This window comes from Phialemonium atrogriseum (assembly GCF_030411735.1).
Source record: "Phialemonium atrogriseum strain 8032-3 unplaced genomic scaffold QBC33scaffold_9, whole genome shotgun sequence".
Classification (NCBI taxonomy): Eukaryota; Fungi; Ascomycota; class Sordariomycetes; order Cephalothecales; family Cephalothecaceae; genus Phialemonium; species Phialemonium atrogriseum.
The window spans coordinates 1-63,041 of record NW_026848146.1 but is presented as its reverse complement, the minus strand read 5'-3'; the positions used below and the strand labels follow the sequence as shown (position 1 = coordinate 63,041).

Sequence of the window (63,041 nt, the reverse complement as noted above, 5' to 3'; positions counted from 1 at the left end):
TATGATTTCGAAGCCCCCATTGATGCACCCCCTTTCCCCCCCAGATGGTTCCCCTGGCTAAGATAGATGACCGGCCTTGTGCGTAGGCTACGTCTCGCTCACCAACGCGAACTGGAACGGCACCGATGTCGTCCAGAGATCGGGAAATAACATCGTGATGGTCAATTTCAACTACCGCGTCGGCCTGTGGGGGTTCCTTGCTAGCGAGAGGCTCAGACAGGACGGTGACCTGAACATCGGCATGCTGGACCAGCGGCGACTCCTGCTGTGGGTCCAGGATCATATCACGAAGGTGTGTATCACATCCACTTCGATCGTCGGGCAGCGCCTCACAGGCTAACTCTGCCGCAGTTCGGAGGCGACCCGAGCCACGTCGTCATCCACGGAGCCTCGGCGGGCGCCGGGTCGGTGGCGCTGCACCTCACGGCCTACGGCGGGCGCGACGACGGCCTCTTCGTGGGCGGCGTGTGCGAGTCGCTCTTCTTCCCGGCCCAGCCGTACCTGTCGGAGCTGGAGTGGCAGTTCGACCGCGTCGTCCGGCAGGCCGGGTGCGGCGCCGCCGACCGCACCGCCCAGATGGCCTGCCTCCGCGGCAAGGACACGGCCGCCCTGCAGGCCGCCAACGTGGCCTCGGCGTTTCCCGGGAGGACGGCTCCGCCGACGCCGCTGTTCTACTGGACGCCGTGCGTCGATGGTGTCATGATCGAGGACTTGCCTTATCTGCTGTTCGAGGAGGGTAGGTTTATCAGGGTGCCTGTCCTGTTCGGAACCGACACTGACGGTAAGTCGTTCCTCTTCTCTCTCAACTGTTTTCCCGCACTTGAAGCATGAACCGAGGAACCTAACTCCCCAAAAAAGAGGGCTCCATATTCGCCATCGACGCCACAACACACGACGAGATCGGCACCTTCTTCCAGGACAACTTCCCCCGGCTAGCAGCCAACGACACAGCCATGATCCTCAACCGCTACGCCCTCCAACCAGCCCTGCCCAAGCACGGCCCCTGGTTCCCGACCGCCAGCCTTGCGTACGGCGAGGCGACCTTCATCTGCCCGACGATCAACGTGCTAGCCGCCCTCGCGGCCGGCGGCGGCGGCGGCGGCGTCGCGCCCCCGGCCCCCTCGTCGCTGTCGTCGTCGTCGTCGTCGTCGTCCTCGTCGCCGACCCACGTCATAGGCCCGGACATCTTCGCCTACCGGTACGACGTCCGCGACGCGGACAACGCGGCCGCGGGCCTGGGCGTCCCGCACATCTTCGAGGCGGCGGCCGTGTTCGGCCCCGGCCCGGGAGGCGTTGGCGCCGCGGGCCCGGCGGCGGCGGGGTATGGGACCTACAACGCGCCGATAGTGCCGGTTGTCATGGATTACTTCATCTCGTTTGTGAGGGCACTGGATCCGAATCCGTTCCGGGATGGGGGGGCGCCTAGGTGGGAGGGGTGGTGGAGCGGGTGCGGGGGCGGCTGGTTGGGTGATGGTGATGGCGGGTGGGCGGACGACGGGTTGTGGAGGAGGGGGCCGAGGAGGTCGTGGAGGAGGCTGGTGATCGACACGGGGAATACGAGGATGGAGGACGTGCCGGCGGAGCAGGTGGACCGGTGCGACTTTTGGGCGTCGTTGGCGAGCACCACGCGGCAGAAGGCGAGGAAGGGGTGAGGATGCAGTGCAGCTAGATCACTTTCCCGGCACGGCTTGTGCCTCTGGGGTTTGCATTTGGGCGATGGCATTTGGGCGATAATGGGATAGACACCTGAGTTGGCGACGGAGATTGCTGGGGGGGATGGGATTGCCAACCCAATATGTGACGGGATCATCACTCGAGTTCTTCATCATTAAAAGATCATTGAAATAGAGAGCATGTTATTCATCACTGCCACGCATCGGACGCGTGACCCCTTGTAAAACGCATCTCATGACGCCTTCTCGAAGTTGGTCTGATAGACAGCCACAGCCAGCAGTCTCTCCCCCTGACCGTCCCAGAGCGACGCACAGGGGACGACAGGACAACTACCCAAGTCGTCCGCGGACAGCGCGACGGCGCCGACATCCGTGTACAACAAAGTTGGGGCCGGGGGAGGAGACACACTAGCGTCTGCACCCGTCGGAGAGGCAGGCCAGCGAGGTAGCAGGCCGCCCAGCTCGCCCAGCAGCGCGGGCACGGTCGTCTTCTCTTCTGCCGGGACCGGCGGGTGTCTCAGGGCGATGACGCTATGTACGAAGAATTTAGCGCCGCCGCGGAGTTTTACCACGGCGTGCTGTGCTTGCAGCCTCGCGGGCGGGTCTGGACCGGAGGCGGAGGCGGACACCAGGTGCACGCTCTCGGCGGCCAGGCGGGCGAGGCCGAGGTGGGCGTGCCACTCCACCTCCGCCTGCCGGGGGAGCTCGTGGACCTCTGCGGCGAAGAAGAACGGCACCGGCCGCGCCTCCGGGTCCTCTGCCTCCAGGACGGACCAGTCCGGTAGCCTGTGCGGCTCCGGTTTCTCGGCCCCGGCGAAAGACATGTAGAGAGGGTTGTACTTCCTATCCCAAAGGTCGGGACCGCCCCATTCATCTTCGGCGTCGGCATCGGCGCCGGACCAGCGATGGGCCGCCGTCCAGGCCTGCGCGGCCAGCGCTGCCCGTTCCCTCGTCGATACGGCTCCTGGGGAGGCGGCAGCGCGGGGGAGGTATGCCACCGCACTGGCCCACCACTGCACGCCCATCTCGGCGCCGACCCGCCACAGATGCTGCAGGGACAGCGCGAGCTGCAGGTCCAGGGCCCCCCGCGGCAGGTCCATGGTCGCCGGGACGAGCGGGATCTGGCCGGCGACGTGCACCAGCCTGGGGGGCGGGGCGTCTGACTCCTCACCGCCGCGGTAGGCCGGCGTGAGCGGGGACACGATGGCCTGGCTGTACGGGCCGATGTTCGCGGGCGCCCAGTACGACCTCGACTGGACGTGGAGGCCCTGCCTGTCGCCGGGGGCGAGGTCGTGGTGGACTGACAGGTAGAGGGCGATGTTGCAGGTCGCGGGGAGGAGATCCCCGCTCGATATGGTCACCCTCGAAGGGGGGTTTGGCTCAAAGAATAGGGAGCCGTAGATCTTGTTGACTGTTGGGAAGTCGGACACGTGCCTCAGGATTATAACCGTGTTGATAATGGATGTGGGAGGGAGCGAGGACTTGCCCAGTTGTGTCCTGACAGCCTCGACTAAAGAGGAGGTTTCGGCTTCGATGGAGGACCGGCAATCCAAGTCCCCGACTACGCACCACTGCCGCATTTTCAACTGCGACGTGTGCTGAAGCAGCCCCAAGGGAAGATCATCTCCCCCCTGAACACCTGAGCCAGAGACGTCGTCACCGCCGCCGTAACCTCCCCCGGCGGTCAGCCCCTCCAGCAAAGCGACAAACCTCGCATCGAGCAACCCCGGTATCCTAACCCGACCACCGGCCGAGCCACTCCCCCCCGGCCCCCCAGGCACCTTCTCCTCGACCCGCGCCCCCCGTATGCTAAGCCAAGCACTCCCTCCCCCCTCCCTGACAACGCGCCTACCTGCCTCAGGAATAACAATCCTCCTCCTGAACAGGTCCCCCGGCCCATCCACAACGAGCGTCTCGAACTCGCCCCCCTCCCCCAGCACGGCCCCCTCGGACCCGAACCGCCTCATCGCCCGGCGCACGCGCGCTCTCCCCTCGGGCCCGGCCACGTCCTCCCACAGGAACGACTCGTCCAGCCCGCCGCTGGCGACCTTGACGACGCGGGCCTCCAGGCCCGCGCCTGCCATGTCGGCCAGGAGCTGGGAGCCGTCCTCTTCGTCTTCGGCTGCTCCGTCGTCGGAGGCGGAGGAAGGGGGCAGAGGCAGGGAGGGGTACTTCCACAGGTACGCGAGCGGAACCAGGCCTAGGCGGGAGGCGACGGACTCGACGCGCGTGCGCTGGTATGTGCTCAGGATTGCGCCGGCGGCGAGGGCGTTGGCTTCGGGGTGGGCGGCCATGACGGCGCGGAGGAGGGGGAGCATGGCCTCGGTCTCGTCTCCTGGGCGGTCTTCGTGTGAGGCGGCCTCCCAGCCGCCGCCTCTGGGGTTGGCAGACGGGTGCACACCGGCGTGCGAGTAGTCCTTCCCGCTCTGGGCTGCGGACCCCGTGATGGGGTGGCGGTACAGGGGGATGCTGGTGGCGTCGGCGTAGAGGGGTATGACCTGGTGCCCGACGGTCTGATACATGAAGCTGTTGAGGTCGGCCTCCTCCTCCTGCTGTTCCTCCTCCCATCCCTGCGACAGGGCATGCGGCGTGCTCGGCCCGGAGGGCTGGCTTCCCGGGAGCACGGCCGTGCTGAGGGCGTCCGGGGAGTTGCCGGATGGCGTTGTTTGCGGGTAGAGATTGGCCAGGGCCACGACGCGGTGGCCGTTGGCGCGGCAGTGCAGGAGCGAGAAGAAGCTGTCCTTGCCCCCCGAGACCAGCGCGATGACGTTCAGGCCCTTAGGCGGCGGCCCGCCCGGGGGCGGGTTGGGCGGCGCCATTCTCGGCCGGGGATCGGGAATTGGGGGTGCAGTGAAGATCTTGGCTAGAGTTCCGAACTTGGCCTGGCGTTTGAATATCGAGGTATCCCATATACTCTCGACTTGATGCTTTCATGTTCCCCAGATGTACCTTTCACAGCTGGGTAGGTACTCTCCGTGCTGCCGGTACGATTGGATTGACTCTGCCAAGTCTGAGGTTGTTAGTTTCCGGCCCGGTGCCGGCCCGACTGGCTTACTGCCAGGGTCCAGTCCGCTCTAGTGTGTCCACTGGCATGGGACGGTCTGCGCGCATCGATCCTCCGGGGCATCCATTCCTAACCACTCCCCAGTGGAGGCTACTCGTGCTAGTTACAATTGCAAATTGGTTTGACGTCCAATCTTGGTCGCAGATGCAGGTTGAGTCGAGTTGGGAATGGAGGCCGACAAAAACGATCGGCGCTTGATTAAGATCTACGAGGACCCGGGCCCCCGGAAGTTGGTCTAGGCCTCCAGACTTGAACCCCCAAAAGTCTGGGCACCCAGCGCCACGGCGGCTACACACCAAAACACCCAAGTTTTAACGACATGTCACTGATCGTCACAAGGGTTTCCGTCTTCGAGTCCTTCCAGGGTCCGCGAGTTTCTTCATTACACCTAGCGCAACCCAATAGTGTAGAAGACCCCAAGATCATCATCATCATCATCATCATCATCACCATCAGATTGCTAGCCCGCTAGCCTATCACCACACTTGACTCCCATCAGACTAGCTCGGCATTTGCTGCCCCATCGTCCATCTACCGGTGGCCCCGTGGCCCCGTGGCCTGGAGACCCCGATGAGGACCCTGATGGTCGGTCACTCTGGGGAGTCCCTGGACTGATGCTGGATCGATCCCTGGCAAAGAATCAAACATGGAGCTCCATGGCAGGATTTGCCACCAGTAGATCTTGGCAGCGGGAAGAGAAGGTGAGCCTATGATCGTGTCATGCCTATGCTAGCGTCACGGATAGACCATATGCAAATAATGTTTGGCAGCATCAGAAGTCTTTCTGTCAATTCGTGGTCAGGGGTTGCTGTGGGTCTAGTTGACATGTACATGATTCTCTGCGCCTCCAGAGCCCTTGGACCAACTGACTGGCTGTGACCCGCACACACACAAGTGTTGTTCTCCTCGTGAGCCAATATCTGAGAGAAAGACCGCGGAAGGGAAAAGCGGAACGAAAAGCGGAACGAAGCGCGAGGTGGAGAATGCAAATGAGAAGAGGACGATCAAGCTACCCCTCGGGGAGAGATTCCTAACCAAAAAAAAATCGCCAAAGCAATGACGGCGACCAGGTGCGCCTACTGCAGATTACAACGAGCGTAAAGAACTGGAAAGCTGCCAGGGAGTAAAAAAGTGAAAAGCGAAAAATGGATTGTGGGCTTGATGACTGCTCTCTTCCTGCCATGCGCCGCCTCCGAAACCTTTCTTTTTTTGGGTGCTCTCCGTGTTTCCTCGTGTTTATTTCGGCCCCTCTAACGTGGGGAGGAACCATTTCTTTCCTTCGTAATGCAATCCTTGATCGAGGTTCGGTGAACCCAAGTACTGCGCGAGGTGAAAAAAAGAAGCAGTGTTGGTACAAGGGCAAGATAAGATGTAAATGCTGCGCAAAAAAAAAAAAAAAACAGTTGCAACCTTGGGTATTCCGAGACCCCTCAGGGGAGGAGCCGGGACGCATCCTGGGCACTCCATTCGTAGCAACCTCGTGGAGTGACACCCTCTTTATTTTGACCCTTAACGACCAGTCCACGTAAAATGTCAGATGCTGAAAAAGTCGTCATCATGGTCATGCCGGGCATCCAATGTCGACGGGACGTTCCAATGCGAACCATCGGCATTGTTAATTGAAGTCTAGAAGAAGCAGAGATTTGGCTGGGGAGCCGTTCAGTCGGCTCGCTTCCGCTTCTTCTTGTCCTGGTCGCTGGAGCTCTCGTCCGAAGAGAGCTCACTCGCACTGCCCGGGAGCTCGGAAGCTACCTGGAAGAGAACCTTGCCCATGCTCTGGTAGTCCTCTCCACCGGGAACGCCTCCCATCATGGGATGGTTGTAGGGCGGCTGGTGGCCGCCGGAACCAGCCATGGAGTCGGGGTCATTGATCAGGTTCATGACGATGTGGCCAGCCCCGTGGGTCCGCGAGTGCTGGGCAAGGTTGTCCGAACGCGAGAATTTCTTGCCGCACTCGTGGCACTCGAACGGCTTCTCCTGGGTGTGGAGGGACCGGTAGTGGCGCTTAAGGTGCTCCTGGCGGCGGAAGCGGCGGTTGCAGAGTTCGCAGACGAAGGTCTTGGAGGGATCCTCGGTAAGAGATTGCTTGCGACCACGGCGGTTAGCCGGGGTGGGCATTTGGCTAGAACCGCCATTCTCATCAGAGCCATCCGAGCTCGAGTTGGAGTTGGCCTTTTGTTCCGAGGTGGTGTCGCCTTGGTTCGAAGTCTGCTGCTCCGTGTTGCCGGATGAGGACTCGGCGGCGGCGACGTTCATGGTGGGCTTATGATCGTCGTTGTTGCTGCAGGTCCTTACTCGCTTGTCCTTATGCTCGTCACTGTCCTGGCACGACTGGGGTGGGCTTGGGAGACCGTTGGTGTCAAAAGCGTCCGGGTCCTCAAAATCCTCAAGATCGTCGTCGCAGACGTAGCTCGATTGGCCGAGGGAAACGGCGTCGGAGCTTGCACGCGACCGGCTGGGCTCAACTTCAGGTTGGTCACTCAGGTTGACGAGCCCGTTGACAAAGTCGTCCTCAGATTCCAGGTCAGAAAAGTCGTCAAAGGATGGGAGGCCGTGATGCAATGCTGGGTTGAACTCAAATGACGAGCTTGGCGAAATGGCAGAGGTGGACGCATCGACAAATGTGTCACCCTTGAGCTCAAATTTGTGGTCCTCGTCGTCACTTGAGCACAGGGTGGGCAGGGCCGAGTACTCGGGGGCGAGGGTGGAATTGACACTTCCGACTGTGAGGTTCCGGGGATCGCAAAAGTCGATGTCTTCGGAGACGACAGATCGCGCATACGGCGAGGGCGAGGGAGAGAGAGACGGGCAGGAGACCGTAGAAAGGAGGTCGCTTGCAGTGTTATCGCAGTTAAGTGAGACAGTCTTGGCAGCCTGTAGCTGGGATTGGAGATAGACTGTAGGAGTAGGTAATTTGTGGTCAGCCTCTTAATTTTTTTTTTAGTTTGCGGCAGCGAAGAAAAAGGAAGGAACCTGGGCAGCCCCGCAGTGGCCACCCCAAAAGCGGTATCGAGCAACTTCACTTCAGCTCCCTTTTCTTGAAGCTTTTCTCACTCACTCACTCACTCACTCACTCCAGCCAAAGCCTCACCACCAGGACAAGTGGGCGGGGGTGAATTTTTGAGGAAATCCAATGCATATATGATGGAACTGGAGAGCGGCTAAGAGGCGCAAAGGGAAGGAGCGGGGGCGGGTTGGGGGGAGAAAAAACGACAAAACGAAAAGAAGCAAAAGGAAAAGCAAAAAAAGACTTGAGACTCACCAGGTGTCATTGGTGGTGATGCGCAGCTGGTCCAGTCCAAATTGGGGAAGCTCTCGAGCCCCTCAACAACACAAACCTCCTTGCCCTCAACGCCATCTAGGCCTGAGAACATGGGGTTCAGGGGCGTCTGCAGCACATCACAGCTGCCCGGGCTACTAATGACGCTGGACGACGACGACAGTGGCGGTGTCGATGGGTATCCCTCTGCATCGCTGATGTCTGTCTCCAGGATGATTGTCGGCTTCTGCGTGTGTGGCCTAGGAGACACCATGGGAGTCATGGTCGAAGGTAGGGCCGGGTTGAAAGCCTTGGAGAGCATAAGCGGCTGAGAAGACGGGCTCGGCCTAGAGTACATGGGCGTGGAGGCGAGCGTAGGAACAGCGGGATACATGTGCATGTCTTGCATACCCGGGTGGGAGGCAAAGTGCATGTGCTGGCGGTTTTCCGAGTTTGGATCAGAGTTGTAGAAGAAGGTGGCCGGAACCATGGCCTGGGGGGTCATCATGGTCTCCATGTCGAGGATTGCTGCATTTCAAGGTCAGTCACTCTGACCTCCCAACGCCAGTCGATTGCGGGCGTTACCAACCAGGGCCAGGAATGAAGTCTCTTGGTTAGTAAGGGTGCGATTCGGTCGTCCGTTTACAATTAAGTATATATATAAGTGGGTGGTTTGGTTTGGTAAGGTATGGTATGGTATGGTGTACAAAGTTCTTGCGAACGTCTGGGGTGGGCAGGCGGGCCTAATGATGGTGGGTTCGGTTCCGGTTGGAAGGAGTGGACGGTAGCCGAGATCGATAAGATCAGAGACTTTCCAGGTTGGTGAGGCTCTCGCGGAGTGCTAGTTGTACATGGACTCGTCCGGCGGGGGAATGTTGCGCTCTCTATCGCTCTTGCGCTGCGTTCGATGTTGAGAGGCGCAGTTTGGCCAGGACGGCGAGTATGTCGAAAGAAGGAAGGGAAGGAATGGAAGTTCCAAAAGACTCGAATTCCAAAAGAATACAAGAACCGATATGTAAAAGCAAGAACCAAATAATCACACGCCCAAGTCGACAAATCTGCCGATTGCGAGGTGGGAAGGAAATGAGCGTGAGGATGGGGACCCTTGGGGAATATGTAAGTCTCCCAGGACGACACACAAGGCCCAGCATGGTTGTCGAGGCTTTTGGACCGGCGATAGGCACAGGCTTGGATCGAGGGTGGGACCAACCCACCAACCCACCAACCCATCTTGCTCGGTCGAGCTGACAAGGGCCGGGCGGAGAACTGAACCCACTGGTGGACAGACGGCGCAGGACGACACCCCTGCACCCTTGTCCGTATGTCTGGGGCAAGACGACGACAAGATACATCAGATGGCTGGCGCGGTTTTCCCAGGGTTGGGTTGGATGGCGCAGCGCGCTATGCCGCTCTAGGCAATTTCTAATTCTGGAGGCATGCAACGCGGAGGTACCGCCAGAGCGAGGATACCTTCTCTGCACCCTTGCTCTTTCTTGGAGAGACCTGGTGGGGCGAGACGCCAATACATGCAACTAGCAATTCAGGCACGCTCCCACGAGGTCCACTAGGTACATGCATAGTCCACTACTGCGTACGGTCGGCACCTCGCAGGAACATGGGCTACCTCGGACAGTTCGATTCATTCGACTCTTGGGAGAGGTGTCTCTCTCTGACTGCCGCTGCCATCCGGGGAAAATGAAATTGGCGAGCAGGTGGAGCGGCCTTGACTTCGTCTTGGCTCTGTCTCTCTGTTGGCATAGTGGGTCTGGCGTTGGGTCTGGCGGACGAGGGATTTCGTCCTCGATGGCCGTTGCAGTGGCTCATGTCGTTCGTAATCTTGGAAGATAACTACCTACATACTGCTTATGCACCTGGATAGAGCGATTTTTGATTGCCCTGCTCTCATCCTCACACAGACCAACGAGCGACAGTTATGCGTGACGGCGTCGGGCGCTAGCTTTCTGATAGGCCAGCTCTGGGGAGGATTACCATCCAGTGCATCCAGTGCACCCACACAATTTGCACAAATGGCTCGAGGGCGATCAAAAGGTTCTGCCTCCGACGCACAGCCATCGCGGTCGTCGCAGCCAATTCGCTGCTAATGCTGTCCTGTCACACTCCTCCAACTCTCTCGTTTGTTCGGCTGGCCAGTCGTTTACCGCGCCGTGTGGCAAAACGGGATGGAATGCAAGGCACCAAGTCATCCGGAGGCCACCCACATCAGCCGTCAACTCACCGGACAGGACAGACGCTGGCAGAAGAGAGGGGAGCGGAACGAGCGTCGCGCTCGCACCGCCGATCCTGTGGTGTGTGTGTGCGTGTGTTCGTGTGCAGCGAACGCAGGTGCCTCTCTGCCTCGCACACTAGTGTACGTCGTAGTCCGTAGTGTAGCGAATAAGTGTACTGCGGTCATAGTAGGTACATACCTACCTAAGTAAGTTGGTAGGACTCCAGATGCTGTAGTGTATGCATCTAGGTAGATCCAAGCACTGTTCCCAGTCCCATACGACGTATCGTATTGGATTGTACACTGATTGTTTAGTCACTTCGTAGTGCCAACTATAGCGGATTTGCAACAGCCAGGACCCGGTACCAGAGAGTGGCAGCGATCTTCAGGCTGGGTCGGAACATTATGTTGCTCGAAACAACGCGGCAAAGCCTCTTATCTTCATGCGTAATGATTGCGGTGGAGTGTGTACGAAACACCCAGCAAATGGTGTCAGCATTGAAACTGATGCCCGGGATGATCCGCCTACGATTTCATGCCTTCGAAGGCGGGGATCTCATTAACCAGGAATTCGAGTTTTTGGCGGAACTTTGGAGAGACAGGCAGGAAACCTAGAAATTCGGTGACATGGACGGAGAGAGGTATTTTGTACCTTTCCAACCTCCATTCTATGCCATTCGGGCGAATGAGAAACCAAGGTTGAGTGATCGTTTCAGATACCAGGTATTCCATGTGATACACATACACACTCACTATGTATACAGGTGCTAAAAATATAAAGAAGAGCTCAAGCCGGAGGTGGGAAAAGTGACGAGAAAAAATGAAAAGATGCAGTGAGAGTGGTGAGTCCAACAGGCGGCAGCCATCAGCATCACCACCACCACCCAATCCGGCGTCAAGACCGTCCACACCCGCGCAAGCCAAAATAGCCAGAATTGGCCGTTGTGATGCTGCGCCAGCGAATGGGACCTGGCAGTGGCAGTGATGGCATGCGTTTTATGCAGCGCAGGTCAACCAGGCAGGCGCCTTTATCTTCATTGGTGTGCGTGTAAGAACGTGAAACCACTAACCAGTTAGCGGACGGGCCATGGTGAGTGGAAGTGGCCATTCAGAGAGGCTCGTCAGAGCCCCTCCAAACCCTATCGAGAGCGGCCGCCTGGAATTGCACCTCAGCTTTTGCGCTCCCGGCTTCACCCTTTACGAGTTTCCGTATCACAGCTGTGGCAACACGATCTAACATGTCGTCACATTTCTGCTTAGTCGCTGTCACAAGCCTGTCAAAATCCCTCTCCCTACCAACGGCTCCGCAGGCCGCCCAAAAGGAAGAACGAGACATCAGCTGGTAGGTGGGTGGCTGACCGGCCAGTCGCGCCACAGGGAAGTTTTCAAGTCAAGGAAGAAAACGAACGAAAAGGCGAAGGAAAAGAAACGAAAAGAGACAAATCACATCGCAGAAGAAACACTTCAGCCACTTACCTGACCTAATAGGTAGATTCCAAAGACCCGACTGGTTCGGCGAGGTAAAACCTCCTTCCACCCTTTGCGCTCCTCTCTTCGCCAAGGGAAAAGCAACGTCGCCAAAACCTGTCCCTCAGGAAAGCTGTTAGAACCTTGCGCCACCTACATAGTATACATCTACCTGTATACGATGCAGGCCTGATACCGCCATCAACACCGGTCTCGAGCGAGCGGAACATAGGGGCATCTCAATGGCTGATTCCAGAATGGGAATGCGGTTCATCGTCATTCCCCACGACAGTTGACCCTGTCAGAGCCCACAAGCAACGCCGTTTACTTTAGGTGAAACAGCCAATCCTACATAATGGCCTTGTGAATGCATTAAACCAACATACTGTCACCACAACGTGACATTCGGTCTGTTTTCTCTTTCACTGCTACCTGTAAGGGTACGCTAGCTCATTCTCGCCTCTTCCACAATGGGGCTACGGTGAGGGTTCCGTTCCGGGTACCTCTCTGACCTTCCTTCTCTGGACACTCTACAGTGGAGGTAAGCATCTGGTCGAGTAGCTACCTAACTATCCAGGGTATGTAGTAATTGGATTCCTGCTCAGAGCCTCAGAGTCATCTTGACTCTTCTCTAATCAATCTACCTACAGAGTACCTACATAAATGTGTACTTGGTTCGTCGTCGTTAATCTCTCGGATATTCGCCAAAATAACACCTGTCATTCTCCCAATACGGCAGCTTGGCTGCTTGTGAGCCCCATGAGCTCATGATACAGTGCGTATACGTAGCGCGTACCAGGAGTCATGACAGATCCTGTGGATCTTCTTCCCAGACCCTCTCACAATCCTGACCCTAAGTCGCCATGGATTTAGCCAAACATGTACCCCAGGCCAGATGGTACATGATTCACGTCTATCACCTCGGCCATCTCAAGGCTTATTATCAGTCCTGCACTCGTACCTTGCATATGCGGTACATATTTTGCCATGCACTGTGTATGTACGAACACCGTCGCTCCTGCACTTGCAGTTGGTCGATGGAACCTGGAAGCAGCATGCAGGTACAAACATTATTCCCTCAGCTCTCGGTTATTCTTGGTTGTTGGCGTCAGCCTCTGCAGAGCCTTTTCTTTTTGCCTCTATACACGGTACCTTCTTCAGAAATGGGGCTTCGTCCTCGACGCCAGGCCAGGATGGGCATGGGGGCCATCAACGTCCCTTCCTCAAGCCAAGGCCGCTTTGACATTGAAAGTCTGTGGAGCAGAAGAGGTGCGGAATCATCATCGACCAACTTCCCAAACCCTTCGCAGTTTAGCGGAAGGACTAATATCCGACGCTATGCTAGTGCTACTACCAAGCGCAAGGAGCTATCCCTACTCCCCTGGTCCCCGCTAATTACCTGGTACCTTTAGCGTGTTCAGGGCTGTCAACTGTCAACTTTCGAGTCTCGCCACCATGGACTCGGGTCGACAGAGCCGGGAGTGATTGTGTGACGAACCAAGAGGCTGGAACAGGTTAACCAGAAGGAGCAAGTTAGCCAACAATCAAGAAGAAGACCCCTGGTACGACTGTTGGAGAGAATAGCACTTGCTTGATTCTGAGCACCAAACGGAACAAAGAAGCAGACATCCTTTCGCACCTCCCTCTGGAGCTATCACCGTCGTAGGAATCGGATCAACTCCGGAGTGCATACTGCATATATACAATCTCCCGCCACACACTATTGCCGGCCAATTCTACCAACCGGGCACTATTTGGATCTGCACAGCACCCCCAGAAGGGTCATGATTGCTCTGCTTTCGAGATCGACAGACATACTGAGGGAAAAGAGAGGGAATCAAGCGAAACGGCAAGGAATGGGGGGGAATCAAATGGTCCAGGCCCGAAAACACTTGCCGTGGCCCATAGGAGTTTGATCTTCGCCGAAGGAGAAAGTCGCTTCAACAACCAGACCACAAAAGTCCTTCATCGACAAGATGCTCCACGGTGGCACAGACCGTTGTCGGTTGAACCTGGTCTGGAGCGGTGGCTAACGGGCCGCGGATATGTAGCCGTGTGGCCCCAATCAACTGATAACATCGGCGACCAGGGCCTAAACTGGGCTAGCAAACCGTCCTCCCCAAAGATGCTGCTACCCCGGTCCTCGGATGGGACCGCCTCCACACCCACTGGACACCCTGCGAACAGAAGTACTCCATACTAGTGTACGTGTAGCTCGAAAACTGCCTAACTATTTTGCTTTATCCGGCGGGAGGATTCTCCCACGGTGAACTGCCCGGTTGGTATCCTACTGGCCACTTTGGAGTGGGAGGATTGCGTTCTCGCGCCATCGGTGGGTAGTGGATTCGACGGCGTGGAAATGCAGCCGCCCCATTCGGTCCTTTCCTCCCCAAGACTTGGGATCCAGACTTGAGGTTCAATGCCTTTCGGCTCCCAAAAAAGGACATGGGGTAAACATGGCATCTGAGATATCCACCCAAGAGCAAAATGTGCTACAATGTTCCCTAACGTCAGACCACGGCTAGAGGGACGGGACCGAAGGGTAAGACAGTTTATCTCAACGACTTTTGGGTTTTAGATCTCGATCTCCATCCTTCCCTGGCTTCTCCAGATACCATACTAAAGAAAATGACCTCACCGCTTTATAACTCCGGCAGAATTCTCCGATCCAAGGCGGTGAGCACGAGACTGATTCAGAAGAACCTGAGCGGTGGGGTCTTCAATAACGCCTTCCTGCCACCCACGGTGCCAGAAACAGTTTACAGTTTACACACGGTCCGACGTCGGTATGTATCATTGCTCTTCCCAAGCATGGATTGTGGAAAAATCGAAATCGTTCCACACCCCGCTAGCGCAGGTACCATCATTGTGTCGACCAATGGGCGTTTCCGCGGACCTTGTCGACGGGACCCTTGGTTGGTTCAAAGGCCAAGCAAGCCCCGCCTTTTCCCAAAACCCAGGGCCCAATTTCCGTTTGCATGAAGCAGTTCGCTTCATCAGCCCACCATTTATTTCCTCCGAATTCACTACACCGAAGCCCGCAGATATATTATGTCTCGTGGATAACTCGGTACCGGTCGGAGGAGACAGGTATAGGAATAGAAACAGACAAATGCGACGAGGCTCTGCAACAACTCAATGCTTGACCCACGTTGTCGATCTCTCCCGTGGCGCATTATCTAACGGAGATAATCATCCCCATCCACGATGTCACCACGGTCAAGTGGAAAGTGCGAGAGTGCACGGGCCAGATTAGTTTGACCCGCCACCGCTAATCACCTAAGCCCTTTCTGGGGAACGGGAAAGTGAGAAACGACAGACCAGGAAGAGTTACAGGACCGTTGCAGGTGTACACTACAACTATGGAGTACCTACGGCTGTACATACTTAGTACGGGATATACAGTACCCTGGTTACAACCTGGTCTGACAGACTCGGCGGAGGTTTTACAAAGTGCAGTTATTGACAGGGTATGAGTGATAAGAAGCTCCTCCTACATCACACCCTGTTGAAAAATCTGCACTCGATACGATTGGACATGTCTCGTTTTGCGATTGATAGGAATTGGGAAGGAAAGTATTGGAATTCCTTTTTTGCAACTAACCTGGCTACCTTAGCTCATCAGCTGAGGCAGGTTGAAGATGCGAGATGACGAATCGGTATTCGCGAGAGGATGGAGCTGAATAGGTCTGGTCAAGCGGGCTGAAGAACCCCGATGAACTTGCATTGATTAGCAACCTCCTAGCGCAGAGGTTGAATGAACTGTGAGGTCTGTCAGGTCTGTACACAGTAAGACCCTTCCCTTACCACACGTGCGCGAGACCTACCCTTACCACGGGTAGTTCTTCATTCCTCTTCACCAGCGATCATTCCGCACGTTGGGGGTTTGTTTGTTCATTATTTCTTCAAATCAGCTGGTGCCTCTCTGAAGTGTGGTCGCATTACGAAATAAACCCCCCGATCTCTGGATCCCCAATGTGATAGGGCTCTCATCACTGCAGGGCGCAGGGCGGCCAATGCAGGTGCCTGTCACTTATGAGCTATCCATACGCATAATGCACATTGGCTAGGTCCAGTGACTGCAGGTGAGCTGGGGCCCTGGTATTTGCTGGCTCGTAAAGATATTTCCATTACGAATTGACTTCCAAAGTTAGTAACGAGTGATGTTTCTTCTATCTCGAGCTGACGCCGGTCAGTTTCCTAATCTTTGTCTCTTCACTCCCACGTAGCATAGACAACCATGTAGGCTCCCTCTTGGCAGCAGGGACCAAACTTGATAAGAAACCCTGGTGTAGTGGGGGCTATCGACGACACTTTGAAGTGGGCACCGTGGATGTGACAGTTCCTGGCTTGAGAGAGATCTTGAAACGTCATTGTTTCTTCTAGCTTCCATCCTAGGCTACATTGTGAAAGTCCGTTGAATGCAGAGCCCTGAAGAGACCCTGCAGTCTGCAGTATGGTTGCCACCACTGCCATAGTCAGCGCCAGCAGTCGTCCTTCTCATCCCCTGGGGCGCGTCCCACACGAACATGGATGATGGATGGGCATGAAAAGCGCCACCAGCTGCCGTCGAGAGCGGCTTGACACGATTGGTGCCTCGGGAGGAGCTTCTGCGGGTGCCTTGGGTCAACCCGCCGCGGGGGTCAGAGCTGTCCAATCCTGTGGGCTTGGTCCCGTAAAAAGTTTGGAACCGGCGATGCAGATCCTACAAGGGACGGCCGGCCAGGCCGTGCCGGGGGGTCCCATAGACCTCTCGGGTCCTGCCCGCTGTCAATGCCCTGGGGGCTCGAGACTTGCGGTTCTCTGGCAGTCTGCAGTTGCGTGCTGCGTGATGGGATGGCCATGTCGGCATATTCTCCTGTCTGTCTCCGACACCGGCTTCCCATGTCGCCGACTTACGTCCATTGCACCTTCGTTTTGTCGTCGTTGCTTTTTCCGTGGTACATTGAACAACCAGGCGAGTGCCTCGTGCCCTGGCATCGAAAAGCAGAGTGCAACGGTCTGAAACGGAACAGCCACAGGTGGCATATGTCCTAATCAGTCGACATCCACATGCATGGGTCCCTACCAGCAAGACGGACAGCACCAGTTTATTTCCCGCCTTCCCCACGTGTCGCATTAACACAGCTGCTCGTAATCTCACTGCTTCCGCTCCCTGGGCTGCCCGGTTACTATTATTACCTATTTTCGGTGGTTTCCTGCAGAAGCAAGCATCAGAGGCTGCCAAATCCACCAAGTGGGCGGTGTGCCTTGCAACCATCTCTGTTTCTTCTTCCTTTTTTTTTCTCTCTCGCGGCATCGCTTTTCCGGTCGTACGTGCGAGGCCACCAAGCTGCCAACTTTTTTTCTTCTTTTAAAAAGTCAAAGTGTCACGGACGCGAGGGGCGAGTGTTGAGCGCATTCCTCGACCCCGCATCTGCCAGACGTCGGACGAAGCGTCTGCGGGCGTGGGGCTCGTTCGCGATCGATTGCGCACAAGATTGTCGGATCTCGTCCATCTGATGGGCCAAGCCAGAGCGTGCATTCCGGTCCTGCAGGTTGAGGGGGTCTGTTCCTGCGGCGAGGCATCCCGTTGGGCGAGGTCACCAAGGTTGCGCCAGATTAAGAGCCGTCGAGTATAGGGCCTCGAAGCCAATGCGCCGCTGGATGGGACGCATCGCGGGGACCCCCTCTTTAGCTGAGCCAGCTCCCAAGCTTGAGAGACTGTCGGCACTTGATCCCGGCCCCAGTCGTCGCCCCCAAGCCTCCCTCGCTCGGACGGTCGAATTGGATGCCCACGGTTGCCTACCGGCCGTGGCATCGGGATTCCGTCTAGTGTGTGCCGCGCTATCTCTTTCTAGAAGGTCGTCAATGCAACAGTGGAAAGCAACCACTTCTAAACCTTGGCTCTTGCGCTGTTATTTTGAACCACGGCCGTGGGCTGTGTGCCGAGTTGTAAACCGTGGATGACGAGGCAGCTAACCATGATTCGATGGTCTGAAGACAATTGGCGATTGCAAGCTCTGTCCCATGGTTCGGGATCTTCCCTGAGGAATATTGCGCAGATCGTCTGCCGTCTCTGTCAAGTCACCACCCTCCCTCCAGCTTGCTGTGCCATGTCGGCCGTGCCCCCCCGGGGAACGGGCGAGTCCTGCAACCATCAAGTACCGATTGTGAGAAAAGACCAATGGTAGAGATCGCCATTGGCGCAACCAGCCTTGCCTCGGTGCAACGCTGTTACAGTGAGCCAGATTATGTCGATTGGCTACCACGTTGTTTCGAGTTGATCGCTGTCCACCTTGTTGCTACCTCAAGACCGCTTCGTACTATATCGCAATCCATATATGTGTGAGAGGCATAGTGTTATGCGATCGCCTCAGCCTGCCAGCCGAAGAAGGGACTCGACCTTGAACTCGTCTATTTCTGGCTACCCCTCGAGGACTCGGCGAAGTACTATTTGTGTCTGCTACTTCGGCTTCACACCGACATTCTCAGAAGGGAATCCGGAACCGATCCCCGAGTAGCGAAGGCAATGGGTGTCATATGCAGGAAAGGTAACTGGCGTCCCATCCAAGGCATAGGCGATGAGGCAGAGTCGTTTCTCCTTGCCTAGGTGTGTGATCAGTTCAGGGGCGATATTCAGCGACACAGCAGACCTATGTCCAGACCTCCTTCTTAGTGCTTTGCTGCGTGGGCACAAAGCTATTTTGAGACCAAATATCAGGTTCTACTCGTGACATTGCTCTCAGTGTATCGTCTGCCTTCATGACGTATGTCAAACCGATGGCATATATTGATACCAAGGACAGATCAAGGAGCTCGTTGTGAGATATACTTACCTTCTACAAGCAGGGACGTCTCTTTGGGGAAGGATCCCAAGACCAGGTGTTACAGTCCGAGAGGCGTCGCCTTCTATAAGACTTGCCTGCCGTAGTACAAGTATCTGTCCCTCATATAGAGCCAATATTGATGGAGTCAAGTTGGCAACCCATGATGTTTGATATCTGACATCCGGCAGGGGCAACAGGTCGCAATGTCTGTAGTACACTCTTGCAACTTGACCATGTTGCCATCCCCCGTGTCTAATGGAGTTACTGGTGACCTTGATTCATTTGGCCTATTATAACTAGGTTGCCTCCTGGTCATAACTATCGCAATTGTTGTGCATTTGGCAGAACACAAGGCTTCAACTCAGAACCACATCTTTTACTACTTTCAAGCCCACCGTGAGAAGCTGGTGAGAAACTTCTACAATGGTTGCTTCGCAAGAAATGGGCGTGAAAGGTATCACAGGATTTTGTGCTGCAGCGATCAGTTGTAGACACTGAGGTGCAATCAACATTGGTTCCGGGTTAGGGTTAAAGTTCAAGGCCATCTGAACTCGCCGAGTTCAGCAATTGAATATCTCAAAAACTCATCACTTTCCGCTCTAACAGCAAACCGATTCAGCTAGAGCCAACCCTATTTTGTCAGCTGGTCATTCGTATCCTGGAGACGTCTTGATTGCATAGTCTGCGCCTGAACGCGTCTCCTGTGCAACCTCCCACGACCTGAAAAGCTCAGACACAGGCATTTGACAAGCAACCTCAAAGTCTCAACTCTCAAGACCATCTCCATTTAACCCCCGTCTCACAACAGGGGTTGAGCCGCGGCAAAGGAAGACATCAATCCGCAGACCAGCCCGCCCCGATAACTCTTACCACCCCATCCCATCATCCCATCATCATCATCATCATCATCATCATCATCATCCCCACCATCATCATCATCATCCCCACCAAACCCCCCGCAACTTTCCCAACCATGACCCCAACCCCACGCAGCCTCGCGGCCACAGCCCCAGCCGCCGAAGAATCAGAAGAAGAAGACTACATGACAATGGTCATCCCGGACGCCCTGCCCCCCGGCCGGGGTGGTGGTGTCGCCGGCGCCGGCCCCGAGACATCTCTCCAGCGCCGGCAGCGCCTCCGCCGCGAGGGCGAGCAGCGCGGCCGCGTCAAGTCGCGGGCCGAGCTGGCCGCTGAGGAGGAGGCCGCGCGCGAGCGGGCCCTCGGCACGTCGCTGCTCGCCGACCCGGCCGTGGCGGGGCGGAGCAAGGGGTTCGCCATGATGGCGAGGATGGGGTTCAAGGGGGGCGCGCTGGGGAGGAAGGGCGGGGAGGAGGAGGCGGGGAACGAGAAGGGGGAGGGGGAGGGGGCCGGTGGGGCGCCTGCTAATGATGGGCCGCGGGTGGAGCCGATTCGGATATCGGTCAAGGATGATCGCGGGGGCATCGGGCTGGAGAGCGAGAAGAAGCGGAAGCTCAGGGAGGCGGCCGAGGCGGCGGAGGGGCAGGCCAAGAGGGTCAAGGCGGACGAGGGGGAGTACCGCGAGCGGGTGCGGCGGGAGCGGGAGCTGGCTAGGCTGGAGAGGCAGGTCCACGGCGCCCAGAAGATCGCGGAGCGGATGGACGAGGAGAAGGAGTCGGGAATCGAGGTCGCGGAGAGCGGCAAGAGGAGGACCGTCTCGTCGCGGCCGCTAAAGTCTATCAGCGTCCTGTGGAGAGGGCTGGTTCGGGCGCGAGAGGAGGCAGAGAGGGACCGGAGGATGAGGTATGACCTTGAACAGAGCTTGTCAAGGCTTCCAACGTATGAGGACGAGCACGAGGATGAAGACGACAAAAGGGCACTGGGGAAGTCGAAGACGGTCTTTGCTACTGCCCAGGACCTCGACGAGGAAGATCCTGAGCTGGACGAGTTCAACGCTCTGCCCCCAGAAGAACGGCTACAAAAACTGGTCGACCACCTCAGGAAGGAGCATCACTACTGCTTCTGGTGCAAGTTCACCTATCCAGACGAGAGCATGGAAGGTTGTCCCGGTACGACAGAGGAGGATCACGACTAGAAAGCGGATTTTAGGTCGACAAAAGAATACAGTTTATCTTACAAGTCTGCATTATATATGATTCTACCCCTGGTATACATGCTGTCGGACCTGGCCCGCTTCACTCTTGCAATGCCTGGCTCTCCCCGGTCATCTTCTCAGCATCTTTCGATACCAACATACCATACACGCCCATCTGCTGCGCCGCCTCCTCGTAAAGTAGTTGGAGCTCCTCTTCCGATGCCTGCGCCTTGTGGAAAATGAGAGCCTCTAAGACGACACAAAGTTCATGGGCCTTTTGCACTGGAGTCAGGTTTTCCAAGGTCCGACCTTCCTTCTCCAATGCACGCCGGCGCTCCTCCATGAGGAATTGGGTGATCTTGCTTGCATTCATCAGAAGTTTCTTGTTCCTCTGGGTGGGTCGGCTGAGTGACATAGTCCCCGCGGCGAGCTCGACGAGCAAGGTCTCCGACGGTGCGAAGGAGAAGAGCTCCCGCATCGCCCTCGTGGCAGCAAGCATCCCGGCGTAATCCTGGAGCTTGAGGAAGGAGTGGAGGATGGATCTTGGCAGCTGATCGAAAGCTGTTTCCGAGTCGAAACTCCAGGAGGACTCTACCAAGTCGCGGAAGAATTGTCGGCACATGACGGCATCCTGCTCGACTAGATCATCGTACTTGACAACCAGTCGATTGATAGATAGCGACTTGTATAGGGCTAGGAATGTGTGGGCGTCGGGGGCGATGTGGTGCTCCCGAGTCATCGAGTGGTAGAAGTCCAACGCTCTTTTAGCCTCACAGTTCTGGATGTATGACTCGATCAACTGATTCATCATAAAGCTGTTCGTCGCAATCTCGGCCTGTTCGAAGGATGTCCAGAGCTTCTCTATCTCCTTGTGGAGTCCTCGATGTCGATAGTTCTCGGCCATCAGGGAGAATGTCTCCAGCGTCGCCTTCGGCACGAATCTTAGGCCAGGTGTATCCTCCTGTGGACTGGCCATGGTGAGCCTTAGAGGCCATTCTAGCAAGGCTTGTCGCTCGCGCAGTTGGACGAATAGTAGCCGCGAACGGATCATGGCCCATGCAAGCTCTTCCGCCTTTTGCACGTTTTCCGCCGTTTCCGTCCGTAGCCATGCTCCGATAAGACCATTGACTTGGATTGCAGAGCCCAGTATGCCTTTCTCTTCCATATACTTGATCACGTTGAAGGCACCGTCAAGATCGCCAGCACCTATCAGTCTCTTCAGCCACTTCCCAAGGAAGAACTGGTTTCCGACAGTAGGTGGAAGTTTTGCCTTTCCACGGATGTCAATGCAGGTGGAGAACATCATGTCGACAAAGGCTTGCAAGCCTAATTCCGTCTTGTTCGTTGACAGGAAAGAGGCAATGACTTCGTCATAGTCCTCTATTGTAATGGAAGTGCCCAGGAGATCTCGGAGCTGGCGATAGCGCTCCCAGGCCTTTTCTTCGGTCGCCTCCTTCTGCGCGCAGGCTCGAATGAGCGGGACGAGGATTCTCGGGTCGGCGTCGTATGATGAGTCGAAGAGAGTGTCGACAGCCCTCTCCGCCCGCTCGAGATCGCCGGAATGGGAGCACATGCGGACTCCAAGTTCCCAATATTCCTTAAACGTCTCTGGTTTTGACCCGAGCGAGCTCGCGCCCTTCCTCCAGTTGTCGATTGCGTCCTTATCCCAACCGGAAATGAACATTGCCTCGATGGCAAGAAGCTGCTGAGAACCATCAAGTGGAAACCCTGCCACCCTCATATCCTTTGAAAGAACGTGGATATGGGCCATGCGGCTGGTGTTCCACTCCTTCTCGTAGGAGAGAATCCGCCACAAAAGTTCCCAGACTTCTTTCGGGACCACGCCCCATGACGTCGACAATGTCTTCCGGGCTGCGCTGTAGTATTTCCACGTGCTTGAAACAATCTTGGGCGTAATTTTGCCCTTGCTCATGTCCTCAAACGCATTTTGCAGATACGTGTTGAGTCGGCTGACATGGTAAGCCTTGCTCTTCGGCCAGCAATCTTCGGGTATGCCTGGCGGAGAGCCCTGGATCGCCTGTCGACTCCCATACAGTCTTTTGAGCTCGTATGCCTTGTCCTTCATTCCATATTTCTCCATCAGTTGGAACAGTTTGGCTGTATCCTGGAGCTTCTTCTCCAGCTCATTGATGGTAGACTCCACGTCATCGTCCAAGCCACTGATGGCCTTATTAAACTCTTCATTATCTTGCAAACGTCTGTATCTTCCCGGCCGCTCCTCGTTAAAATACCGTACTTCGACTTGATTGTCGTTAAATGGCGACACCTTGGGAGTTTCCTCAGTTGGGGCGGTTCGAAGAGGAGGTGTCGCGACACGTTTTGAGTAGCTTCGGCGCCATGTCCTCGGCCGGAATTTCGGAAGGATTCGAAGATGGGCAAGACATGATTGGCATACGTAGCTTCCACAGCTGCCCGCCTCCAGGGGAAATAATCTGGGTGGCATGAATGGCGGCAGAATCAGGTTCACTCGGCCCAACTCTTCAAGGAGCCATTCGCGGTTGAGTCGCAACGCCCGAGAGCTCGCGTGAACCTTTTTTAACAGGGGTCCCCTTATCGAGTCCCGATAAGGGAATTTGGTCTTGACCGCCTTCGGCAGAATTAAAAGGTCCCGCCAAAATTTTGGCACCGCCTTGAAGCAGGAAGATGAAGCGGAACCTCCAACTCTAACAAAAAAAATAAGACGACGACTTCATCCAATTATTATTTCAAGTCACAATTACCAATAAAAGGGGGACGCCATGTCGGGCCCCAACCCCGAATTCCTCCGTTTCACCGGCCACAAGTCCTTTACACAACGCCTAGTCCTCTCCACCCTGACCGGCCGACCAGTGCACATCTCCAAGATCCGCAGCACCTCTCCCACGAACCCCGGCCTCGCGCCCCACGAGGTCTCCTTCCTCCGCCTCCTCGAGGCCGTTACCAACGGCGGCTCGGTAGAGATCTCCTACAGCGGCACGACGATAACCTACCACCCCGGCCTGATCACCGGCTCCGCGGCGGGCGCCGGCGCCCTCGCCGGCGACGTGATCGAGCACTCCGTTCCGGCCGGCTGCGCGCGCGGCGCCACCTACTTCCTCCTCCCGCTGGCCCTCCTGGCGCCCTTCTCTAAGGCGCACATGAACGTCCGCCTCTGCGGGCCGGGCGTCGTCACCGCGGCGACCCCACGCGGCGACCCGTCCGTCGACACCTTCCGCACCGCCGTCCTCCCGCTGTACGGCCTCTTCGGTATCCCCCCGGCGCGCATCGAGCTGCGCGTCCTCGCGCGCTCCTGCGCGGGGACGGGCCGCGGCGGCGGCGGCGGCACCACGGGGGGCGGTGGCCTCGTGGAGCTGCGGTTCGCCAGCCAGGTGCGGCTGCCCAAGACGCTGCACCTCAACCGGCGGCCCGGGCGGGTGCGCCGGATACGCGGGGTGGCGTACTGCACGGGCGTGTCGGCGTCGAGCAACGGGCGCATGATCCACGCCGCCAGGGAGGTGCTGAATCAGCTGGTGCCGGACATCCACATCGCCGCCCAGTACGACCAGGCCCCGCTCGTGTCGGCGGGGCCGGACAGGGGGGCCGGGAAGAAGAGGGCGGGCATCGGTTTCGGCCTCAGCCTCGTCGCAGAGTCGAGCGCCGCGGGCGTGTTCTACTCGGCCGACGAGGTGGCGCCGCCTCAGGGCGGGGTTGTCCCCGAGGATATTGGGAAGCGGTGTGCGTATCAGTTGTTGGAGACAATATCGCTGGGTGGCTGTGTGAGCCCCGTATCATCTTCAACGGTATTGACCTTGATGGCGATGGGCTCGGAGGATGTGGGGAGGTTAAGATTGGGCAGAGACGTTGTCGGGAGGGAAGAGACCGTGACCTTGGCAAGGGATCTGAAGAAATTTGGCGCCAGCAGTTGGGGGATACGGGATGTAGATGATGATGATACGACCGACTTGATCGTTTCTGTAAAAGGTACCGGAGTTGGGAACATTGGGAGGAAGATGGCTTGACGAACCATATCCACTGCAAGTCAAACTGGTACAACACTCTCCCCATGGTTTCACTTCTTTTGTGACGATGGACTGCCTCGTCAAGACGACGAAATAAATACATTTACTATTGTCTCCTCTGTGCCTGAAGCCTGGCCCTCCGTTCGGCGGCCATCGCCGCTAGGGTGGCCGTGTATCCGATCGTCTGTAAGGAGTTTTCCGTGTCACCCTGCTGTTCAGCAATGGCGGATCGAATGGCGTGGATGACGTGGAAGTCTCCTATGATGGCATTGCCAGATCTCAATACGCCCGTCAGATCGGGAGCCGCGGGTCTGCCTGAGGGGCCACTCTCTAACAGGCTCGCAGCCTCCTCACTTGCCCCGCCCCTATCCACACGATTATCGGACATGGACCTCAGTTCGATATCGCTCGTCTCATCCGCCGTGGCCGGGCCGTCCCGAAGGGTTCCACGCTCCTCGGCGTCATGGTCCTGAGTCGTAACAGCAGGTAGCGGGGTGTTTTCAGAATTGGCGGCGTTGCGCCTAACGGGCAACACAAGCGTGCGCAGCCTTTCCCGCTCCTGGTGGACCGCCAACATGAGACACTGGATAGTGACCACTACCACGTCCAGGATGAGGAGGCTCAGCTTCGAAGTGGGTGGCTTTTGGCCAACAAAATCCACAATCACACCTCCATGCAGGTATCCCCGAGTTGCCTCCCCGGCATGTGGTAAGGACCAGACCACGTGTAGCAGAATACACAGGAGGTTGGGTACAAATATTGCAAAGACATGTGGTCGACGGGCTGGCAAGAGGAGGAGAAAATCCTCGGATTTCGGCGTGAGAAAAAGGTAGTGGGGGACGACGCGAAGTAATAACCTCGGGAACGAGCATCTGGGGCGCGAGGCATCGTCAGGGCTCCAATTTGCAGCAAACAAGGGTGATCAGAAATAACTTACTCCATGTAGTACAATGCACATATTTCGGCAAACACAAGCATATCCAGGTTCCGCATCAGGTGGGACATGAATTGCAGCTTCTTAGCCAAGCCGGCCTTCCGTTTGAGTGACAGTTCCGATGACGACGGCGATTCGGAAGTGCCATCGCCCCCCTGGCTTTGATCTGCGTTTCTCTCATCGCCGGTGTCGTTATCATTGGGATCGGTCGGAGGCTGGTTGGCCGCGGAGCTCAACGTGGGATCATTGTTCATAGCTCCGCCGCATCAGTGTGAAAGGCACAGGGATAGGATCGACTATCGTGACCTCACATGTCTATGTCGGAAAGGGTAGTAATAAGGATTATGGCGCCTGCTGTGAGAAGCCACAGAACGGCGTAAGCGCTAATATGGACTGCTCAGGGTTGCCGAGTTCGTCGAGTCCATCCCGTGATTAGAGCTGCGATTCAACGTCTTCGTTCTGTAGAATAAAGGAGCATTACCTTACCAAGCTTCCGTGGCTGCGTATGTTGCTGGGCCGGGCCCAAGCTTCTACCGGGAAGCGGGTGAACTTTGTTGCCGCCAAGGCCCGGGCCCCGGCCTGGATGGATAAGTCCCTAGGTATTCCCGCTCCTGCAGGGTCGCTTCCACGGCCTGGCGCAGAGCTTCGAAAGTTCAGGCTTCATGACTCGATCTGCTCTCCTTTCGGCTCCAGTAGACTTTCGTCCTTCTTGGTGGTCTCAAAAGTGGCCGTGTAATATACAATGAACCAAAACTGTTGAATAAGTCCTTCAGCTCGGTAGAGATCGCTTAGACAAGATACGGAGTATTCGGGAGGTGCGGCCGTCCCCTGTAAGACCATCCGCCGCGCCCGATATGTTTTACAAATATGAATAATGGAAGCCGAAAAGTTCCTAGCCACAATAACATGTATCGACGTCTATTACAAGTGGATGGATGCCGTGTTCAACTAGTTGAATGGGCGGCAGCTTGGATATTCTTTGCGCTCGAGACTGAAAACAATACCATGCTACACTAGTTATTCCTCGGCAACCCAAACAACTAACGACTCCCGACCTGAAGGCGTGGGATGCGAGGTCGCCGCTGTCGCCCTAACCTCTATTGCTATGTTACAGCCATGGCGCGGTTTCCAGGCTGAGCCCGCAGTCCAAATGGCAATCGGGCTCCATCGTCGCAATATCCCGCACGTCCATAATCAAACCCGGTCCTCATCTCTGCCTATCTACGGTGGGCGAGGCCACTGGCTTTCATCGGCTAGCCTGATAGCAGCAATGCGTTTAGCAAGACGTTCATCGGTGTCGCCGCGGTGGGAGGGGACGCCATGAGCGGCCGAGACATCGTCGGCAATGTCGGTTTCGCCAGCCGCCCACGGTCGCTTGGGGATTCTCTCACCGGTTGATTGAAGGATGGCTTGTAGGGTCTGCCATCCGGTCGTGGAGCGGAGCTGGAAGGACTCTGCCAAGTCATGTTGAGTCGCCACCCGGCAGAGGAGTGCTTCCTCGTCCTGGCAGTTGAGACTCTGTCAGTCTTGTTCTCCAACGTTTCTTGAAAGCAAAGTGAGCGGAAGCGCAACTTGCCTGTGAGAGAACCCCCATCTGGTGAAGGAAGCAGAGCAGATGGAAGTTGGCGACGTCAAGCTTGGAATCCGCCTTTTGGTGAACCTGAAGCGCCTTGGCAGCTGCCGAATGTTCCTGCGATTCGCCCATATATTCGCGGTTCTCAATCGGGAATCCAAGGTCTTTGAAGGCAGGTTTGGGCACCTCCGGGAAGCCATGTGTGAGGGTAACAAACAGGTACTCGACGGGGAATGCTGGCTTAGCGTTCTCCTGCACGTTGGCCCCGTACTCATTAATCCGCCGATAGAACACCTCGGGGATATAGCGGGTCCTACTGGCCGACCCGTCGTCTTCCTCCTCGTCACGGACCAACATCACTTCGGGTGCTGTAGACGGCTCGACAATGTCGGCACGCACCATTTCCACCGCGTCATTCGACATTTGGTAAGCGGAGATGGAGATCTCGCCCGTCTCGTTGCCAGAGATGATGCAGGTGACAAAGCTCGATCCAAATCTGCCTGTGTCGCTCCATTTTGTGGCCTTGGGATGCTGAGCCTGCAGCCGGGCTGAGAAATGGACCTCTTGAGATGCCAAGAAGTATGAGTCGGCGTGACGCTTGCAAATGACGGAGCCATCGCCGCTACCAGAGTCGAGGAGGTCAGTCCAAATGACGCCTATTTGCTCCATGTCGCACAGCTTGGCAACTTTGTTGATCTCGGCCTCATTCTCCCACGCGTTCAAGGAGATGCCGTCAACCTCGTCTACCTGGGGAGGTTCGTAGATCGCCTCCACCACGGCCTTGACGCCCAAGGGAACAACGTCATACTCCGTGTACCGTCCGTAGAGATATCCAAGACGCTGGCCCCCAGTCCGTCGCCAAGCGTCAATAAACGTGTCGACAATAGCAGGCGACGCAAACTCGACATGGTCAACCATCCGAAACGGCTGCGGCTGTAGTGTGATTGCGCTTGGCTGGCACTTTGTGCAGATCCCTTCGGGCCATTGTGGATGCCCCGCTGGACAGTCTCGCTTGACCCGGTAGTACGGCTCAACGAGTGGAGGGATGAACGAGCTGCCAAGCTCAGGTTTGTTGGTGGCAGAGTTAATCTTCCTCATGTACGAGTGGACCGACATGTACTTGATCTTCTTTTCCTCGAGGTATTTGGCGTTGAACGGGTCTAAAGGCATGCAATAATCGCACATGCCTTTGGGTCCATGCCGACACATCTTTGGGTCCATTTTCCTGGGAATTTTGCCATCGCGTTTATCTAGCCGATCGTCGAGGGGAGCCTGCCTCACAACTTCCCAGGGCTTCTTGATCTTCTCTGGTTGTTGCGAAATAGACGGCGGGTCTATCGGGCGGTCTTCGGTCGGAAGGACAGGTTTGCCATTCAGTCGGTTGGTCGATGAGACGGACTGCGACTCTGAAACATCGCCGTTAGCGAGGCCGTTCGAGGTGCTGTCTTGATGCTTGTAGGCGATAAAAATCAAGTCGCCATGGCTATTAGTAGCTGTCAGCATCTGCACATGTTTAAACCTTAGAGATTGGCGGCTCGCATGCCTGAGGCCGATCTGACTGAGCTTGAATTTTCTTATATCCTGAAGGCGCTTCGAGTCTCCACCTGACGGTGCGTTTGACAACGTGATGGTGTTGATGTCGGTAGTCGGGGGAAGCTTGGGAAAGAGCTAGAGGTGTTGTTAGAAGCGTCGGGCAAGAACGGCAGAGTTGACACATACCACACGGGCAAGATCTCCAAATGTGTCGTCCTTTTCCACGGTCAACCGGAACATGCCATCCGGCCCGCGGAGTCGGAGGAGCATTTTAGACTTCTGGTGGTAGATGGAGATATGTTTCAGAAAGAGGCCACCAGTTATGAAAGAGCAACAGTGGCGGAAGTGACAGCGCAGAAAACTATCCGTCTAAAGGTAGAAAGGGGGATAACTGTCGCAGTTGTGGTGGAATCGTAGGCCTCGGAAACCAACTTATTGGGTGATATGGAGGGGAGCTCTTGGTTGTTGAGCTACAACACTTCGTCATACAGATGTGCCTGACGAGCCCCGCGCCCCACTATTCGGAATCTCTGTCGGCCCGGTAAGGCATTCCTGCCCCATAGTGGAGTGGACCCGTAGACCTATAAACCCGACCTCCATGCAGGTTAATCCATGAGAGACAGGGGTTTTAGCGGCACCGCTCTAGCCTCAAGGAGATATAAATATCGTGCCTGGCTCTCTGTGAGTCAACTCAAAGTTGCTCGAGGCCATCCAGCCGAATCCTGCGCCTTCCGAGTGTAACCAAATTCGAGACATGATTGCCAGCAAGTAAGGAAGTGGTTCAATAATGACAGGAAATAGGCATTAGCCACTGCTCCCCCTTTGCAGTATCCCCTCCATCCAAAATCGGATAATCATTTTTCTCCATGATGAGTTCAAGCTGCTGCATCACAGCGACAGGTGGCTTGAGCCAATGTCGGCCCTTATATGAACAAATGTCTTGGTCTATCTCACTGGGACAAAATCGAGCAACTAGATGTCGAGGTATGAGTAAAGCCACTCTAATGCTGCCAGACTCAAACATCGTGGACGAGTTTCTTTGCGGGGTTGATGTTCATTATATGAAACTGGCAACATCATAGCAACGCTCTGGATTTCGGGGCGTTTCAAAGTAAGTCTTCACACTGTTCCTAATATAAAAGTCAGCATATTGGCTTTAACGATCTCCTTGCTGTCACTTCCACACTTCAGCTGTACCTGGCTGAGCACAGGGCGAGATGCTAGTCGGTCACCGCAAGCTCCTGAACATCGAATCAGGTTGTCTTCGCGACGATATCGTAAGCGAGGCTTCCGTTCCAAGCCACTTGCTGTGGCTTCTGACCAATGTCTAACCCCCCCCCCCCCCCCAACTACTCACTGTCCATTCGCCAGGTTCTCTCAGCTCGATGCCTGAAAGCGCGTCCACACATGTATAATAGGTAGTAAATGGCACCCCTTAAGGATAACCTCAATTATATATATTCTCAAAAAGAGTGATCCATCGCTAGGTGGCAGAGCGGCATTTCAAAATGGTAGGGTCACAATAGGCAGATGTCCTCGTCGAGATCGTCGCGCTTCTTGCGGCTGCTCCCGGCCTCGTTCCGGTCCCGCAGCCGAGCCTCATCGGCAGATTCTCCACCATCCGGCACATCCACTCCGCAGGCCAGGACACCCTCCGCACCTATCGCAGTCTTCGAACCCTCTCCCCAGGGTCTGAAGGTCGTCGCGGAGGGCGACGACCCTATAGTTGAGTAAGTCATCGTTCTCCTCCTTGGCTCTTCGAGCCTCCCGCGCCTTTCCAGCTGACTTCGCTCCCTCGCTCCTTCGCCCAGCATCGTCGCTGTGCATGGCCTTAATGGCCACCGCGACCAGGCTTGGACCGCAAGCAATGACGTCCACTGGCTCCGCGATCTGCTGCCGCACGATATTCCTCACGCGCGCGTCTTCTGCTGGGGCTACGACGCCAACACCCACGCCGGCTCCCGCGTCAGCTGTCAATACCTCTTCAGCCATGCGCAGACTCTCGTATCCGACCTGTGTAGGAAGCGGAAGCTAACCAACGTAGGGAATATGTTTAACTATTGGCAATTGGGGCAGTTTGGCTGATGAGGACTAGTCGACAGAGCGTCCGATTATATTTGTAGCGCACAGTTTGGGTGGCATCGTCGTCAAGAGCGTAAGTACCAAGGATCTGACCCTGAATCTTAGATCATCATCCTCACAGCTACAGGCCCTTATCCATTCCGATGCCGCGCGCCCAGGCGCGCTGGAGGAACACCATTCCATCAAAGTATCCACCTACGGAATTGTCTTCATGGGCACACCCCATCAGGGCGCCAACGGCGTCCAGCTTGGAAGGCTCCTCATGAATGTTGCCTCCTTGCTCGTGGCCACGGATGACCGGATACTGAAGCACCTTAAAAGAGACTCAGAGTGGCTTCAACAGCAGCTTAGCCAATATGCCCCAATTAGCGGAGATTTTGTCACCAAGTTTGGGTTCGAAGAGTACGAGACTCCCACCGCTTTTGGCCGCTCCATCATGGCAGGTCGCTTTTGGTAGTTTTACTGGAGCAAGCCGTAGCTAACAATGAGCCAGGTGGTGCCTCGCCAGTCCGCCGTTGTGCCGGGCCAAGCAAACGCAGAGCCGATTGCCATCCACGCGGACCATACCAACATGGTTAGATACACCTCAAAACAAGACGTCGGGTATGATACTATATCAGGACATCTCCAGATCATGGCAAGCGATGCCCCGGAGCAGATCCGGCTTCGCTGGGAGGCAAAGAGGAGGGCTAATAAGGGTAGGCGACCCTAAGACACAGAGCGGCCCTGCAGGTAGCTCTAGTAATTGACTATTATGCTTTCTCTTAGAGCGCCTCGATGGTTCCGATGCTACATTTGCCGTCGGCTTCAGTCTCGCGGCGGTCATCCACGGTCAAAATCGGCCATCGCATCCAGCTTAGGAAAATAGAAGACATGAAAGACAGCCTCGAGATCCTGTCTCACGCATCGAACCGACAAGGCTTACAGGAAGGCAAGTGATAAGACTGAGTAGAGATGAACAAGACTAATGTGGTCTATACCCTATAGACGCCGACGCAGTCAGGCTTGCGGAGAACCTAGACGGCCTCTCGCTTGCCCTTTCGTCCGCCGGCGCCTATCTCGATAATACGTCGACGACTTTCGCCGAATACCTCCAGATGTACAATGAGTCGTGGCTCCGCCTCCAGGAGTCGACTCCGGATCTCCTCTCGTACGAAGACCGGGCACTCCACTCCACATGGAACATCTCGTACGCGCAGGTCAAGCGGCAGAACACGGCGTCAGCGATGCTACTGCAACTGTGGGCCTACTTCGACAACGAGGACCTGTGGTTCGAGCTGCTACGAGAATACCACTCATACGGCCTGGAGTGGTTCAGGGAACTGACGAGCGACGCGCTCAACTTCATCCAGGCGGTGCGAGTGCTGTGCGAATACGGGCTAGTCGAGGCGGACACGTCATTGAGGGAACGCGGAACCGAGTCGCGCGGGTACGGCATGCATGCCTGTGTGCACTTGTGGACGGTCCATGTGTTGAACGTGTCGCGGGACATTGCTATGGAGCGGCTGGCGGTGGCATGCGTGGCGTTGCATAGTCCAGAGCAAACGGACAGGGGATGCTGGGCAATGCAACGGCGGCTTATGCAGCACGCCAGCCGTTGTGTTGCCACGCTGATGATGAGCAGGATGCCAACTGTTTAGGGGGACGAGTGGATTCAGTATAACCTCGGCAACCTCTATGGGAGTCAAGGCCGGCTCAGCGAGGCTGCGCTCATGGACGAGCGGGCACTCCGAGACGACGAGAAGATTCTAGGACCCGGCCATATCTTAACGCTTTACACAGTCAACAATCTCGGCATCCTCTATGAGACTCAAGGCCGACTTAGCGAGGCTGAGGCTATGCGTAGGCGCGCCCTCCGAGGGAAGGAGAAGGCGGTAGGACCAGACCATGTGTCAACGCTTGACACAGACTACAATCTCGGCAGCCTCTACAATGCCTAAGGCTAGATTAGCAAGGCTGAGGCTATGTACAAGCGGAGTCTCCGAGGCTATGAGAAGACTCGAGGCCTTGAGCAGGTTGATGGCTATATTCCAGCCCTTCATATGATGCATAATCTCGCGACTATATATCGCACCTGGACAGAGGTCCCGAAGCCAGGTCATTCATTGTATGTGCGTTATCAAGCAGGTCTCAGAGTGGTATTTGGAGTTCAGCAGAAGCGTTTACGAGGAAGTGACTGAGGAATTGGCATCACTAGGTAGACCAGGATTGACAATAAGTATATAAACAACCTCCTGTTGCTATGATTGACAAATAAACTGAGCCTAAAGTTATGGCACTCTGTCCCCTATGTATTCCTCGGTGTGCCACGGGAGGGCTCCCACCTTTTCAATGCCTCGGCTTTGGCAGGTCCTTTTGATTTTCCCTATCCTTTTCTGTATCCTAGGATCTAGTCAATTTACCAGTGAAATTGGCGCGCTTTAGGTCTTTAATATCGTGGTCGTGATATTAGGAAATATGGACCATCATCGCCTGGTTGGTAGTCAATGACGGACCGTCATTGACCGACAGGTTGCCAGTTACACTAGTGCACACTGCACAGTGGTCTGTGCTGATATCTTTCGACGGTAATTAATTTCTGGTTTAGACACACTGTCATCTTCTAGCAGCTTGGAAAGAAACACCTTGAACTTCCTACCAGCCAACAAGCTACCATCTTCCTCGCTTCTTTCCGTTCCCCTCGCTCTTTTCACCACCATTTGGGATTACTCGCAACGCAAACATGTTCGGTGTAGATTGGTGGGGCCTGGTGCTGCCCTTCTCCTATGTGGGCGTGCTGGGAGGCGCCCTCATGACATTCTCTACCATCTATCGCAAGCGGAAAGCTGGTATGCCACATGTTCCTCCTCTACCTCCCCATGGCTACTAACCTTCATTGCAGCCCAGAGCGCAAACCTAGAACCGTGGTTCGGTCCACATCTCCAGCGGAACATCTACCTTTCTCTCCTCCATATCGAGCCCGAGAATGCCTCAGAGAAGAGCCCCAAGATCCCCGACAGCATCTTGAGGGCAGCCCTATTGCGCCGCGCTGTCGAGGACATCCATCGCATCGTTCAGATCCGTGCGGCGAAGGCAGCATGCAGCACGCTTCTGCAGAGGGGGAGCGTGGGTGACGACCTATGGCAGCGGTTCAGCCGCGCGGAGAAGGAGATGGAGGAGGAGCTGAGAGACGTGGTTATGGAGGTGCGTCTTCGCGCGGCATAGCGCATCCTATCCCGACAGACAGCTTCAGGAACTGACTGTGCTTACAGGCCAATGCCCTCGCACCGAACTGGGGCCAGACCATCTTCCAGTCGGCCAACGAGATTGCGGCCAACACCGTGCTCAGGAAGCGGCTCGATGACATCCAGGCCCAGGCCGAGTCGGAGAAGGAGTGGTGGGAGAAGCGCCGCTCCACGATCCAACAAGACTTCATGAAGGAGCTTGACCAAAGTGAAAAGGGGGCATCGAGTGTTGCGAGCGAGGACGAGCCCATCCTGGTCGATGGAGATACTCCTTCGGCAACTCCTTCGGGATCTAAGAAGAAGAAGGGCAAGAAATGAGTCACGCACGTGGCTGTAGAATTGGTTTCGTTGATGCTCTGTATCATATAGTACAGAAATGGGAGTGTATGCGGCAGGAGATGCATTTACAGTTTGGCGTTCAGGGCTGCGATCTTGGAGGGGATTACCAAAGCTATGAATATATATCTCCATGGCGTTGTTCCCCGGCTTCCTGTTCAATCACTGTGAGACCCGCCATGGAATGTGGTCCCGTATCATATAGTCCACTTACAGGGTGGTGACTGCGACGGCTCAGTTCAACAGGAAAACGTCGCCTGAGCTAATCTCGTTTAGTCGACATGACTGATCGTGCCTGAAGTTTTCTCCTTCCTATTGGAACATATTTGTATCTAAAAACAAGGGGAAACGGGGAAACAAAAGGGAAGCGCCAATTCGAACAGATATCGAGACGCCCTCATCGAGCCACCTTTTCATCCGTTAGAGCTCCTTACACACCCTTCGGGAACTTGTGGAACGCATCCATGATTTTATCAATCGGCGCAGCAAGCAGGCCTGCAGCCGTTTCAAACGGTGGCCTGTCAGGGGCGCCAGGGTGACTGCGCGTGGGCACGAACATCTTGGTGCGCTCGAAACTCCTGGCCAGGTCGGAAGAGCCCTCTTCGGAGAGCGAGTTCTCCAGCCTCGGCAGCTCGTCCTCTTCCTCTTCCCTGATATGCTGTGCCAGGTTACCCATCAGGGTCTTGAGCGTCGGCCTGAAGTCCGCGTCGTCGGCCGAGAGCTTCTGGAACTCGTACAGCTGCTCCTTGACCTGGAATGGTCTCATATCAGTCCATGCAATGACCCGGGGGAGCGCGGATTCGGGGACTTATACCGTCAGGTGTTCCTGGCGATCCTTGGCCGCCGTCTCCTTGCCGTCTGGGAGATTTTTCTCCATGACTGGATATACGACAATCTCCTCACCGACGGAGTGGCGGGCCAGTTCCCAGACAAAGGCGTTCTGGTGGCGGGTCATCTCGTCGTTGTCCTTTGACCTCATGATGCGGTCGTAGTGGTCCTTAAGCTCCTCGTGGTCCTTGATGATAACATCTGAGACTCGAGACTTGTCGAGGGCAGATGTTGAGAAGGTCCGTTGCGCAAGGGTTGGAATCAATCCGGTGACCTGAGGGCGGCAAAGGAAGTTCCTTGAGAGTGTTGCGGTACGTGTGAGTAGCATGGTTTAAGAGTTTTCCAAGATGGCGCATGAGACTCGAGGTGGCATTCACGAGAATAATGAGATTGTGGTCTTTATAGCACCTCGGTGGTATACTTGATAGCCCAAGACGACCCATGGCTATAGAGGTCGACCAACTAGAGGCGCTGTATTAGAAGCCTACCATCCATTGAGACTGACAACCACCCTCATGTCCTAATGGAGTTGTCATGGCTTGTCAGTCTGACGTTGCTAGCATCAACAGCTCAAGAGGAATGGCCTCCGAGCACCATGATCAGCCTCCGGGGACAGGCTCTACGGAGCGAAATGTCCGCCATATATCCATGACAAATGATAGCAGTTGCCAAAATCAAATGTCGAGTTCATACAATGACCAGTACTGCGATATGTGGAGCGATGGAGATATACCCGGGATCTGGCAAGATGGTGGCGGTCGATCGCAATGTCATGGTGATATCATTGGTATTAGTGACGGTTCAGGGACCAGTCAACTAGTCTACAGGCACTAGACAACCACAATTGAACAAAACTGCCTCTGGACAGAACGAAGAGGGACACAATCGAAGCCAGTTCATATACCTTGAAATACACATACAGCTTGACATTTGAAGTCCCTTTACTGGATCAAACCCGCAGATCAACTTTGCACCACGCTCAACGTATACTCCCAACCGGAGAGGCAATTTCCAACAATGGACTCAGCAAAACAGAAATTCAACGAGGCGTACGACAAGACTAAGAACACAGAAAAGGATGGTAAGCCATCTCCAGAAATTGGGCAGGTAGATGAGTGGTTGAACAGTGGCACTGACTCCTGCACCCCAGCTCGTCCCCAAGCGGGCAACTTGCACCCGTCCAAAGAGTCTGGCAATGAGGTAACGCCGAACTTGGCGAGCAAGGGAAGCTCGTCGACGGATAAGAAGTCAAAGGGAGGTGGTGGCGGTGGCTTGCTGTCGAGCATGTTCTCCGGGTCGGGTGGCGACGCAGCTCGTTGAATTGGGGGGGAAAGGATCTGGGGGGTTTCCCTTTGCCAGAATCTGATAGACTGTACTGTATAGATGGAGACGTGATGTCCCGATTGCATCGAACACTCGAACAGATAATTGGACGCCGTGTCAGCATTCGAGAACTACAAGAGACCGGTCGTGCTAACTAGGTAACCAAGCATCTGCAGGACTTGGCTCTCCCCGGAGCGATTGTGACCGCTACATGTAAACAGCGACGGACTATTTTCCGAGTAGTTCCAGTCTGCCGCAGCATCAAGATTTAAGTATGCGGCTAAGATACCTGCCCAAGGCTAAGTGGTCAAATCAAGCACCCAAATCGATTCCATGGATTGTGTCTGGGTCTAGGAAAGATGGCAACATCAGAACCTTTGATTTATATTCTAGCAACCCTGTCAAACCCCATGCTTTCTACCACGGGAACGACACCCTCGAAGCGAGAGACAAAAACGAGTCAAAGACGACATGGCAACCCCCCAACGAACTCAATACCAACCCATCTTCCTCCTAAACATCTCCATCTCATCCTCACTCTCCCTCGCCCTCCTCGCCGCCTCCACAAACTCCTCCTCACTCCCATACCCCAACCTCGCCACCGCCCCTCCGCACCCCCCGGCCGCGGGGCTCTCGCACCCGCGCAGCCCGATGAACCTCCCGAACCGCCTCCTCTTGGCCCCGAGCGGCACGTCCGACCTCCACGGCACGGGGCACGGGTAGTGGCCCGACCAGGCGCACGGCGTGCGCTGGTGGTAGAAGTGCGCGAGCGCCTCGAGCTGGCCGTCCGTCAGCAGCCAGAACGCCAGCAGCGTCGCGGGAAAATCGGCGTGCACCCGCCCCGTCGTCAGCTGCACCAGGGGCGCGAGCGGGAGCGCCATCTCGCGGATCTTGGCCTCCAGGGCCGGGTTCTTGGCCGCGCGGCGGCGGGAGAGGGGGGGGGTGGGTTGCGCCTGGGGCATTCTTGCTTTTTTTGTCGGGAGTGCGGAGGGTTACTTGGTTGGTGGCGATGGAGTTTTTTCTTGTCGCTTGTCTTGAAGACTGCGTAGCACTTCTTTTTCCTTTCCCTTGTTGTTTGGGGCCGGCCAGGCAAAATAGGGGTCGGGTGGGACGTGGGTAGAGCGGGGAAGAGGTGATATTAAGAGGAGGTACGTATGCTGATGGTATAAAGTGCCACGGTTTTCAAGGACGGTTGTTTTTTCAACATGAACGAGAGGACGGGGATGGGGGCTTGTCTCAGTCGCGTTGCCGTCGCTGCCAGCAGCAAGGAGTTGTATCTAAAGTGGAACAGAACAGTTGGTCTGAGTTCGTTAATCGCAAGGTATTGAGTAGGTTGTGTCCTAGGGGAACCACTCTGGCATTATAACCTTCTCCAATCCTTTGTTCTCGAAAGCATCCTTTCAGACCCCGAGTTCGGAATATGCTCTTTGGTGGCTGATCTATCTTTGGAACCGAGTCCAAATTCTGTGCATTGATGGCTTCTTTCAGGGCCCCACGCGCCAACCTACCCCAAGAGCCGTTTGCTCATGGAACAGAGAGCGGGCTTTGCGGGCGGGATGCCATCGCGAGGGCATAATATAATGCACCCTCCCCACTGCACATAATTCCAGCTCAAAGAATCCATCTTCGACTATAGCCACTTCAACTTGGCAATGTGGTCCGCCTTTTTCCTGCTCTGCTTGACAAAGCCCATGCTCTTCAACTCCGCCAGAGCCTGGTAGAACCGGACCAGGGCAGCTCGCTCGTCGAGGCCGGACTCGCCCTCCTCCCCAACGAGGTTGTAGAAAGCAGACCACAGGTCGGAGACGTTGATGAGAGAACCGGCCTCCAGGTAAAGATGGTAGAGGATGGCTGTGGCCGGCAGACTCGCCGACGTTGTTCCGTTGGCTTTGCTGCAGCAGGAACATGCCAGGTAATCGTTCGGGCGGGACAAAGCGCGCTCGATCGTTGTCCCCGGCCGGGGGATGAAGACATCCCTGTGGGGTGATTTAGCGTCGTAGACCCAGATCTCGTTCAAGAACTGGCTATGGATGCTCTCGCATGATATCGCCCTTGTCAGGAGCTCCACTAGTTGGTCGAGTGCCTCGGTGAATGCTTTGTCTTCGGCCGTCAATTTAGCAGTGTCCTGACTGAGCTGGACCTTTTGTGCTACCACTGTGGTCCTTAGCACCTTGTTCTGAGCACCGTATTTGCTTCGAAGCGCCGTCCCGTTCTCTTTTGCCTTGTTGCTTAAAGACTCGACCTCGTCCAGTAAGCCCGTTAGTCCCGCAAGAAGCTCTTCGCCATCCCCCTCCGATGCCCACCCGGCAAGACCAAGCTCGGAACTTCCGTTCCTGACCGCATCCGAAAGCCGCCGAATGAGGGGCGTAACTTCGCCTGGCTGCAACCGCCGGATAGAGTCGAGGAAGGAAGAATCGTCTGAAGTTAGGTCGATGCCATTGGACAGAGCCGCTATGTAGAGATCCATGAAGGTACCAATAGGAATACGGCTCGCCTGCATCAGATGCAACGACTGTAGCAACCTTGTCGCATAGTCGTTTCTCTTCTGTCTTTGCTCGAGGATTGCGCCGATAAGGAAGGTGTCGTCTTGCAGCAGCGAGAGCGCATGATTCAATTGCCTCGCATCGACTGCCCCCTCGACATGAGCCCTGAAGGAGGGAAGCATCCGGACAGCCTCGAGGTGCTCGGGCTGTAGGCGTTTCCGAGAAAGCTCGTCGTCGTCGCCATCGTCGTGACGCAGCACGCTCAGGGGGTTCGCGTAGAAATGGCACATATACGCATACTTGACCGAGCTGACAAAGACCTGAATGCCGGCAACCTGTTCACGCTGCCGCTCGACGAGAGTCCCGAGTAGGTCGGGTCCCAGCCTCAGCGCGACGTCCTTGGCGGCAATGGCGGCCTTGAAGACGCTCTCCAACACCGAGTTCGCCTGGACCACATCGAACTGGCCGCCGTAGAGGTGCTGCGCCGTCGACTTCAGCAGCCGGGCCTGGAACAGCTGCACAGACGTGGCGATCCCGAAGAGGAGCGTAAACTGGATTCGGTCACGCCATGATCTGAAGCGGACAAGCGGGCGAGGTTAGACTGCGCGGTCGATGCCTGCTGCCCAGCAAAAGGGGAGGAGACTTGCCTGAAAAGCAGAATTAGGTCTGAGAGGAGAGCACCGTCGAAAGCCTCGGTGTCTTGAAAAGCTACAATGACCCGACGGGACTCGGAAGGCTTGACGAAGGCATGTAGCGCCTCTAGATCGTAGCCTAAATACTTCCGCCCCTGGAGCATCCAGTGTCAGGGGGGAGGGTTCGATCCTAGGACGGGGTTGTGCAGGCTTACATCTTGACCGACAGAAACCTCGAGGTCTTCTTCGTCACCACCAACCGTCGACGTTGCCACTCTGATGATCTTCTTCAAAGTGGTCTTGAGATTGGGCGCCTCTGCGGATCGAAGGCAGACGATCTTGGCTGGACTCGAGTCACGAAGGCTCTCGGCTAGTTGCTCAAAAAGGAGCTGCTGTGAGGCAAGATTTGGCCCAGTAATGATGAACGCGGAAGGTATCTTCTCACTGTCGATTTCTGTTAGATCGATAAGCGCTGGAGGGGGCAGGCTGGGTCGCACTTCTCGTCTGGCGCACCGCGTATGAAAGCGCCAACCTCGTCCAGTGTGTTTCTGTTCGCTTCGCGCAGCACATGCTATGCAGAGTTAATACTAGAACCGGGGCCCCCTTTTCACCTAGGATAGCCGAAACCCACGTGAATACGGGTCTCGATGCTAGACCAAGCCTTCTCAAAGAGCTGCTCTCGGACGGTAACACACTCTGTACTCTCAACTCCATTAAAGAGAGGTACGAAGGAGGCGGCCGATTTCCTTGGTACTATGTCCGGTTTGCCTGTCCCTTTCCTGGACGTCTTTCGCCTTTTCGATGGGCGGGCGACTTGATCAGGCTCATCATGAGGACTGAAGACGAAGGCAGGCTACACGGAAAACTTCAGCTCTCTTTTGCTACGCCGGAACTGGCAAAATCGAACTGACATACCTGATGATCATAGTCATTCTGCAATTCCGGATTATCTTCCTGGTCAGCCATGATGGAATCTGTTTTTCATACAACCCAGTGGGCATCTATCCATACTATTAAGACAGGCGCGACTTTCAATGGGTGTCGCGTCTGTGGCTGACAGTTACGCGCACGAGCCACCTATATCGTTGTCTGTGCTTTCCCAAGTACCTACCTAAGCTTCCCCCAGCTCGCTTACAATATTGCACATCGAACATCCCAGCTGGAGGAATGAAGAGAGAACGACGCTGGAGAGGTAGAGAGAGTTGCTCTTATTATATTCATCTGCCGTAAGTTTTATTCGTTATTTCAAAGAGCACTTTTTGTAATAGGATGCGGTTGTGCCTTCGATCTACGCCCCCCCATTCCAGAATCAAGAGCACTGGAAATTCATCATCCTATGACTTGGGACCAAGGTTATGCTCTGCGGATACCGTGGCAATATTCCGTCTTCCTAGCTGGCCTCCTGCCGTGTATTTCTCCCACCTGACCTGCAATATCTGGCCTATCCGCGCGGACCTCCGCCTCACCAAGATCCCAACCACCGAGCAAAGAGATCAAATCCACCCCGTTATTTCCCCCAAAACACCTGGGACGGACCTGTGTAAAGGATCGCAGGAGGGAAAGCAAGGAAAAGAAAGCAGATAGTTGTACAAGAAACCGGGGGGACTTCCTCCGTTGATCGATATGGCCCCGATATGGCAACTGGGGTTGTTGCATATGACATGCGTGGCACTCGGGTCTTTGGTGGCCATGGGGAAGATCGTGGGACGCAGATTAGGTAGAGGCTTCGACGGCTTCGGGAGCCTTTGTCTAGTGGGTTAGGTATCAGCTGTTAGCTTCTAGGTCTGCTTCTGTGCGGCAAGGGTTGACAGAAAAAGGCCATGTTTACCCCTTCTGCCGACGACTCTTCAGGCTTGGGTGGCTCAGCGCTGGCTGCGCTCTGCTCTTTGACGCCGTTGGTCTCGGCCTTGGCCTCGGGCTCTCCCTTGGCATCGGATGCCTTGGCAGCTGTTCCGTTGACTGCCTTGGCAGGCTCTGTTGCTCCCGCAGTCGCAGGGGCAGAAGCGGCTGGTTCATCGACTGCGAGGATCTCGTTCCACTTCTCAAGCAGGGCTTGGGAGCGCGGCTTGAACCGGAACTCCTCCTCCTTTGGAATGGTGTCCAGCTTCAGAATAGCCTTGAGGACCTTGTTGATCTTGGTCTCCCGGATGATGCTGGCCTCAAGATCTGGGACGGATTCCAACTTGGATAGGAAATCCGACATGGCCCCCATTTCGTCCTCCTTGGGCTCCTGATCGCGGGTAAGGAGGCCCCTCTGGAGCTTGTGTCGGAGGAAGAGAGCCTCTTTCTGTCGGGATAGATTTAGCCGGTGCTTGCATATTCCATCATGTTCCTTTCAGATCCTTACCTTGCGGCGCTGGTACCGCTCCTCTGGGGAGAATTCAGGTTCCTTAGAAGCCATGTCTTCGTCCTGTGGGCTCTTCTCTTCAACCTCGCTGACACTCTTCCTGGATTTGGGCTTAGGAGTCTTGGACTGGCTTTGAGCCTTTGATGACTTGAGAGCTGAACCTGGACTGTTGGCGGTTTTTGGCGTTGAGTTCAGGGTCAGCTTGATTTTAGGCTTTTTCACAGAGTCCGAACGCTGCGGGGTCTAATGGACAGAAAGTGTCAGTCATGGGTGTAGGTTTGTATGGAAGGGGAGCTGCATAAGAGCAGGAGCGCTTACCTCAGCACTTCCCTCTGCCTTGCGCTTCTTGCTCTTCTTCTGCTTGCCCTCGTCCTCCTCGGCATCATCATCGGCCATGTCGACGTCTTCATCTTCCCCAGCCTCGGCCTTAGCTTTCTTGCTCTTCTTGGCAGGAGTGGCTTGAGCCTTTGGCTCCTTGGCTTTCTGCTGTTGAAGAAGGTCTTTCTGGTACTTGTCAAGGACGTCTTTGTAGTAATCTAGGGAGTGGCTCTCCGAGGCCAATTTATGAGCAGCTTGGAGGTCCTTGCGCATCTTGTCCATCTTGACCTCCATGACAGTCTCGGGATCAAGGTCATTGAGGTCGCTATTGGGCACCCATCCGCTGTAAGAAATAAGGGGTTAGTTCAGAGACCTGCTTCAGGAATAGTACAATTGAGGCGTAGGAGGGTTGTAGACGGACGATATGCACAGCTCTAGGTACCTATCTAGGGCAACAGGCGACAGTGATAGGGAAAAGTGACTTACAACTCGTTGGTGTGCAGATACATGACTGGGTAAGTCCGATCGTGCACTCTCTTGCCACCGTCAGCGTAATCCTCTCGATATGTGCCATCGACCCGGACAGCAGTGACTGGGCGCGACTTGATGAGTGCCTGAGGAAGCATGTCTTCATCGCAAATGATTGCCGGCCACTGGGGGAAGCCCTTCAGCTTCACAAAGAAGTGGTCACCAGGCTTGGCGTCGAGATGCAGGATCTTGGCCTTGGAGGCCTTCCTGTTAAGCTTCTTGCCCTTGGTATCTGAACTGGCAGCAGACTTGCGTCGCCCCTTGCTCTTATCAGATGGAGTGACAGAGTTGTCAACCATTGGGCTAGGATTGGTCTCATCATGCTGCGCCGACTCTGGCTTCTCAGCCTCTCCAGTGGCTGGGGCTGGCTCGGAAGCGTCCTTCATCTCGACGTCGGGGGATTCTGCTGGTTTCTCGGCTGTTTCCTTCGCAGCAGCTGTGAAGGGAATAGTGGTTAGCTTGGGTACTTCGAATCGCCGTGAGGGGAAAGGTGAAAGGTGGGTGAGTGCAAAGCTACCTTCGTCGGCCTTCTCCTGGGCAGGCGCAGTCAAGTTCGCCGTGTCGTTCCCTTTAGGGTCAGACTCAGACGCAAGTGCCGATTCCTTCTTAGGAGGCTCAGTTGAAGTCATGGTGTGAGGGGCTTTATCTGACGGCGTTGCAGGTGGTGGAGTTTGTGTGGCCGACGCGCCGGTGTTCTCATCAGACATGTCGAAAAAAAAGTGGCGACGTGATGTCAGGACCGTGCCTCGTGCCTCGCGCCGGAATCAAAATATCCAAGGTCAAGGTTGGGGAATAGCGCGTATGATCGCGTGTGGATAAGCAAGCTAGCAGTAGTCGCGTGGCCCCCCAGGAAGTCGCGATGAAGGTCAACGGCTGCGCAATTGGTAAGGATGCGCACAATACTGGGTGGTTGTGTACGAGTGCGGATGAGAGAGACAAATCGCTGCGGCGGGTGAAATAAATTTGGGGCCATATTGGAGAACCCAGCCACGTGATATTTCAAGCGGGCTGCAGGAGGTGGAGGCGACCAGGAGGGTAAACACAACTGGCACCAAACTGGCAACAAGCTGCTCCGTGCTTGATAGTCCCATGGTCCAATTGCAAGAGTCTGTCCATTGTGGAAAAGTTTCAAGATACAGAAAACACCCCTATTTCCACAGTCCCAACAACAACCACCTACCTATCCTAAGCCCCTTTTTTATCTCGGCCATAGAACCACATCCTGCGCACCACCGTCATCGCCGTCTCTCCCCCACATACTGCCTGACCTCCAGTTTCTGGATTGCCGTCAAGGCAGCAGCTTCACCCCTCCCTATGGATAGCCCTGGCCCTAACCCATCGAGTATTCGCAAAGACACCACTCCTTCAGAGCTAGGCTGAACCATGTAGGACCGCCTAGTGGGAACTTTGGGACCAACAGAGCTTCACCAACCGGCTATATCGCGCCATATTAATCCTCCTATAGGTACAATACACAGCCGCCCCACTTCCCCAGCCCCCAAGGGTTTAGCGGAAAAGAAGGCCGGCCACATCTCACACTCTTTACTCGTCATCCTCTTCTTCGTCCTCGTCGTCGACTTCCATGCCTTCTCCAACAGTGACAGAGAAACTCGGTTCTTGGTCCACTCCGACGTAGCTGTCGCTCATCAGGAACAGCTTTAGATCATGCTGTCCTGGTGTCGGGACGGTAAACTCCAGTTTGGATTTGAGACTGCGACCGATGGTAACCCGCTTGATTGCGAGCAAGGTCTTGGTGCTCTCGTCCCCAACCACCAGCCACCAGTTCTCCAACTTCTTGACGGGATAGAATGGAGCGTGGACCGTGGGGTCGAACTCCTCGTCCTCGTCGACCTCCCGCTCGATCGTGATGTTCAGGTAGGAAGGCTCTCCTGCTCGGAGGTTCTCCTCGTCCTCGACCTGGAACTCCAGCGAAACATCGGGGTACTTTGAGTTGGTGAAGTTGGCCGCCTCGGCAAGTTGCTTCTGTGACAGACCAAGGCGATTGACCAGCTCGCCGTACTTCGGATTCTCTTCTGGGTTCATCTTGTCCATAAAGTCGAAGATATCCTTGATGCGGAACTCGTTGGCTACCTTGACCACCTCGGGCGTGAAGTGGGGAATCTGCTTCAATGGGCTGTCCCGGTCCCACATGGCCTGGACAACCATTTGGGACATCTCCATGGCGTTCATCGCGTTCAGGTGTCCGTCCGAGGAGAGGATGTCGACGCATGAGCTAAGGAGACTCAGTATCCTCGAGACAATCACCTCCTGGTCCTTTGCAAGGTCGATGGGCAGCTGCATCCTCGAGAAGTGCGCCTGGAGGAGAACAAATGCCTTGAAATGTGGCGAGTCGTAGACCGGCTGGGCCATCTTGACTGGCACACGGTCGTAGATACGTCGCAGGATGCTTTCTTCGTGCCGCCTGATCTGGATAGACTCGAATTCGGTCGCCGACGTGACAATCTCCAGGATGCCCTTCAGCTTGGTGCGGGCACTCAGGGACAGCAGGAAGGTCTGCATCGTGATGTACGAGATGTTGTAGTAGGCCGCAATCATGGCAGCGTTCTGGGGAGCAACGGAGCCGTCTTCGTCATCGAAGTCGATGATCTTGGACTCGGTGAGGTCCTTCAGGGTCGCCTCCACAAGATCCGACAGGTATCTGCTCAAGCCGTCGTGAGTCGGGTCTGTCAGGCTGTAGTAGCTGGGATTGGCAAGCAGGCGGCGGTAGAAGTAAGTAAACGTCGTCCAGTTGATCGCGTCGTCGCCGGACTCGATCATCTTTGTGCTGATCTCGGTCACGAAGGCATCGTGGAGGAAGTTGTGGAGATGCGACTCGACGGGCAGAGCCTCGTTCAAGAACTTCTTGTAATACTCCCGCTTCACGGCAGGGAGCATCAGGACACCTCGGCCTCTGCCCTCCTCGGACGGCTGGAGCGCCTTACCGAACATTTGCAAGATTTCGCTCAGGGGAAAGTCGACGTAGCGATGTTCTCGTCCCTCGAAGTACTGGGTGCCCATGACTATAACAAGGTGTGCCTTGCAGTCAAGCTCCCAGCACGTGTCGCGAGAGGCGACCAGGACTTGAATAGCACCCTGGTCGTAAAGATGTTTGACGATACGCTTGTCGCTCTGGGTGAGAGCCTCGTGATAGTACCCGATACCGTGCGAAAGGGCCTCGGCCAGCGCTTCTTCCTGTACTCGGTCCAAGAGCTTCTGGATCTGCTCGACCTCCACATGGAGGAAGCGGTCTTCATCATCATCCGCCACACAGGCGGTCAGCAGGTCCCGGGCCGTGGCCCTCGTTTGTTTCCTGCTTGGCACGAAGACCAGAGCGGGCTTGTCCGGGGACAGCTGGGTCACGGCCAGGTATGTCGGCTTCGCCATGGCCAGCATCAGAGACGGGAAGTGCGGGATGGTGTACGACTGGATATGGAGCTCGAGGGGCACAGATCGGACATGCGGGCTGAAGTTATAGATGTCATGCTTCCGGGCATCGATCCACTCCCCAACATCTCGAGCATTGGCCAGAGAGACGGACAGGCCGAGGATTCTCATCGGCAGCTCCGTCTGTGTCCGGATGTAGTGCATGCGCGACACGATGATCTCATAGACATAGCCCATCTGGCCACCCAGCATGTGGAGCTCATCGGCGATGAAGAGCTCGATCGTCTGGACGTTCTTCCGCCTCTTCCACTGCCGGGAAAGCACGTCCCACTGTACGGGTGTGGCGAGAATAAGATCGCCCTGTTCGAGGAGCTTCAGGTCCGTTGCCGTCTCCCCCGTCAGCTTCACAATATCCTTCCCGCCTCTGAGGCCCGAAAGCCGCTTTTGCCAATCCTGGAAACGCAGATCCACGAGCTCTTGGAAGGGCGCAACGTAAACGGCGCGTCCGGAATCTTGCTTCGCCCAATGGCGCAACAAGGCAAATTCGGCGCAAATCGTCTTGCCACTCCCGGTCGCCGCCCCGATGAGGACGTTGTTGTCCGTGGTATACAGCGAGTTGAACGTCTGTGTCTGCACCTTGTTGAAGTGCTCCCAGTCAGGATAGAGGGCCGCGTAGTCCTTGGCCTTGAGGGCGGAAACCGGCAGGGGCTGGAGATTGAGGAGCTCGGTGTGAGGAGGGAATTTCTCGGGAAGAATGAGCTTCTGGAACGACACAGCGAGCCGGGTCTCCGAGTGCATCCACCTGTCGGAAACAACCGAGATGAAATAATTAGGCGGCATCGGCTCCGTGATGGGGACGGTGAACTCGACGACGTGCTCGTTTGACTCGGACTCGGCGTAGTCCTTGCGGAGGAGGAACTGGTCATGGAACAGGATGTCCTCCCCGTCACAGTCCTCGACGATGATCCAGAAGCTCTCGGCAAGGCCATGGACGTCGTCATCCCACTCGAAGTTTGGCGCAATCGTAAGCTCAACGCGGAGCATCGATCTCGTCATTGGCTGGACCTGGGCATTGATCTCGACTCTGGGGAACTTGGCCACAAGCCCACAAACAGTCTTGCCGGCTCTCGGCATGCCCAGCAGTTCTCCCATGCGGGGAGGGTCCAGGTCGAAGTAGCTGCTGAAGGGGACGTCGATCCGCTCTGCCTTTTGGATGATTTCGCGAGGACAGGCCTGGAACTGCCGCAGGGGCGACATGGTCGGCCACATTCGCTTCTCTGCCATCTTACAGAGATCCAGTGCCGTCTTGGCCACCGACGCCCAGCCCTTCTTGAGAGTGATCTCAAAGATTGCTCGTAAGATGCGGCCCGCCGATTGGGTGACATAGACCATGTCAGCCATGAGGGCCAGTCCGTCAAGCTTGAGGCGTGAAATGTAGGCTTGAAGAAGCACGTTGATCTTGGCATGAGGCTCGTCAAGGCTCTCCTTGACTGGGATGGGGACTCTGCCCAGCAACTTGGCAAGTTCCAGCTTCTCCTCCTGACGGACGGGGATGTACTTGAACTCGCCGCTCTGAGCGAAGACTCGGAACAGCTCGATGGTAGTGATGGATGGCTGGATGAGCGTGTTGTAGGTATCCATGGACCCGTACGTGATGTAATAATGCGAGGCGATGCGGCCGAGTTCCGTGGACTGGAGCTTGCCAGTCTTCTCATCGTACTTGACAAGGTTGGACTTCCTGAGGACAGTGGCCGCCGAATGTATCAGGTCGACACGCTTCTGCTCGAGCGCGCCGTCCTCCTCATATTCCGCGCCGACGCTGTAGAGCCCAGGTGAACGAAGCATCCGCACAAAGAGATAGGTATAGCCCAACCACTCGACACCCTCGTCTCGGTTCCTGACGTTGCCTAGAACGATTTCGGCGTTGAGGTTGTCGACGAGTTTGCTGACCAGCTGACTCTCGATTGGCAATTGCTGGTTGAGCAGAGAAAGGTAGTACTGCATCTCTCCCTGACTAGTGATTATGATACCTTCGCCGTACACGTCGAACTGAGGCCGGCCGGCACGCCCCAGCATCTGCAGGACATCTTGTGGGCTGAGTTCGACCCAGCTTCCCTTCTCTGGAGAGTATACTTGGGTGCCCTTGATGATGACAGTGTGAGCTGGAAGGTTGACACCCCAAGCTAGCGTAGCCGTGCAGACAAGAACTTGGATGTGGCCGTTGGCAAACAGATCCTCGACATCGGTTCGATCGGCGCGGCTCATGCCAGCGTGGTGGATACCAAATCCATACGGCAAGATATCCTTCAGGTCGCGATCCGTGGCCTGATTCGCAGCCTCGCTCAAGACCTCGCGGGTGCCGGCATCGTGCTTCAGGATCTGATTGATAGTGTCCAGCTCCAGAGCCTTGTCTCGGATGTACTTTGCCGTCTTCGCCGTCTCTTTCCGAGAGTGGACGAAGATCAGCATCTGATTTCGGTGGGTCCCAACATGCTCAATGACCTTGCTGTAGGTAATGTCGTTCATAGTCTTGAGCTGCTTGATGGCCTTCCTCTCCGTCACGCCGATAAACTCTTGGCGCAACGGACAGGGACGAAACGAGCCGTCGAAATGGAACATGCCCGTCTTTGGGTCGACCCGAAGGAAACTTGCGACATCCCGATAGTTGGGCAGGGTCGCAGACAGGCCGACAATCCGCACCGGCTCTCCGGTCTGCTCAGTTTTCCGGATAGTCCTGCTAACGACACTCTCGAGGACGGGGCCACGCTCATCGTGCAGAAGGTGGATCTCGTCGATGATGATAAGCCGGACAAGGTTGGTATAGGACATGTCCGTCGCTTTTCTGGTAATGACATCCCATTTCTCTGGCGTGGTCACGATAACCTGTGTTTCTGCGATCTGTTGTTTTGTGAGTTGCCTGTCGCCAGTCAACTCGGAGACTTTCACGCCGTAAGACTCCAGTCTCTTTCCGAAGTTTCCGACCTGCTCCTGGACAAGGGCCTTCAGAGGCGCGATGTAGACGATCTTGAACGCGTCCAGATCGATTTCGCCAGTCTGAGGGTCGCGGTTCTTCCCTATTTCCCGTAGAATGGAAAGCATGGCCACGTTTGTCTTACCACTACCGGTAGGAGCGCAGATGAGCAGGTTTCCGTCGTCCTGGAATGCTGCGGGATAGCATTTAGACTGGATCTTGTTGAGAGTCTTGACAGTACTGAACGGCACTCGGGACCACTCAGGCATGTCGGTGACAGGAACGTTCAAATCGCTGGGATCATTACGCTTCTTCGGGGGTGGCACATGGATCTCCTCATAGCCCTTGAATGTCCGCTTAGTGGTGCCCTCTGGCAATCTGACCTTGGGGTTGGTCATAAGATGATTGCCCTGGTCGAAGACTAGGTTCTCCAGGTTGATCAACTTGCGCGGCGCAAGTCCACCCACGAGTTGCCCTTCTGCACGCTCCTCCTTTGGAGCGGTTCCGTCGGCGAAGGGCGCCGAATCGATGTCCATCTTGATTTCCATCTTGGACTTCCTCTGGTCATCCGCGGTCTTGCCGTGCAACTCGTTCAGAATCCAGCGCAGACCACCCGACACCATTTCTTTTTCGACAGACTCCCGCTCCGAGTCGCCCTCGGCGCGAGCCAACCGTGTAAGCCACACGACCTTCTCCCGGTTCTCGATGAGTTTCTGCACAACTTCATGGTGATCGTAGTCAAACAGCTCCATGAGGTCGTTCTCAATCTCTCGGAGCTGCTTTGCTTCGCCACCAGACTCATCGGGCTCCCCTGAGAGGATACGCAATGCCGCCAAGGTCTTGTCGTGCTGCGTATGGGCGTCGGGGTAGAGTTTGCCGATCTGGCGCTGGAGCCAGTAGGCGTCGATATCTCTGGCGGGAATATAATTCTTCCCCTTGTGTTCGCCTTGCCGACCTTTGTCCGACGGGCCAGAGTCTATGACCATTTCTTCGCCATCTGCGAGGCCGACTTCTTCCTCGACGCGATCCATGTCTGCGTCGCCGCCCGCCGCACGCTCGTCGAGGTCGGGCTGATCTTCCTCGTCCCCTTCCTCGTCCTCGTCTTCCGAAGATTCTTCTCGGACCTCGTCGACCATGCCATCGTCATCCTCCTCGTTGTCAAAGTCGACGGCTACACCTTGGCGTTCGTCGATTTCTTCGTCCCCGGCCTGGTTGACATCCTGCATGCCTTCATCTTCATCTTGCGCATCGTAATCCGTGATTTTCTTGCCCAAGTTTACGAGCTCGTTGAACTGCTTCGAACTCATCGTAGCGCCTAGTATGTCATCAATCTCCTTCTTCTTGTCGAAATCCTTCAGGTCATCATCCTTGAGGTACTCGAGGGTAGCGTCGGCAGCACTGCGGACAACCTCATGCGGAACGTCGCCCAGGTTCTCTGCGACAATGGTGAGGATAAGGTTGAACGAGTCTCGTGTTGGTTGTGTGCGTGGTCGATATCGAAGACCCTCGATCAGCGCTTCGGCGCCAGACAGAATGCCACCGGCCCTCGACATGCTCGCATCGGGTTTCCCCTTCCGCCGCTCTCGCTGCAGAACGTCTTCGCCCTCCCCGAGGCTACCTCGCTCGACGTCCGGCATGGCACCGGCCTTCTTCTGCTTCGGCGCAGCATCCCGCGCAACTCGCGCTCCCATGTCCCTGATAGACAGGCGGCCTGCCAGTGACTCCGGGTCTCCAGTCGCCTCATCAGTTCGTCTTGAGACAAACCGACGATCCGCCTGGAGAACCAGGTTGGACATGGCCGAGTACTTGTACTGGGAGACATCTCGATGATGGTCCGCCATTTTGGTGGTTGTGATGTGAAACCTCGGAACGACTGTTGAGGTTGCCTAAATGACTGGAGGCACTGCAGCTGCCACGCGTGGCGAGTCCTATCGCCGAGAGGACGCTGTCTTACTCCCTGCCCCAGACCGTAATCTCTCTGATGACTCTAAGTTGGCCCGAAGCAGTCATTGGGTCGTTACGCGTGTGTTCTGTGAGGAGCTCGCTCCTTCTTTTGTTTTGCCTTGTTGCTTTTAAAGATCGAAAGGCAAAGTACGGAATTATCCCAGCCAAATTTCTGTCACTGTGGATTTCTGATTCCCCCCGGCCCTCCAATCAGGCATTGGCTCCTGGAGACTAATTCTTGAGATATGACTCACCGCCTTCACACGGGCTACCTAGTTCTGCCAGCATTAAAGGGCGGTGAGCTCCGTCGCGATGTTGACTATTTCTGATTTCTGCGATTATTGTTTCATTCCTATACTGAACCGCTTTTTACGAATTGATGCAAAATTGTCTAGATGTGTAGATGTTGTAATTTTGCCCTTTGCTACCTACAATCCTTGGTTAGATAGCAGGGACGGATAATGGTGCGTCCCTAGGGCCAGCACTTACCCAGGTCACAGGTGGTTTTCCAACCCGTAGTGAAATAAATCCAATGGCACCCCGCTACCTACCAATGTTTACTCCCTTAAGCCTTCAAATAAACAACCGTCTTTCCCAACACCGGGCTTCCTCTAACACCAAACTGTCTTTCAAAGCCAGTCCATGAAGGGTATTTCATACACTGTGACTTAAAAGGCCATTCGCCCCAAGTATTTGCAGCTTCACACTTCTCTTGTGTATCCCCTTTGGAACCCAAGATGAGCGCCAGCAACGAGTCGTGGCAGGACATACGGGAAGCGCTCAACCCTTATATCCGGCCAAGAGAAGAGGCGGCATATATCAGGCGAGTGCTGGCGCTCCACCTTGATTCCTGTGTCAAGGACGATTCAGTGCGCAATCCCCTGGCTCTCGTGGAATCAACCCGTGGCGTCAAACTCCCTAAAGAGGCACGAGGAGTACACGAGGAGTATCTGAAGGCTCTGAGTGCCAACATCTCAGCGAGAGCCGAACATGGTCGGGTGCTTGAGGACTTGGACCGGGCAACTGGGGCAAGAAGTACGCCTGCACCGGCGGCATCAGATCGCCTAGAGGAGCATTTAGCGAGGATCAAACTCCAGAAGAGGAAAGAGAAGCTTCAGGTCCTAGAGAAGTATTTGGATCTGCTCTGCCATAAGCCTGTGGCCTCGCCGAACTTCCTGGATCCCGAGGAGGTATTCATGGGCTCGCGTGCTCTGCCCTCCGTTCCGAAAGAAGTCGTCGACGGGCTTGCGCAACGGGAGACGACTGGAAAGACGGACTTGAAGGACCTTATTGATCGGTTGGAAAAGCAAGTCCTGCGGGCAAAACTACTATTGAAGGGAGAGGAGCAACTTCTAGAGGACATAAAGGCGCGATCGACGGTCACGCCCGGAAAGATCAGCGAGAGTGCCAAGCTGAGGGCTTTAAATACGACGAGGGATGAGCTGATTAACTGGATAGAGACCGAGTTGGCTAAGGCTTCCGGAGGGGAACCCAACGCTCTAGATGGAAATCCTGAAGGGAGCGGGTCCGTGGCTTACGACGGTGCTCATGTCGAGGGGCAACTGGCAAGCATCAAAGAGAAATACGCACAGTATCTGACTTCACGGAAATCTCTGCTCCAGCTTGTCGGACAGCAACCACAGCCGGAAATCCAGCCGCAGACTGAAACTCAGAATCTAAATTCGGCTGCCGCAGTGGCTCCAGGTCCACTCCCAGCTCCAGTTGATTACCTCCTCACGCCGTATCTCGAGAAACTCATTGCTGTTGCTCACGAGCAGAAAGCCCTCATCGGCCAGAAATCCCATCTCAACATTGCCATCGCGAAGCAGCTCAAGGACAACTGCCAGGCTCTCGACCACCTCGCGGAAGAGAGCCATCTCCTACCAAGCTACCCGATGCCCGGCGCATCGAAACGCAAGCTAGGTTTTGGGGATGCCTTGGTGGCCCCAGAGAGCCTCGACTCTTCGAGCAGAGTCAAGCCGTGGGTCTTCGCAGCCGATTCGGCCAAGATTGCAACCTTGGAGACCGTGGCGGAGAAGATCGAGGAAGGCCAACTTGCACTCGAGAGCACAATGAAGGCCCTAAATGAGATTGACCTCCTCCTGGGACGAGGGCCTGCAACCCGTACCAGTAGTCATGAAGCGGCTGGGACCAACGACGACGATATATGGCTAGCAGAAGGGGAACCGCCAGCCAAGCAGGGAAAATCGAGGAAGCATGCAGAGAAGCCAAGCCAGGCCAGCGAGGTCGACGATATATGGTCTATCCTGGATGGCAATCTGGGACTCCTGAGGTCTGAAAATGAGCTCTCTTAATTGTTGGCTATTCACTACAAGTCACCAGGAAAATGCAAGTCACGTATCGCCGACGCTTTGCCAGCCCATTTGTCCACTGCTCAGCATAGGATGGGTAATCATATCCTTCTAGACTTTCTTTCGCTCATATTACTCATTATATCTCGGCCATGATACCCGATATCCGCAGGGCCAGGTCGAGGATCGACAGATGCTCGTCAGCCCCATCAACTAGCCTCTTATCCACCTCGGAGAAGATCATGACAATCTTGTTCTTCTGAGCATCCGGGATCGCCTCGTCGTGGATGATAGCCTGGTAGATCTGCGTTACCACCTGCCCTGCACTCCAGCCGTCTGCGACCATCTCCTCGACCACCTTTGCGATGGCCTGATACGTCTCGCCACCGGCCCGTGGTTTTATGGCGGCCATCAGCTGGTCTATTGTGCCGTCGGGGATGACACCGGCAATATCCTCGATGATCTTGACAGTTATGGTTCTCTGGTCGACGTCCATCTTATCGTCGTCTCCCTCGGCACCCGGCGCACTCGCCCCCACGAGCCTCGCCGCACTCTGCAAGAATGTGATGGCTTTCCGCAGGTCACCCTCGCTGCACTTGATCAGCGCATCCACGGCCGCATCGTCGATGGGGACGCCTTCCTTCTCGGCTATCTCCTCTAGGCGTTTCTTCGCGTTTCCTTGGTCGAGGCTCTTGAAGCGGAACTTGCTGCACCGACTCGCCAGCGGATCGATGATTCTCGTGACATAGTTGCAGATCAGGCAGAATCTCGTGATCTTGGAGTACGTCTCCATCGTCCGGCGGAGGGCGCTCTGGGCGTCCTGCGTCATGCTGTCGGCCTCGTCGAGGATGATGATCTTGAACGGCGGGCAGGGGTACTTGGACTTGTAGGCGCCGCCGGGGGCGTTTGTCAACTGCATCCGCGCAAAGTCCTTCACCTTCTCCCGTACGATCGAGATGCCGCGCTCGTCGGAGGCGTTGAGTTCCAGCACGCGCGACTTCACTAGCTCGGGGCCGTAGAGTTCCTTGGCCAGCGCGAGAATAGTCGATGTCTTGCCAGTGCCAGGCGGGCCGTAAAACAGCATGTGCGGAAGCTGTAGGACCAAAAAGAGTCAGCGATTCGGTCTTGGGATGCCGCACGAGCTGCGAGGGTTGGAATCGCCTACATTTGAGGCCTGGAGGGTCCTCTGGAGGACATTGACAGTGTGGTCTTGGGCAGTGACATCGCTTAGGGTCTTCGGTCTGCTGTTTGAATTGCTAACGTCAGTGCAATTCCTGGCGATGACATCCTCGAGGGAAATATAATACTATTTCTCAACCCACGGTTGGGCCCGTGGGGTCTCGTTGGTCTGCTTGTCCGGTTTGCCTGACAGGCCACCGTTTGCTGCGGCTTGTTTCCGAGCCTTCAGGTCGAAGAAGCTCGCCATTGAGGCTTATATCTCCACGGCACTGTCTGTGTGCCAGAGATGGTGTTGGTAAGGATGTGAGGGTGACAGGCGAATGCAATCGTACAGTTGATAATTTCGGATCGCAAACAGCTAATCCTCAGTGCGAAATGTGACAAACCGTGAGCTACCAACCACTTAACGCGTCGCTCGGAGGTCGCGACTTGCTAGGGAGGGGCGGGGGTGGGACCGTTCCGCTAGGGCCACCCCACCTTCTTCACAAATCCTTATTATTAGGCTGACGGATGCCCGCCCTCCTACAGATTACCTACCTACATAACTCGTAATAAGTGAGTAGAAAGTAAAAATCGCCAAAGAATACGATGATTTGTCTGGTTCGTGGTTCGGGGTGCCAACGACGGCGCCTACTCCAACTCAAACGCACCTTTCCACCCTGGCTTCTTATTGAGGCTAGACACCCCGTGTCTGGCAACCAGCTTGAAACTGCAGCTTCACTCAAAGAGGTTGTGTGTGTTGTTGGCACCTAATGCACTACCTCTAGGCACCTAGTCCGCATCCAACACCCCCCTGTGAGAACCTGAGAGGTACCTGAGCCTCAGAGCGGCAAGTGACGGACTGACGACCCACTCCAGCCAACCCCTCCATGGCCCCACCTCTGACTGTGACCTGTCGTTCAGCTCACTGGCCGCCTAATCTATATCTACATACATTCCCCTCCCTGGGTTCTATCAACCCCAATATCCTCCCAGCGCTTTTGATCTCCCGTCCTGCAGTCTGGTTCCCCATCGTCGTATGCATTAGCAAGTACTTGGAGACTGCTTGGTGAGCTGCAACCATGGCCGACCAATCTGTCTTCCGTATCACAAAGGTGAGCGAGCGTTGTTGATCCTCAGTCGCCTCTGATGAAGAGGTTATGCGGCTGACAGACTGAACAGGAGTTGAGTGATCTACAGAAGAACTCGGATCTCTGTAAGTCATCACCTCTAAGTCCTCTGGCCGATGATGTCCCTACTCACTCTCTGCTCACTTCTCAGCACTCGCTGTCGCTTGCCGAGACATAGACGTCCGTAATGTCAAGGCCCTGATTATCGGCCCTCACGAGACCCCCTACGAATTCGGTTTCTTCGAGGTATGATGGGACTTTGGGCGTGCCTTACATTGCTGTAGCTGACATCTGGATAGTTTGCCTTCAAGTTTAACAAAGGTTTGTGCCGCCTCGACAGGCACCCTGGAACCCCGAGCTCGGTTTCTAACACCTTGATGCCCAGATTATCCCCGCAAATCCCCCAACGTTCTCGCTCTTACTACCAATGGCGGCCGTTGCCGATTCAACCCCAACATCTACTCCAATGGGCGAGTCTGCTTGTAAGTCGACCGCGCACAGCCCGCTCATTCCATCAACTGCTAACCCTCAATCCCAGGTCCATCCTAGGGTACAGTATAACCGACTCTCCTTACCAGGCCATTCGAGTTAATAAAGATATAGGACATGGCGCGGCGAGCGGGGAGAGGAGTGGTCTGCCGCCCAAGGGCTCGAGTCCATTCTCATCTCTATCCAGAGCCTGATGTCCGGCAACCCGTACGAGAACGAGCCCGGTTTCGAGGATGCGAACGAGCCTTCGGACAAAAAGCACCAGAAGGAATACGTTGAGAAGGTCTGATATCCGCGCCTCAACATTAAACTACAGAATCCTTTCTAACCTCGGGTCTTCAGATCCGTCACGAAACGCTTCGAATTTCCGTCATCCAGAGGTTAGAGGAGTACCTCGGTCTGGATGGTGATGGTACCATACCATCACAGTCGGCGAGCAAGGAGACGTACGACATTGATATGGACACCATGGACGACGATACGACAGCCCCGTTCGAGCCATTCAAGGACTTGTGCAAGCGTCGGTTTCTGTGGTACTATGATTCATACCTTGCTACGATCCAGAGAGGAAAAGACGAGGTCAAAGACGGTCAACCGTTTGCACGTATGCCGTTCGAAGGTTCAAGTAATACGATGGAGGGTAAATTCAACTATTCCGAACTCGAGCGACGGCTGCGCAACATCAAAAAGGCGTTGGAGGTTGAGGCCGAGATGTGGGCAGCTGAAGGCCACACCGCTAAAGGCAAGGAGTCGACAGTTGCCGTTAATCTACAGCGCCAGTTTGAGCAGGTTGTCGAGTCCTTCAAGAGGACGGATAAACCTCACAATGTCGAACTCGAGGATAAGAACCCCTTTGTCTGGATCCTGACCTACTTTGGCAAGCCCATGACGAACCTGGATGGCGGCTTGTTCCGCATCAAGATATCCTTCAGCCCTCGCTTTCCTGAAGAGCAGCCGCGCATCAATTTCGAAACACGCATCTTCCACCACCGCATCGCTGCCGACGGCACGCCCTGCTATTTCTCCCCTCTGAGCCGGCGCGAGGATGCCAAGTCGCACATTGAAGCCGTCATCGACGCTCTCGAGGAGGAGCAACCCCCTTACGACCCTCGAACGATAATCAACCCAGAGGCATTCAAGCTGTACTGGGGCAGCAGTGATGATCGGAAGGTGTATAACAGAAGGCTCCGCCGCTCAGTCCAGCAGTCCATGGAGTGAGATATCCAAAACTATGTGTGCTTCTTGGGCTGGATCGACGGGTTTCTAGGGACTGATCTCGGAAGTCTGTTTCCATCTTTGCCCTGTAGCTCTCGTTTTTCCTTGGAGGAACAAAAATGCGCTTGCAATTCATTTGGAGCCATTCGGCGTTCGGGATCGATCAAAGGGGCCCAGGGCATACCAAGCAGGATCCAGGGGTTCCCAAGGAGGTTACAGGGTGTTTGGTTTATTTTGGTTGCTTCCCTCGGATGACGGCAATTTCCCGCGATGCCGGACGACTTCCTTCTTCACTGGTTGCAGAATCCTTGCTTGTTCGTCTAGATCTTTAGAAAACCTGGTAGATCCATACCTTGGGTTGGGAATCTGCTCTACGCGGCGGGAGCCAACATTCTGATGTCGAACTGAACAACTCGTTCGATTGTATTTTCATGGATACTACCCATGGTAGTAGTAACACGAGCTATGTTAGTAAAATGAGCAATGCAGAATGAGCTATGAGTAGACCGCATTCTCCGCGCAGGATATGCCATCGACCTAGATAAAACGATACTGGAGCCCAACCCCGGAGGGCAATCCTCTGCCCCCATTGTAACCATATTATATGCCAAACGCCAAAACACCCAAAAATATCATGTCCATCATCGACTCGTGACCATACCTGTCGCCATCCCTAACTTTTCGGTTTTGCCGAAAATAATAACCCCAAGCACAAGGGGCTCCCTCTAATCATTGTGTTGTAGGTTCCTCCGACGCCAGCGACACGTCGTCATTTCCTCCCCCCTTTTGCCTTCTTCTCCAGCTTGTCCCGGCCAGGCGTATACGGCGCCGCGATGCCCACCAGCCCCCTCCGATCGCCTTCGGCATCTGTCGCCACCTGTTGTTGTTGCTGTTGCTGCCCGGCCTTGAACTCGTAGGCGCCTCCCGGCCCCAGCACGGCCGGCGACCCGCCCGTCGGCGCCCGCTGCTGCTCGGCGTGCAGCTTGTCCAGCGACTCGCCCACCACGGCGTACTGCGCCCAGTTGACCGGCGGGCAGCGCACCACGTTCTGCGGCCGCGGAAGAGTGCGCCACGCCTCCCTGCCTAAACTGGGGGGGTTGCCGCCCTGGCCCCTTGGCTGCTGCTGTTGCGCGCTGGCGCCGTCGTGCGGAGCCTCCGCCCCAGAGTCTTGGCCGCCTCCCTCCATGTCATCATCCTCGTCGCCATCGTCGTCGTCGTCGTCGTCGTCGTCATCATCCTCCTCCTCCTCCTCCTCCCCTGGCCCCCCCCAACCACCCCCAGCACCACCACCACCGCGGGAAGGCGCAGGGAAAAGCGGGTCCCCCGCGGACGCGACGCGGCCGGCGCACAGGTCGGCGACGAAGGCGGCCGGGTCGGCGAGGGCGGCGTCGCGGGCGCGCGACAGGGCGGCGACGTCGCGGGCGGCGCGGGCGCGCTGCAGCTGCAGGATGGAGATGGCGCTGCGCAGGGCCAGGGCGTCCGGGTTGTCGTCCAGGCGGAGGGCCGCCGCGCGCGGGGGGGGGATGCCCACGGCCTGGGCCTGGGACGGGTCCGGGTCCGGGGGCCCCGAGGGGGGGGCGGTCGTGTTTGTGGGGTGGTTGGATGGGGGTAGGGGTAGGGGTGGTGGTGGCCGGTTGGATGGGGATGATGCGGGGAGGCGGGCCGGGGGGATTGTCGGCGTGATGGGGCTGATGGGCGGGCGGATCGGTGATGAGGGCCGCGAGTTGGTGTTTCGGCGGTTGCGGTTCGTGTTTGCGCCCGGTCGCGCGGACGCCGGGTCCGTTGCGACGCTCAGTGCTGGCATGGTTTGTGGTTGTTTGCAAGGTTGAACTTCGGGTGGGGCCCGTGGCGGGCAGCCAAGTAACCTAAATCTGGTTGATTATTTGATAGTGGCACACTGCGCCGTATCCGTACACTAAAGATAAATCCGAGCTACTACTAACCTGAATAAAACGGGCTAATCCGGAAAGGAATTGTTCTTGAAAGGCTACACTAGATCTATCTGATCCTTGATTACTCCGTATTACGCGAGGCATTTGCCGCCCATCGCTGTTGGGGATCCCGTTGGAGATTCCCTGCGCCGGCTAGATCTGATGGATGCAGGCTTGTGTGAATGAGGATGAACCAATCAGCAGGCCTTAAATAAATCTAGCTTATATGCCAAACCATGCTTTCCCTCCCCTCGGAGCCGCGAAAGTTGATTCCTCCCTAAAGCTGCAATTGAACTACGTCTTCCCTATAGCATTGATCTCGGCATTCGATCGAGCGGCTGGAGGATATTTCCATGCCAAAGTTTGCACTTTCGCTTTCAGAGGTGCAGTACCGGCCATGGAAGGTGTGGCGGGGTGTTGGGCCCCCGTGTCGTACGTTCGTCCTTCGATGACGTATAGTGCATGACTCCCGCCATCAGCTGTCAGTCCTAGTGTTGGGTTGGGAATTGGTGACGATATCGGGGCTGGGCCTCCAGCTTGTAGGGGTCATTGAGTTTTACTTTCACTTCTATTGCGAGGCTCTGAGCCAAGTCTAAGAAACCGAACTCTGCGCTTCACATTTTCGGAGCACCTACCACGTAAAGCAACCATATCGACTGTTGCCCAAGATGAAGTGGTTCTGGGAATCTCAGCGAGATGGGGAAAGGGACAGGTACGGGAGCCGCAGTGGCTCTCCCGCCGAGCACGACTCCGATTCCCGGGAACGAGGGGACCGAGCCCCCGATGAACATACCCGCCTCCTGCCAAACCGTGTTGACAGCGGCATCCCCTATCTGAGCCCCGACGACCCTGCAGTGTCGCCGTACAACCTTTGGACCGTCCGCTTGGTCAGGCGCATCACGGTCCTCTTGGCCGTCATCACCTTCCTCTGCTGGATCGTACAATTGGCATCGGCATTCGTGACACTGCCCGGCTTCCATTCTCGCGGCGGCGGTTTCTTCGGCTTCGTCTACGTCAGCCTGGCCTTGGTGACACTTGTCATCTCGCTCATTTTCTTCTCGGTACCGTCCAAGTCGGCAAGGATCCTCAGCATCGTCATGGCGGTCCTGCTACTGGTACAGACCATCATCATCCTGGCAGTGGAAAAGACGAGACACGAAGAAGCCTGGGTGGGCGTCGCTTCGGTGGTATGGGTACTGCTTATATCCATCTGGGATCTGGTCGCAGGCAGTATAGTGCAACGGGGAAAGACTGAAGAGGAGGAGCGTCTGACTGGCCGGTCCGAGAGCCGGCGGACCTTGCTGGAGTGGACAGGGGTGACGCTCTCGACCGTCGCCCTGTTCGTTATGACGCTAGTCCTCGTCCTCATGTCCTGCAACCTGATCATCCGCGCCGTCGATGCCGGTCTAGCACCCCCCGGAGGATTGTACTGGGTGGACGACGACAAATATCAGATCCACGTGTACTGTCGTGGAAACGAGACAAATTCCGACGGAGAAAAGGTTCCCACCGTGCTCTTCGAAGCGGGAGAGGATCCCGTAGAATGGGGTCTCTGGCAGTTTGCGGACAATGCTCTCCAGAATGGCTCCATCAGCAGGTATTGCTTCGCGGACCGCTCAGGCGTTGCATGGGTAAGAAGGCACTCTCCCATTCCCACGCGGCGGCGTAACTAATTTTTACTAACGAACGGCCCCATGACAGAGCGATGCGGCTCCATCACCTCTATCGGCAAGCATGGCGAGCGATGCTCTGGGCGAGGCACTTGCGCGGGCAGGTGAAAAGGGACCATGGATTCTGGCTAGTGCTGGCATTGGATCGATCTACTCACGCATATTTTCATCCCGTCATGGTAGGGAAGTGGAGGCAATATTGATGATCGACCCACTGCACGAGGATCTCCTATACAGAGTTGGGAGGCCAGGGCGGGGGTTCCTGCTTTGGCTGCAGGGCGTCATCTCACCGCTCGGCCTTGAGCGCGTCTCGGGGTCTCTCTTCAAGGGCCGAAACAGGGTGGATCGGGTCTGGGGCAGGTCAGCATATCAGTCGGGAAAGACAATATTCGGCAAGCTCCAAGAGAGTCTGGTTGCGGATTCCCTGACCAAGCGGGAGGCAATCTCCAGCAGGGCCATCCAATATCAAGACACACCGGTGGTGGTTATCAGCTCAGGGGTCAAGCTTCGTCGAGACAGCGAGTGGGAGGAAAAGCAGAGGGATCTCACTCATCTCACGAGGAATTTGGAGGATTGGGACATTGTTGAGAAGGCCCCCCACCAGGTTTGGAGGACTCTTGAGGGTCGTGAACAGATTGAAAAGCGGCTGAAGAAGCTTGCCCATCGTGGGTGACGGATGACGGGTGAGGAGGGTGCTGAAGTGGTGAAGCCTTTCCATGGAAGAAGATGGAGCCAGTCGCTGTCCAGGGATCAAGTACGACGAGGCTCTGTGGAAGGCGCACTGTGGTATATTTGGGCTCAAGTGAGACGCCATGACATCTGAGGTCCAACAAGGTGGACTGACGGGAAGGGACAGAATGAAATGAAAACACATTTGAATTGCCTATTTATTTGGAATGGAAGTGGTTAGTGGTTACGGATTACCGTTAGTTTGAACAGTTGAATCCACAGTAACCAGAGAGCCAGAGAGCAGGAGATCCGAAGGAGAGGTTGAAATTGGGATGGTGTAACAACCGGGGACCCTAACAATAATAAGACACAGAATTCCTCAACAGCATAGGCTCGGCCCGTTCATCAGCCCAAATGTGGGAGCTGGTTGAAGCCCAAGAGCCTTTGTTTCATTGCTGTGGCTCGTACTTTTCCACCCCACCTCCAAGAGATAGCGTGATGCACGGACCTCCAGCTGGTTTTGCTAGAATTTAGGTAGCCTACGCAGCATGGACTGTGCCTCAGGCCTTTACGCTGGCTGTTGTAGGTACCCTGGCCTCCGTTATCCAATTTCCCCTGTGATATGGATACAAACCCCAGGGTTACCTGCACGCCCACTCTCCACTGGTGAGACATCCATTGATCTTGGTCCTTGACATTAGGTACCCTCGACGAATGGGCCATCCACCCACCATAGCCCGGGCACTCACCAACATCGCCCTTTATCCTCTTGTTTCCTGGTCGCTTTTGTCCTGGCAGTACATTCCCTCAACTCACGCTGGCGGCACTCCTTAAAACAATCCCATCCTACACTGGCTTGTCAAGCAGAGCTCCCCATTAAAGCCTGGAAATTACACACCTTCTCCGAGGCGGGGACTTGCCGATCACAACAGTTTCGATCTAGTTCAACTTGTCCGACTCGTCCAACTCGGCGCAACTTTTCCTCCTGAAGCTGCGAATCTCACCTCACTTCTCTGGTGGATTGTCCACAGGCTGCTGCTCCCTCTGGATGAGCGCTAACAGAAAGCATCGCCCTCTCAGCAGCAGCTTTGTCCTTCACTGCCACTCTCGCGCTTTGAACCTGGTCACCTCAGCCCAAAAATAAACCCGATGCTCTAATATTGGTCGACTTACTGCCTAGAAGCCACTCCAACTACGTAATTCCTTTCCCGAAGCAGACTGTGCCAATTGCGATACTTGGATTGCACACTTTGCGACACCCCGTCTCATCTCACTAGCAACTGTTCCAGCCGCGTTGATGTTGGAACCAAGACTCCCGACAAACTTCGTCTCTATACCCCGAGTCCGGCACCAATAATAGATCAACCTGCGACTCGACCGGCGGGGGGGGGGGCGGGGGGGGGGGGGGGGGGGGGGGGGGGGGGGGGGGGGGGGGGGGGGGGGGGGGGGGGGGGGGGGGGGGGGGGGGGGGGGGGGG

The 63,041-nt window shown here is 55.8% G+C and overlaps 20 protein-coding genes across 20 annotated transcripts in view; 9 read left to right on the top strand and 11 right to left on the bottom strand.

Moving 5' to 3' along the window:
* Positions 1-1,779, top strand: part of QBC33DRAFT_606711 (Alpha/Beta hydrolase protein) — a gene marked incomplete at its 5' end in the record, with an annotated part of 2,250 nt that extends 471 nt beyond the window's left edge. Inside the window, 3 exons of the mRNA XM_060432313.1 lie at positions 87-292; positions 352-781; positions 859-1,779. Of these exons, the coding sequence (XP_060284532.1) occupies positions 87-292; positions 352-781; positions 859-1,652 (1,430 nt within the window). The 3' untranslated portion in view covers positions 1,653-1,779. The remainder of the gene's footprint in view (positions 1-86; positions 293-351; positions 782-858) is intronic.
* Positions 1,780-4,682, bottom strand: QBC33DRAFT_606703 (adenine nucleotide alpha hydrolases-like protein). Its single transcript, XM_060432312.1, has one exon. It carries the CDS (start codon positions 4,490-4,492, stop codon positions 1,907-1,909), a length of 2,586 nt encoding a protein of 861 aa, XP_060284531.1. The 5' UTR covers positions 4,493-4,682; the 3' UTR covers positions 1,780-1,906.
* A 1,611-nt stretch (positions 4,683-6,293) lies between these two features.
* On the bottom strand, positions 6,294-8,725 carry QBC33DRAFT_370993 (uncharacterized protein). The gene is made up of 3 exons (XM_060423988.1): positions 8,582-8,725; positions 8,000-8,524; positions 6,294-7,634 (listed from the first exon to the last, which is right to left on the bottom strand). Exons 2-3 carry the CDS (start codon positions 8,511-8,513, stop codon positions 6,397-6,399), a joined length of 1,752 nt encoding a protein of 583 aa, XP_060284530.1. The 5' UTR covers positions 8,514-8,524; positions 8,582-8,725; the 3' UTR covers positions 6,294-6,396.
* Positions 8,726-19,472: 10,747 nt separating this feature from the next.
* Positions 19,473-20,552, top strand: QBC33DRAFT_577392 (uncharacterized protein; the record flags this gene model as incomplete). Its single annotated transcript, XM_060430979.1, has 1 exon — positions 19,473-20,552. The coding sequence occupies one exon, from the start codon at positions 19,473-19,475 to the stop codon at positions 20,550-20,552; it is 1,080 nt and encodes a 359-aa protein (XP_060284529.1).
* On the bottom strand, positions 20,530-23,079 carry QBC33DRAFT_534522 (uncharacterized protein). Its single transcript, XM_060427546.1, has one exon. The coding sequence runs from the start codon at positions 23,014-23,016 to the stop codon at positions 20,653-20,655; it is 2,364 nt and encodes a 787-aa protein (XP_060284528.1). The 5' UTR covers positions 23,017-23,079; the 3' UTR covers positions 20,530-20,652.
* Positions 23,080-23,173: 94 nt separating this feature from the next.
* QBC33DRAFT_606693 (RNA 3'-terminal phosphate cyclase/enolpyruvate transferase) lies at positions 23,174-24,566 on the top strand. The gene has a single exon (XM_060432311.1). The coding sequence runs from the start codon at positions 23,312-23,314 to the stop codon at positions 24,548-24,550; it is 1,239 nt and encodes a 412-aa protein (XP_060284527.1). The 5' UTR covers positions 23,174-23,311; the 3' UTR covers positions 24,551-24,566.
* QBC33DRAFT_370913 (DSC E3 ubiquitin ligase complex subunit 4) lies at positions 24,567-25,891 on the bottom strand. The gene is made up of 3 exons (XM_060423987.1): positions 25,796-25,891; positions 25,488-25,740; positions 24,567-25,422 (listed from the first exon to the last, which is right to left on the bottom strand). Exons 2-3 carry the CDS (start codon positions 25,736-25,738, stop codon positions 24,657-24,659), a joined length of 1,017 nt encoding a protein of 338 aa, XP_060284526.1. The 5' UTR covers positions 25,739-25,740; positions 25,796-25,891; the 3' UTR covers positions 24,567-24,656.
* Positions 25,892-26,738: 847 nt separating this feature from the next.
* QBC33DRAFT_469640 (putative npl4 family protein) lies at positions 26,739-29,041 on the bottom strand (the record flags this gene model as incomplete). The annotated part of the gene is made up of 3 exons (XM_060425174.1): positions 28,777-29,041; positions 27,073-28,725; positions 26,739-27,002 (listed from the first exon to the last, which is right to left on the bottom strand). Coding segments are annotated over exons 1-3 (2,001 nt in total), but the record flags the coding sequence as incomplete, so codon positions are not given.
* Positions 29,042-29,867: 826 nt separating this feature from the next.
* On the top strand, positions 29,868-31,651 carry QBC33DRAFT_370839 (uncharacterized protein). The gene is made up of 6 exons (XM_060423986.1): positions 29,868-30,320; positions 30,402-30,630; positions 30,686-30,745; positions 30,800-31,111; positions 31,166-31,370; positions 31,441-31,651. The coding sequence occupies exons 1-6, from the start codon at positions 30,121-30,123 to the stop codon at positions 31,530-31,532; spliced, it is 1,098 nt and encodes a 365-aa protein (XP_060284524.1). The 5' UTR covers positions 29,868-30,120; the 3' UTR covers positions 31,533-31,651.
* Positions 31,652-31,688: 37 nt separating this feature from the next.
* QBC33DRAFT_449260 (uncharacterized protein) lies at positions 31,689-32,612 on the top strand (the record flags this gene model as incomplete). Its single annotated transcript, XM_060424510.1, is given in 2 exon segments — positions 31,689-32,306; positions 32,322-32,612. Coding segments are annotated over 2 exon segments (909 nt in total), but the record flags the coding sequence as incomplete, so codon positions are not given.
* Positions 32,613-33,394: 782 nt separating this feature from the next.
* Positions 33,395-34,214, top strand: QBC33DRAFT_449582 (putative translocation protein sec66 protein; the record flags this gene model as incomplete). The annotated part of the gene is made up of 3 exons (XM_060424522.1): positions 33,395-33,500; positions 33,554-33,855; positions 33,924-34,214. The coding sequence occupies 3 exons, from the start codon at positions 33,395-33,397 to the stop codon at positions 34,212-34,214; spliced, it is 699 nt and encodes a 232-aa protein (XP_060284522.1).
* Positions 34,215-34,312: 98 nt separating this feature from the next.
* Positions 34,313-35,746, bottom strand: QBC33DRAFT_534507 (hemerythrin HHE cation binding domain-containing protein). The gene is made up of 3 exons (XM_060427545.1): positions 35,047-35,746; positions 34,447-34,983; positions 34,313-34,386 (listed from the first exon to the last, which is right to left on the bottom strand). The coding sequence occupies exons 1-2, from the start codon at positions 35,386-35,388 to the stop codon at positions 34,663-34,665; spliced, it is 663 nt and encodes a 220-aa protein (XP_060284521.1). The 5' UTR covers positions 35,389-35,746; the 3' UTR covers positions 34,313-34,386; positions 34,447-34,662.
* Positions 35,747-36,675: 929 nt separating this feature from the next.
* Positions 36,676-37,285, bottom strand: QBC33DRAFT_534501 (uncharacterized protein). Its single transcript, XM_060427544.1, has one exon. The coding sequence runs from the start codon at positions 37,262-37,264 to the stop codon at positions 36,875-36,877; it is 390 nt and encodes a 129-aa protein (XP_060284520.1). The 5' UTR covers positions 37,265-37,285; the 3' UTR covers positions 36,676-36,874.
* Positions 37,286-38,013: 728 nt separating this feature from the next.
* On the bottom strand, positions 38,014-43,398 carry QBC33DRAFT_577384 (origin recognition complex subunit 3; the record flags this gene model as incomplete). The annotated part of the gene is made up of 9 exons (XM_060430978.1): positions 38,014-39,439; positions 39,514-39,653; positions 39,714-39,942; positions 39,996-40,069; positions 40,130-40,351; positions 41,327-41,785; positions 41,846-42,088; positions 42,164-42,506; positions 42,650-43,398. The coding sequence occupies 9 exons, from the start codon at positions 43,396-43,398 to the stop codon at positions 38,014-38,016; spliced, it is 3,885 nt and encodes a 1,294-aa protein (XP_060284519.1).
* A 754-nt stretch (positions 43,399-44,152) lies between these two features.
* Positions 44,153-51,134, bottom strand: QBC33DRAFT_370679 (Sec63-domain-containing protein). The gene has a single exon (XM_060423985.1). The coding sequence runs from the start codon at positions 50,885-50,887 to the stop codon at positions 44,234-44,236; it is 6,654 nt and encodes a 2,217-aa protein (XP_060284518.1). The 5' UTR covers positions 50,888-51,134; the 3' UTR covers positions 44,153-44,233.
* A 411-nt stretch (positions 51,135-51,545) lies between these two features.
* On the top strand, positions 51,546-53,373 carry QBC33DRAFT_370659 (uncharacterized protein). Its single transcript, XM_060423984.1, has one exon. The coding sequence runs from the start codon at positions 51,728-51,730 to the stop codon at positions 53,303-53,305; it is 1,578 nt and encodes a 525-aa protein (XP_060284517.1). The 5' UTR covers positions 51,546-51,727; the 3' UTR covers positions 53,306-53,373.
* QBC33DRAFT_534491 (P-loop containing nucleoside triphosphate hydrolase protein) lies at positions 53,239-54,875 on the bottom strand. Its single transcript, XM_060427543.1, has 3 exons — positions 54,610-54,875; positions 54,468-54,546; positions 53,239-54,395 (listed from the first exon to the last, which is right to left on the bottom strand). Exons 1-3 carry the CDS (start codon positions 54,726-54,728, stop codon positions 53,442-53,444), a joined length of 1,152 nt encoding a protein of 383 aa, XP_060284516.1. The 5' UTR covers positions 54,729-54,875; the 3' UTR covers positions 53,239-53,441.
* A 513-nt stretch (positions 54,876-55,388) lies between these two features.
* QBC33DRAFT_370593 (UBC-like protein) lies at positions 55,389-57,303 on the top strand. The gene is made up of 8 exons (XM_060423983.1): positions 55,389-55,575; positions 55,643-55,676; positions 55,742-55,836; positions 55,890-55,911; positions 55,976-56,072; positions 56,129-56,140; positions 56,194-56,362; positions 56,422-57,303. The coding sequence occupies exons 1-8, from the start codon at positions 55,543-55,545 to the stop codon at positions 57,295-57,297; spliced, it is 1,338 nt and encodes a 445-aa protein (XP_060284515.1). The 5' UTR covers positions 55,389-55,542; the 3' UTR covers positions 57,298-57,303.
* A 675-nt stretch (positions 57,304-57,978) lies between these two features.
* Positions 57,979-59,287, bottom strand: QBC33DRAFT_606665 (uncharacterized protein). The gene has a single exon (XM_060432310.1). The coding sequence runs from the start codon at positions 59,096-59,098 to the stop codon at positions 58,064-58,066; it is 1,035 nt and encodes a 344-aa protein (XP_060284514.1). The 5' UTR covers positions 59,099-59,287; the 3' UTR covers positions 57,979-58,063.
* Positions 59,288-59,792: 505 nt separating this feature from the next.
* On the top strand, positions 59,793-61,796 carry QBC33DRAFT_370549 (uncharacterized protein). The gene is made up of 3 exons (XM_060423982.1): positions 59,793-60,856; positions 60,927-61,697; positions 61,752-61,796. The coding sequence occupies exons 1-2, from the start codon at positions 59,894-59,896 to the stop codon at positions 61,566-61,568; spliced, it is 1,605 nt and encodes a 534-aa protein (XP_060284513.1). The 5' UTR covers positions 59,793-59,893; the 3' UTR covers positions 61,569-61,697; positions 61,752-61,796.
* Positions 61,797-63,041: the final 1,245 nt, after the last annotated feature.

Bases quoted from the DNA above. Each gene is read 5' to 3' on its own strand.
- QBC33DRAFT_606703 (XM_060432312.1), bottom strand. From the start codon at position 4,492: ATGGCGCCGCCCAACCCGCCCCCGGGCGGGCCGCCGCCTAAGGGCCTG.
- QBC33DRAFT_370993 (XM_060423988.1), bottom strand. From the start codon at position 8,513: ATGGAGACCATGATGACCCCCCAGGCCATGGTTCCGGCCACCTTCTTC. The intron at 7,635-7,999 runs GTGAGTCTCAAG...CTACTCCTACAG, and splicing joins ATCACCACCAATGACACCTG to TCTATCTCCAATCCCAGCTA.
- QBC33DRAFT_534522 (XM_060427546.1), bottom strand. From the start codon at position 23,016: ATGCCACCCAGATTATTTCCCCTGGAGGCGGGCAGCTGTGGAAGCTAC.
- QBC33DRAFT_606693 (XM_060432311.1), top strand. From the start codon at position 23,312: ATGTCGGGCCCCAACCCCGAATTCCTCCGTTTCACCGGCCACAAGTCC.
- QBC33DRAFT_370913 (XM_060423987.1), bottom strand. From the start codon at position 25,738: ATGAACAATGATCCCACGTTGAGCTCCGCGGCCAACCAGCCTCCGACC. The intron at 25,423-25,487 runs GTAAGTTATTTC...CTCGCGCCCCAG, and splicing joins TGTGCATTGTACTACATGGA to ATGCTCGTTCCCGAGGTTAT.
- QBC33DRAFT_370839 (XM_060423986.1), top strand. From the start codon at position 30,121: ATGTCCTCGTCGAGATCGTCGCGCTTCTTGCGGCTGCTCCCGGCCTCG. The intron at 31,112-31,165 runs GCAGGTCGCTTT...ACAATGAGCCAG, and splicing joins CTTTTGGCCGCTCCATCATG to GTGGTGCCTCGCCAGTCCGC. The intron at 31,371-31,440 runs GTAGGCGACCCT...GCTTTCTCTTAG, and splicing joins AAAGAGGAGGGCTAATAAGG to AGCGCCTCGATGGTTCCGAT.
- QBC33DRAFT_534507 (XM_060427545.1), bottom strand. From the start codon at position 35,388: ATGCTACTCACACGTACCGCAACACTCTCAAGGAACTTCCTTTGCCGC. The intron at 34,984-35,046 runs GTATAAGTCCCC...AGACCATTCCAG, and splicing joins ATCGCCAGGAACACCTGACG to GTCAAGGAGCAGCTGTACGA.
- QBC33DRAFT_534501 (XM_060427544.1), bottom strand. From the start codon at position 37,264: ATGGCGCTCCCGCTCGCGCCCCTGGTGCAGCTGACGACGGGGCGGGTG.
- QBC33DRAFT_370679 (XM_060423985.1), bottom strand. From the start codon at position 50,887: ATGGCGGACCATCATCGAGATGTCTCCCAGTACAAGTACTCGGCCATG.
- QBC33DRAFT_370659 (XM_060423984.1), top strand. From the start codon at position 51,728: ATGAGCGCCAGCAACGAGTCGTGGCAGGACATACGGGAAGCGCTCAAC.
- QBC33DRAFT_534491 (XM_060427543.1), bottom strand. From the start codon at position 54,728: ATGGCGAGCTTCTTCGACCTGAAGGCTCGGAAACAAGCCGCAGCAAAC. The intron at 54,547-54,609 runs GTATTATATTTC...CAATTCAAACAG, and splicing joins CAACCGTGGGTTGAGAAATA to CAGACCGAAGACCCTAAGCG. The intron at 54,396-54,467 runs GTAGGCGATTCC...TTGGTCCTACAG, and splicing joins GGACCCTCCAGGCCTCAAAT to CTTCCGCACATGCTGTTTTA.
- QBC33DRAFT_370593 (XM_060423983.1), top strand. From the start codon at position 55,543: ATGGCCGACCAATCTGTCTTCCGTATCACAAAG. The intron at 55,912-55,975 runs GTTTGTGCCGCC...CTTGATGCCCAG, and splicing joins TGCCTTCAAGTTTAACAAAG to ATTATCCCCGCAAATCCCCC. The intron at 56,363-56,421 runs GTCTGATATCCG...TCGGGTCTTCAG, and splicing joins AGAAGGAATACGTTGAGAAG to ATCCGTCACGAAACGCTTCG.
- QBC33DRAFT_606665 (XM_060432310.1), bottom strand. From the start codon at position 59,098: ATGCCAGCACTGAGCGTCGCAACGGACCCGGCGTCCGCGCGACCGGGC.
- QBC33DRAFT_370549 (XM_060423982.1), top strand. From the start codon at position 59,894: ATGAAGTGGTTCTGGGAATCTCAGCGAGATGGGGAAAGGGACAGGTAC. The intron at 60,857-60,926 runs GTAAGAAGGCAC...GCCCCATGACAG, and splicing joins ACCGCTCAGGCGTTGCATGG to AGCGATGCGGCTCCATCACC.